This window comes from Lampetra planeri, chromosome 58 (assembly GCF_965212315.1).
Source record: "Lampetra planeri chromosome 58, kcLamPlan1.2.h2, whole genome shotgun sequence".
NCBI lineage: Eukaryota > Metazoa > Chordata > Hyperoartia > Petromyzontiformes > Petromyzontidae > Lampetra > Lampetra planeri.
The window spans coordinates 102278-157732 of NC_136164.1; the positions used below are offsets into that span (position 1 = coordinate 102278).

Here is a 55455-nt window from a genome sequence, read left to right on the forward strand (position 1 = left end):
GCAACAACAGGACAATCAGGAATCACAAGACAAACGGAGATAAGAATAGCAACAATTAACAAAAGGGAAGGGACTTAGAACGAGTGCGGGTCGCCGGCCCGTCCTGCACGGGGGGCGGCCCCCGCACGGACCGTGATCTTGACAGGGTTTTAGGAGCGGCGGGACCGTAACCGCCCGCCGCTGTTGGAGGCCTGTCAATCCCAGCATCCCGTTCCCCAGAGAGGCCCGTCGTCGGGGCCACCTGCAACTGCACCCGCGGCGGGGTTTGAAGGGGCAGCGGGGTCAAGTGTCCCCGTCGCCGTGGTAGGCCCACCTGGAGCAGGAATCACCGCAGGATCACAGCCGGTCCGTCTACAAGAGGCACGACAGGCGCGCTTGCAGGTTGAACAGGCAAAGTCAGTGGCGCGTCGGTCGCGACAGACACCGGCAAGGCAACATTAGGTGATGACGCATCCATCCGCGGGGCCACGTAGGGTTTCAATCGAGACGTATGAACGTACCAGCGCCGCGATCCGAACCGAACACGCGCGGACTGCGGACTAGGAACCTCAATAAGCACAACCGGCCCCTGCCACGGTTTGTGCAACTTAGGGGAGGTCCCCACCGGTATCTGCGGGCAGTGCAGCCAGGCCATGTCCCCCACCCGCCAGGGGGACTCACAATGCGAGCGCCGTGCACAATGTTCGTTCCGGGCCTGGGTCTTGGCCGTAGCCAATAGGGCCCCCTCCCGCGCCTCTGCCACGCGGTGTCCCGAATATAATCAGGGAGAGGCTTGACAGGACCCTTCGCCCCCGTGCTCAGTTGCACGTCCACCGGCGGCACATTCTCGCGGCCGTACATCAAAAAGAAAGGTGAGTACCCCGTCGACGCATGTGGCGTCATCCGGTATGCGGAGAGCACCCCAGGGATATGCAAATCCCAATCAGCCTGATTTTCGCTAACCATATGACAGAGCATGGTCGACAGGGTCCGATTGAGCCGTTCAACCATCCCATCCGTTTGCAGATGGTAGGGAGACGTCCGAACCTTCTTGGTCCCCAGTGCAGCGCATACCTCGGCCAACAGTTTAGAAGAAAAATTTCACCCTTGGTCCGTGAGCAACCTTTCCGGTGCCCCTTTGTCCATTACGTATCCGAACAAGAACGCCTCCGTGATAGACGCCGCTGACTGATCGGTTAAGGGACAGGCCATCGGCTAGCGGGAAAGATATTCCACCCCAACTAACAAAAATGTATTCCCCCGAGCGGACGGCGGAAAGGGTCCCAAAATATCCAACGCCACCAACTCGTTAATCCGTGACACCTGTATGGACTGCACTGGTGGAACATATGGGTGTTTAGGCGGTTTCCGCCGGGCAGTCGGAGCACGCCCGAATGTGCCCGACGACATCAGTCATCATGCCGTGCCAAAAATAATCCCGCTGTAACGTCAACAAGGTTTTCTGCACCCCGAGATGTAACAACTTCTCAGAGTGCAAAGTACGAATCAACTCATATCGCAACGACGACGGTACAACAAGACGCCAGCGATCGTGCAACCCTTCCCTCAACATCAACAAGCCATCCCGGAGAGCAGCTCCCGGCGTCCCATCAGACAGCGGTCCACCTTTCTCCTTCGCAGCCCGACCCCGCAAGGCCCCCAGCGACTCATCGAGCAATTTCTCGCGAACCCATACCGAACGCGGCAGATTCAAAACCCCATCAGCCGGTCCTGGACACGCGTGAGCCTCAGGCACCTCCATTACGGACATGACAGGCCGAGGTGGCAGCGGAACCCGCGTGCACCTATTCATGCCCGAAGCGCAGGCGCAAGGGGGCCCCTGCGGCAATCTGGAGAGTGCGTCCGCGTGACGCGATCCTTTACGATACTGAATCTCAAATGAAAATTCCTGCAGGGTTTCCAACCATCGTGCCAATTGGCCAGACGGTTGGTCAACCCTCAAGGAATATTGCAAGGCCGCATGATCCGTGCACACAATAAACTTACGGCCGTATAAATACGGGCGATATTGACGAAGAAAATGCACTATTGCCAAGAGTTCCCTATGAGTAACGTAGTAGCGGGTCTCCGCTGGAGATAGCACGCGGCTACCATAAGCCACGACGCGTTCAACGCCGCCCTTAGACTGGGACAGGACGGCCCCAATCCCGGCGTCACTAGGGTCAGTATCCAGAATAAAAGGCCGAGTAAAATCAGGATAGTCCAGCGTCGGCGCCGACGCCAAACGATCGCGTAGGCTCTGAAATGCCGCCTCCTCCGTCGGTCCCCAGCTGAACCTCCGGCCCTTCACCGTAAGGAGGTGCAACGGCCTAGCGATCGTGGCAAAATTTGGAACGAACCTGCGGTAATAGGAAGCGAACCCAACGAACCGACGCACGTCCCCCACTGTGGCCGGAGTCGGCCAGTTTCGGATGCACGCTGTCTTCTCCGGGTCCGTGGCCACCCCGTCCGAACTGACTATGTGGCTCAAAAAGCGCACGGATTGCTGCAACAGGTGACACTTTATGGGCTTAAATTTTAAATTGGCGGAACGCATCCTAGCAAACACCGCGTCCAATCTCCGCAGATGTTCCTCAAACGTGCGGCTGAAGACGATAACATCATCTAAATATATCAAACACGTGTCCCACTGCAGACCGGCCAACACGAGCTCCATGAGCTGCTGGAACGTCGCCGGGGCGGCGTTCAAGCCCATGGAAAGACAATTAAACTGAAACAAGCCCTGCGGCATACGGAAAGCCGTCTTTTCCCTCGAGGACTCGTCCAGGGGAAGTTGCCAAAATCCCGACGAGAGATCTAGCGTAGAAAAAAAATTTGCCCCAGACAAGGCATCGAGGGAATCATCCATACGCGGCAGGGGGTACGCGTCCGCAACCGACACCTTATTAAACTTGCGAAAATCGACACAAAATCGCAATTTCCCATCCTTTTTTTTCACAATGACCACCGGGGCGCCCCACGGACTGTTGGACGGGGAAATAATGTCAGCGGCAAGCATATCCTCCAGCACGCCGCGTACATGATCCCGCTCTGTCGGACTCAATCGATGAGGGTTCATCCGAATCGGAGCGGCATCCCCCGTATCAATATGGTGGGACAGCAAGGTGCGTCCCAAATCGAAATCGTCCGAGCTAAAGACGTCGGAATACTTACCCAACAGCGCGCGAAGCACGGACTGTTGGTCCCCAGTCAAGGACGCATTTTCCCGGCACAACTCGGCAACCCAGCGATCATCCTGTGCCGCGGAGGCCGAGACCCCCCCTATGAGGCCCCGGCGGCCCCGATCGTCATGGGCCGTGAAAGCAGTCGTAGCATGAGCCAAAACCGTTCCGGCCGGCACAATAACATTATCCGCGCTCCCATTCAACACTTGTAAAAACGGAGGCTAACCCGGCCGAACAATCATCTGTGCTCCGACCAGCGTCAAGCCACCCGTTATAGCATTGGACGGCGACAACAACACGCCCGCCGCACCCTCGATTCCCGGCACTGGTTTCCGATACCGCAGCGGAATAAGCATCTGCGAGCCAGGTGGAATATAAACCGATACCTCGGACAGCGCCTGCAACTGGCGGTCAGGAGCGGACTGGAATCAGGGTGATGGCAAGAAAGACATTTTTCGGCCCCCCGGTAATTCGATACAATTCTGATCCACCCTTATCTGAATGGGCATTTTTGCCAGGAAATTGGTCCCCAACAAGCAGGGCACCACGAGGGACCTGGAAATCAACACCGTCCCCGTAGCCGAAACACCCCCAACCGATATGCTGGCGTCCACCTGACCCACAATGCCCATACTTCCCCCGTTCGCCGCTATGCAAGAGTCGTAAACCGGTCGTACCCGCCCCGGCGGAATGGACAGGAGATGGAATATCACGTCAGAGATAATGGTCGCGGACGCACCCGAGTCCACCAAAATGTGCACGTCGACCCCTTAGATCGAACCCGGCACAGTCGACGACCCAGTAGCGGCCGCAACCACCCTCCATGCCAATTTCTGCAATTGCGTCAGCGAGCGACACGGATCTCTCAGCGCCCCCCCGTTAATAATGCCATCCGGACCGCATAGCGATGGTGATGCATGAGATGACAGGCCTTGCCGGGTATCTGATGCATACCGACTTTCCTGCCGTGGGTGATCTTGCCGTGTCGCGTCCTTGGCAGGGGCCTCCTACTGGAGCGGCGGCCGAGAACGAGCCCAACACTCTCTGGCGAAGTGCCCCCGCCGGCCGCAGCGGAAGCACAAGTCGGCTCGTCGACCGGCACCCCCTTTGTCTTGGCGATCCCGCAACAGTGGCCCCGAGCGCAACTCCGCTCCCCCTCGAGGAGGCCATTGGGTCGATGCTGCCGCCAGCGCCTCAGGTCCCTTCTCGTCCTGTACGTAGACAGCTTTGGACGGATGCCACCCTGTGGCACCTCCTTCGATGTTGGGGCTCCCCGTCCAGGCCGTCACCTGCTTCCACCGGCGCAGGTTGAATTGCGCGTCCAGGCACTTAGCCGCTATCTGGGAGGTCAGCTGTTCGTGGCCACACACCGGCATGGGGATGCCCAAATTCCTGGACAACTCCAACATCTTGCCAAAAATTAAAGGCTCCAGCAAGTCGGGCTCAGTGTCCGGATATGTGGCCATAGCCAGCTCCAACACAGCGCCGCGGAAAGCCACTGGCGATTCTTCTGGTGCCCGTTGCCGCTGCACGAATCTGCGATGTGCGTCGTCCGGGGGCTCATAAGCCTCGGCCATTTCCTCGAACACCCCTTTCAGCGTCGTCTTCCTAGTGGCCTTGATGGAGCGGAAGAACCTCACAGACTCGTCGTCCAGGAGCGTCGGTAGGACTTCCAAGGCTTCCGCATCCGTCCACTTGGCGGATCGGACCGCCGCCTCAAAACGGCAGGCAAATGCACTCCAATCCCCGCCGATGGAGAACTCCTTGACCGTCGTCAGATGATGGCTGCGGGTCCCCGAGTCGCCGTCCCCCGCTGCAGGTGTTCCACGCGGTGGCGACAAGATGGCGTCACCATGCGGCGGGGTCAAGATGGCGGCTTCCCGCAGTGGACGTAACAAGATGGCGGCTTCCCGCGGTTCGTCCCCGACCACACCCAAGATGGCGGCGTCCTGCCGCTTGTCGGAGAGGGCGGGAAGCGTCGCGCAGGCCCCAATGGCGGATGTCTCGGCCCCACTCGAAGGCTCCCCGCTTGGGCGGTCCGGCCTCGTCGCTGTTGTCACCAGGGTGCATAATTGCATCAAAACGGCCCGCAGCGAATCCAGTTGGGCCATCACGTGTCGCCAGCCCTCCTCGGCGCCCGTTGATGCAGACGGCCCGGCCGCCCCGACGACATCTTGCACCCGTGGCGCGTCGCCCGTCCCCACTTCGCCTCCGCCTTCCATCGTCGGGAGCGCCACCGCCGCTGGAAGATCGTCTTCGTCTTCAGAAGATGGTGCAGGTATTTTTCTTGAGATGTTTAGACATTTCGATTTAAAGCTTTCGTGACTGCAGGGATTCATCTTCTTGGTTCTTTCGGTAAAGTCACGTAGAAGAGAAGTAATAAAATAATAAAAATAAAACATAATAAAATAATTCTCACGACGTTTCGGCCACAACGCAAGCAGCCGTCCTTAGAGAACAGGTCCGTCCAGTAGACAGAGTCTGAATGGCACGCTCCAGGCTTGGAGCGACTATTTATGCTGGGATGGAGGAGTGAAGAGCGTCTTGACAAAATAATTTGCATATCAAGAGGAATTTAGCATATTTATGGGAAATGCAGATATGCGATTAGCACTACTTGTGAAATGCGTAGGAGGTTTGGCAAGGGGTGTAAAGTCATTATGCCCATGCATTATGCAGGATTATCAGAATCAAAGGGAGGGAGTAAGGTCAGAATTAATAAAGGAAAAGAATGTTAATAATTTCGATTTAAAGCTTTCGTGACTGCAGGGATTCATCTTCTTGGTTCTTTCGGTAAAGTCACGAAGAAGGGAAGTAATAAAATAATAAAACATAATAAAATGAAATAATTCTCACGACGTTTCGGCTACAACGCAAACAGCCGTCTTCAGGTGAAGAATGAGACACTACCAAGCTAGGAGCTTATATATAAACTGGGTTGGAGGTGGAAGAGCGCCTTAACAAAAAGAATGTGCATATGAAGAGGAATTTAGCATATTCATGGAAAATGCGTAGGAGGTGGGCGGGGGGGTTTCAAAGTCATATTATGCCCATGCATTATGCAGGATCAGCAGCACCAAGGGGGGGGTGCAGGGAGTAGCATTAACAAAGGAAAGGAATGTTAATGATATGTAGCTGCAGTTACTAAACAACCACGTAGAAAACTAAAGTATAAACTACATAAAAAACTAAAGTATAAACTGCATAGCACCATCAGCATACTTACTATACTCTACAATAAGCTGAGTTACTAACAGCAAGTAATACATTACAATTCTACGTCGTAAAAATTATATAATATGCTTCCATCTAAACGTTATTCTCTCACATCAGACGAGCATATACCGTACTATATACTGCCATAGATAAACCCAACATTAAATTATATACTGTATTGCTATAAACCACCTTATACATTTCAACATAACACTATGTATTATTCTACCCACCCTAATGTGTATCGAAATGGTTTATTACGTCCTTCCAATGATTGCTAAGCCAGAATCCATCTTCTCGGTTAAAATTGTCTCTTTGTTTGTATATGTGGATCGCCTCATGAACGAATCTCTCATGATAGCCAGATGGCTTGCAGAGAACCTCTGTCTTGGAGAAGTCAATGTCATGTGAGCCCACTAAGTTGTAACAGTGATCTGCCACGGCTGAGGTGTTTGTCCTACCGTGTTTCAGGTCAGCTTTATGTTCACGGATGCGGTCCGAGACATGTCGTTTGGTTTCCCCAATGTAACTGCTACCACAGAGGCAACTTAGTTTGTAGACACCAGGGTACTGTATGTCTGGAACCACATCTTTTACAAACGGTACCAGATCACGGATTTTATGTACTGTGTTGAATCGGACCTGGATCTTGTGTTTAATCAAGATTTTGGAGATCTTTTTTGTGACCCCAGCAATGTAGGGTAAGGTGATGGTCTTGAAAGTCTCCTCAACAGGATCCTTCTTGATGGTTGGAGTGATGGCTTTGTGGATTGTGTAGTCGGAGTAACCATTAGCCTTAAGAGCTTGGCGTACGTGTTTGAGTTCACTGGAAATGTGTTCATGGTCGGAGATGCATTGGGCTCTATGATATAGTCTTGATGAGGGAATTTTTCTGGGATGGATGGTGGTGGGAATCCGGTTTTAGGTAAGCATCCGTATGGGTGGCTTTCCTGTAGACAGAGTGGCTCATTGAACCATCAGGTCTCCTTTTGATTAGGACATCCAAAAAGGGTAGCTTGCCATCTTTTTCGACTTCCATGGTGAATCTGATGGCTGGGTGTATGGAATTGATGAATATGCTAAATTCCTCTTCATATGCACATTCTTTTTGTTAAGGCGCTCTTCCACCTCCAACCCAGTTTATATATAAGCTCCTAGCTTGGTAGTGTCTCATTCTTCACCTGAAGACGGCTGCTTGCGTTGTAGCCGAAACGTCGTGAGAATTATTTCATTTTATTATGTTTTATTTTTATTATTTTATTACTTCCCTTCTACGTGACTTTACCGAAAGAACCAAGAAGATGAATCCCTGCAGTCACGAAAGCTTTAAATCGAAATTTAACCGCCTCTACGGGGAGGGTTTCCACATAACTTTGACATCCTTCAACAAGCTCCGTGATAAGAAGGCTCAGCTAATCGAGTCTCTCACCTTTCTGAAGAGATGCCGCGACTCTAAGGTAATACCAAACGCATTTACACTAACATCTGCTGCTGTAACTTCTTCTAATGCGAAACGAATTCTGTCTAGAACTAGCTTAGCTCTTATCTCAGAGAAAAACAGACTTACGCGCACCGAACTAGATCAGTTAGACAAGACACTCTACAAATCACACTTATCTTTGAGTGCAACAATGTCCACATCGGATTGGGAACATGTAGAAAAAATGACTGCCTCTTCAGCTGCCGCTATGTCGACTAAATGTAAGGACAACTTGATTTCCAAATTCAACCGCCTCTCAAACAAGAAACCGGACCCACACATTGAAAAGCTAGATGTTAACAAAGTCGTAATTAATCGCAGTAACAGTTCTATTTCTGAAGGTTTGAAATCCGTTTTAGCTAAAGGACTAAACTTTGCAGTCACACCTAGACACATACCAGTTAATGATATAATTGCTCGAGTAGATGTAGCTCTCAAGGGCTTGAGTCACATCGCTGCAGACGTAGCAAGATCCGAAATCTCTGCAACCCTCAAAAACGCTAAGATGCCAGCTAGCAACATCAGCAAAGATGAGCGTTTTGAATTAGCTCAATTAAAAAAGAGGGATGACATTGTCATCCTCTCAGCCGACAAAGGCAATGCCACTGTCATCATGGACAAAATAAAATACAACAACAAAATTCAAGAACTACTCAACGATGGCAGCTATACAAAAATAAAAAGAGACCCCACCAACAGCCTCGTCACTAAAACCAACAAAATCATTTCTGATTCAACCGCATTATTTGATCAGACCAAACAGTTCTCGTTGAAACCTTCTGCAGCCAGGCCACCAAGATTATACGGCTTACCAAAGATACATAAAGAAGATACACCTCTTCGTCCCATTGTCTCTACTATCAACTCCCCCACCTATAAATTGGCTCGTTTTTTGTCTGAAATCCTACGGCCTTTCACTGGAAAAACCACCTCTGCGGTACTAAATGCATGATACACATGATGGCGGCGCACACAGTTGCAGCAGCTCAGTGTCTACCCGGTCGGGGCCTTGTATGGTTGTTTATGTTCGCGTTATGTCTTGTTTTGTGTTCATTTTGTCGGGCGAGTAACACCTTTAGCCGGCACGATCTCCTTAAGATCGGACTATGTTACGATCGGAGTGTTACAAGCGAGTTTCTCCGTCTTCACAAGATTCCAGTGGAGTTAGCGAGGAGGCCCGGCTCTCCGTGGATTATCATCCCGGCGGGGAGGAGGCGAAGGCGGCGTAGAGAGAGAAGACAGAGGCGAGGCTGCAGGGCCGGTGCGCTAGCCAGGCTACGGAGGCAGCCACTCAAACCACCGCTACCCAGCCTATTTCTCACGAACGCCAGATCCATCGCGAACAAAATGGATGAATTGAGGCGACAGACTACAGCGAACAACGTAGTGAAGGACAGCTGCATTCTGCTTTTCACAGAAACCTGGCTTCATTCATCCATCCCGGACTCTGCTATTGAGCTCGCAGGCTACACAGCACAGCGCCAGGACAGAACAGTAGACTCCGGTAAGAGCAGAGGAGGGGGGCTCTGTGTGTACGTGAATAAGAGCTGGTGTACTAACACTGTGACTGTAGACAGCCACTGCTCCCCAGATCTGGAGTATGTGACTGTTAAATGCAGGCCGATTTACCTCCCAAGAGAGTTTACTGTGGTCATGATAACTGCTGTTTACATCCCACCGGATGCTAATGCTAACTCAGCTATTGGACTTTTACATGGCAGCATTAGCATTCAGCAGAGCAAGTATCCTGACGCTGTGCTGATTATAGCAGGGGATTTCAACCATGCAGACTTAAAGGCAGCACTCCCTAAATTCCACCAGCATGTTAAGTGTGCTACTAGGGGAACTAAGATTCTGGACAAGGTCTACACCAACATCAAACTAGGCTACAGGGCTAGACCACTACCACACCTGGGCCAGTCTGACCATTTGTCCCTGCTTTTGATCCCTGCATACGCCCCCATCAAGAAAACGGCTCCTACCATCACAAAAACTGTCGCCATCTGGCCTGAGGGTGCCACCCAGCAGCTGCAGGACTGCTTTGATAGGACCAACTGGGGGGTCCTCGAACATCAGGACCTGGAGGTGTTCACATATAGTGTATTGTGCTACATTAAAAACTGCATAGACACTGTCACTGTGGACAAACGCGTTCGGGTCTACCCCAACCAGAAGCCCTGGATGACCCGGGAGGTCCAGCAACTGCTGAAGGAGAGGAACATCGCCTTCAACTCCGGAGACAAAGCTCTCTACAGCACAGCCCGAGCTAACCTGAAGAGAGGCATCCGCGAGGCCAAAGCAGACTACAGGAGGAGGATTGAGGAATGCCTGGACAGTAACGACAGCAGGCAGGTGTGGCAGGGAGTCCAGCACCTCACCAACTACAGGGCCAACCTCGGAGCTGCTGATGGTGACACCGCTCTGGCAGAGGAGTTGAACCTCTTCTTTGCCCGCTTTGAGGTGACACCACAAGGGACAGCATCACCAAACCTCACGGTCCACAGCAGCTTAAACCTCACAGTAGAGGAGCATGAGGTGAGGCGCACGCTGCGGGCCGTCAACCCGAGGAAGGCTGCGGGACCTGATGGCGTCCCGGGACGTGTGCTGAGGGACTGTGCTGACGAGCTGGCTGGAGTCTTCACAAGGATTTTCAACCTGTCTCTGGAACAGTCCACTGTACCACCCTGCCTAAAGTCCTCCACCATAGTCCCCCTGCCCAAAAAAACCCACATTTCCAGCTACAACGACTACCGGCCAGTAGCACTCACGCCAGTGGTGATGAAGTGCTTTGAAAAACTGGTCCGGAGTCACATCATAGGAAGCTTGCCCCGAAACCTTGACCCCCACCAGTTTGCCTACAGAGCGAACCGATCCACGGAGGACGCCGTGGCCACAGCACTACATGCTGCACTGTCACACCTGGAGCAGCAGGGGAGCTATGTGCGGATGCTCTTCGTGGATTACAGTTCTGCGTTCAACGCCATCCTCCCACACAAACTGGTGGAAAAACTGGGCGACCTGGGGATTCCACATTCCACCTGCATGTGGATACATAGTTTCCTCTCGGGCCGCAGACAGAGGGTCAGAGTGGGCCGTCATACATCCACAGCCCTGAGCCTCAGTACCGGCTCCCCCCAGGGCTGTGTACTGAGCCCCCTGCTCTACTCCCTCTACACACATGACTGTGCCGCCGTCCACCATAGCAACACCATTGTGAAGTTTGCTGATGACACCACAGTGGTGGGGCTCATCTCTGGGGGGGATGAGTCTGCCTACAGGGACGAGGTGGAGCGGCTGACAGCATACTGCAGGGGCAACAACCTGCTCCTTAACACCGCAAAGACCAAGGAGCTCATAATAGACTAATAGGAGAAAGAAAACGGACACTCCACCACTAATCATCAGCGGGGACTGTGTGGAGAGGGTGGCAGACTTCTGCTTCCTGGGAGTCCACATTGGGGAGGGCCTGACCTGGAGCGCCAACAGCACTGAGCTTCTGAAAAAGGCCCAGCAGAGACTTTACTTCCTGAGAATCCTCAGGAATAATAACATCACACAGAAACTGCTGGTGTCCTTCTACCGAGCCTCCATCGAGAGCATTCTTACATACTGCATCTGTGTATGGTACACCAGCTGCACAGTGGCTCAGAGGAAAGCGCTCCAGAGGGTCATCAACACAGCCCAAAAGATCGCCGGCTGCCATCTCCCCACACTGGAAGAACTACACAGTTCACGTTGCATCAAAAAAGCACAGATCATTCTAAAGGACTCTTCACACCCTGGACACTCACTGTTTGAGCTGTTGCCATCAGGCAGACGATTCAGATCAGTCAAAACAAGGACAAACAGATTCAAACAGAGCTTTTATCACTATGGGAACCTCATTTGCCAGTAAAAATATGATAATTGGTTCTTTACCCTTCTATCTGGCAACAAAACTGACACCTTTTTACAAGGAGTCATGTTTGCATAGACCGCAATACATGCAGTCATAATACAAACAAAAGAACATAACTCTGATAATGTGCACTGTCCTGAAAGTTGATTGATCCACACCCGAGACAGCTTTCCTTAGAGCCTAGTCTCATATGGGTTGGACCAGATGACGCCAAAAGGCGCACAACTCAAAGACAATGCACCATCAGAGTATGAGAGCTCGGGGCAAGCATCTACACTATGGGAACCTCATTTGCCAGTAAAAATATGATAATTGGTTCTTTACCCTTCTATCTGGCAACAAAACTGACACCTTTTTACAAGGAGTCATGTTTGCATAGACCGCAATACCTGCAGTCATAATACAAACAAAAGAACATAACTCTGATAATGTGCACTGTCCTGAAAGTTGATTGATCCACACCCGAGACAGCTTTCCTTAGAGCCTAGTCTCATATGGGTTGGACCAGATGACGCCAAAAGGCGCACAACTCAAAGACAATGCACCATCAGAGTATGAGAGCTCGGGGCAAGCATCTACACTATGGGAACCTCATTTGCCAGTAAAAATATGATAATTGGTTCTTTACCCTTCTATCTGGCAACAAAACTGACACCTTTTTACAAGGAGTCATGTTTGCATAGACCGCAATACCTGCAGTCATAATACAAACAAAAGAACATAACTCTGATAATGTGCACTGTCCTGAAAGTTGATTGATCCACACCTGAGACAGCTTTCCTTAGAGCCTAGTCTCATATGGGTTGGACCAGATGACGTCAAAAGGCGCACAACTCAAAGACAATGCACCATCAGAGTACGAGAGCTCGGGGCAAGCATCTACACTATGGGAACCTCATTTGCCAGTAAAAATATGATAATTGGCCTTTTGGCGTCATCTGGTCCAACCCATATGAGACTAGGCTCTAAGGAAAGCTGTCTCGGGTGTGGATCAATCAACTTTCAGGACAGTGCACATTATCAGAGTTATGTTCTTTTGTTTGTATTATGACTGCAGGTATTGCGGTCTATGCAAACATGACTCCTTGTAAAAAGGTGTCAGTTTTGTTGCCAGATAGAAGGGTAAAGAACCAATTATCATATTTTTACTGGCAAATGAGGTTCCCATAGTGTAGATGCTTGCCCCGAGCTCTCATACTCTGATGGTGCATTGTCTTTGAGTTGTGCGCCTTTTGGCGTCATCTGGTCCAACCCATATGAGACTAGGCTCTAAGGAAAGCTGTCTCGGGTGTGGATCAATCAACTTTCAGGACAGTGCACATTATCAGAGTTATGTTCTTTTGTTTGTATTATGACTGCAGGTATTGCGGTCTATGCAAACATGACTCCTTGTAAAAAGGTGTCAGTTTTGTTGCCAGATAGAAGGGTAAAGAACCAATTATCAGAGCTTTTATCCTACAGCGATCACCACACTCAATAATGCTAATTAATTATTAAGTAATAGTGTTTACAATTGAATGTGAAATAGAGATGTGCAATGACAAAATGTAACCTTATGTGGGTATGTGGGTATACTTGGGCTGTTTTTTATATATAGTATAAATTGATTATCTTTCATTTAATTTTATTTTTCTTTTCTTGTTTTATTTAATTTAAATTTATGAATGATGCCCTGACTGGTGAGCATTTTAAATTTCGTTGTACTGGTGACAATGACAATAAACGATCTATCTAAACTCTACTGACCTGGTATCGACAATCAAGGGGATTGCCCTGTCCCCAGACGACCTGCTTGTCAGTTTTGATGTGGTTTCCTTATTCACCAAGGTTCCTGTACCTGACACCATCGCAATCATTGAAGACTTGCTTCATCAAGGACTGAATGCTGGGGTACCCCCCTGGTGAGACACTGCTTAACCAATACATACTTCACCTGGAATGAAACTTTCTACAAGCAAATTGAGGGCACCCCAATGGGCTCCCCCCTATCTCCAGTTGTAGCCAACATCTTCATGGAGAAATTTGAGACGGACGCCATCCAGACTGCCACTCTACGCCCGACCTTATGGAAGAGGTACGTAGACGACACTTTTGTCATCTGGCCACATGGCCGGCCTGTTCTAGACCAATTTCTCGACCACATCAATTCCATACACCCAGCCATCAGATTCACCATGGAAGTCGAAAAAGATGGCAAGCTACCCTTTTTGGATGTCCTAATCAAAAGGAGACCTAATGGTTCAATGAGCCACTCTGTCTACAGGAAAGCCACCCATACGGATGCTTACCTAAAACCGGATTCCCACCACCATCCATCCCAGAAGAATTCCCTCATCAAGACTCTATATCATAGAGCCCAATGCATCTCCGACCATAAACACATTTCCAGTGAACTCAAACACGTACGCCAAGCTCTTAAGGCTAATGGTTACTCCGACTACACAATCCGCAAAGCCATCACTCCAACCATCAAGAAGAATCCTGTTGAGGAGCCTTTCAAGACCATCACCTTACCCTACATTGCTGGGGTCACAAAAAAGTTCTCCAAAATCCTGATTAAACACAAGATCCAGGTCCGATTCAACACAGTACATAAAATCCGTGATCTGGTACCGTCTGTAAAAGATGTGGTTCCAGACATACAGTACCCTGGTGTCTACAAACTAAGTTGCCTCTGTGGTAGCAGTTACATTGGGGAAACCAAACGACATGTCTCGGACCGCATCCGTGAACATAAAGCTGACCTGAAACACGGTAGGACAAACACCTCAGCCGTGGCAGATCACTGTTACAACTCAGTGGGCTCACATGACATTGACTTCTCCAAGACAGAGGTTCTCTGCAAGCCATCTGGCTATCATGAGAGATTCGTTCATGAGGCGATTCACATATACAAACACAGAGACAATTTTAACCGAGAAGATGGATTCTGGCTTAGCAATCATTGGAAGGACGTAATAAACCATTTCGATACACATTAGGGTGGGTAGAATAATACATAGTGTTATGTTGAAATGTATAAGGTATAGGGTGGTTTATAGCAATACAGTATATAATTTAATGTTGGGTTTATCTATGGCAGTATATAGTACGGTATATGCTCGTCTGATGTAAGAGAATAAAGTTTAGATGGAAGCATATTATATAATTTTTACGACGTAGAATTGTAATGTATTACTTGCTGTTAGTAACTCAGCTTATTGTAGAGTATAGTAAGTATACTGATGGTGCTATGCAGTTTATACTTTAGTTTTTTAAGTATTTATACTTTAGTTTTCTACGTGGTTGTTTAGTAACTGCAGCTACATATCATTAACATTCCTTTCCTTTGTTAATGCTACTCCCTGCACCCCCCCTTGGTGCTGCTGATCCTGCATAATGCATGGGCATAATATGACTTTGAAACCCCCCCGCCCACCTCCTACGCATTTTCCATGAATATGCTAAATTCATCTTCATATGCACATTCTTTTTGTTAAGGCGCTCTTCCACCTCCAACCCAGTTTATATATAAGCTCCTAGCTTGGTAGTGTCTCATTCTTCACCTGAAGACGGCTGCTTGTGTTGTAGCCGAAACGTCGTGAGAATTATTTCATTTTATTATGTTTGATTTTTCTTATTTTATTACTTCCCTTCTACGTGACTTTACCGAAAGAACCAAGAAAATGTTAATAATATGGCGCCGCAGCAACTAATATGTTTTTAGACTATACATTGTAATATTACACTATGTATTATTCTACCCACCCAACTGTATACCACACTGCTGTATATTCACCATACAATTTCGATACTATATATTACCTTATACATTGTATTAAACATTACACTTTAATACTATTTATTATTATACAAAATGCTATACACTATACCACTGACCGTCGCGTGAAAGGCACCAAGAGTGCTAATCGCATATCTGCATTTCCCATAAATATGCTAAATTCCTCTTGATATGCAAATTATTTTGTCAAGACGCTCTTCGCTCCTCCATCCCAACATAAAGTCGCTCCAAGCCTGGAGCGTGCCATTCAGACTCTGTCTACTGTACGGACCTGTTCTCCACCTGAGGACGGCTGCTTGCGTTGTGGCCGAAACGTCGTGAGAATTATTTTATTATGTTTCATTTTTATTATTTTATTACTTCCCTTCTACGTGACTTTACCGAAAGAACCAAGAAGATGAATCCCTGCAGTCACGAAAGCTTTAAATCGAAATCACTCCATATGTATAGGGGAGGGAGCCATAATTAAGTGCTTAGAGAAATAACCCCAGACACGTGGATGCAATAAGCAATGTGTGCATTGTGTATGTTGTGTGAAACAGGAAGTATAATTTACGTAAAATATATTTTCTACCATTTTTAATATAACTTGCACGGTAAATGTGTAATGAGAGAGTGACATTTACTGGTTGGAAAAGGGAAGCATGGGTACAGGCACCATTATAAACATTATCCAATCCCTAAAGGGATAGGTATCTAGGCCAAAGGTGAAGGGCAGGGCCAGCCAAGAAACCGGCTAGAAAGTTCCACGAGAGGGCGTGGCCGGAGGCGGAGTCTAGCCATGCCTGCAGCAATATAAGCGGAGGAGGACTCGGGGTGGGTGTGTGGAGTCTTGGGTTCGAACTGCGTCGCTGCTCGCCGTCATATCTCTCTGTTGTTCGGCCACGTGGCGGATCTCCTGCGGAGTTCCACCGCTCTCCCCGGCACGTCGTCAGCAAGCGGCGAGACTGGGAGCGGACGGGTGGAGCCTGCCGTGTGATCAACCATGTGTGTAGTCTGTAACAACGTAAATATCAAAGTGTGTACTCGGAAGAGAAGATAACGTGAGCTGTGCGGTGCCCGATTGTGAAATAAAGAGTACCCTCTACACAATGCGTCACGGAAGTCGCTCATTACAAATGTATAGAATGGGGAAAAAATACGTAGTGAGGTTAGAAAAATGGCGGGCGACTGAAGCTCTCTGCCTCCTCACTGCAGGCTGATCAGCAGTGGGGCAGGGCACCAAGTTCCAAAAGATGTGTACTGTACATTAAATTCGCAGTGAACTGCAAATGGTGGAGTCACAGGGGGGGGGCGCCATAGGTGAACTGTAGCTCAAATTTGGCACGGTCAAATCCACGATGGGAAAACCCGCGATGGGCGAGGGTTTTGGTGTATTTGATACTTCACGTAAAACCTCAAATCGTAGGCTTTCGCAACAAATATCCATAATACATGTTTTTTGGGTTAGATCGCGTTAATATATATATAGATGTGTAGTTAAACCCACCACCACCCAATATAGACAATTAGTAAGGTTTGTCACAAAAACAGAACATGGCAATTTGTTACTAGTGTAGTGACAGGGTGCCATCTGTTGACCATGGGGGCTAACTACGGGTATGGGTGCATTATAAAACAGCACACATAGGCATCCATAAGGGGGGTGTAACTGGGCCAAGGGTCAAGGCAGGGATCAATCTGGCTGTCATGGAGGTTCGGGTCCTAGTTGCCGTTGCTGTCATCGCTGCCATCTCTTCGTCGTCGTTGTCGCTGCATCGCCGGCCAGCTATACAGTCCTCATTATTGTCGTCGCTATATAGTCAGTCAGCTATATAGTTGTACGTCGCCGATGTCGCTGTATGGGTGGCTAAGCTATACATAACCCAGCGCTTGTTACTCGGTGACCCTGTCCTTAAAGTATTAAGAAATAAACAAGAAACCCTTTTGATTTGAATTTTTCGTGACTGCAAGAATCCATACTCAACCGAGAAGATGGGTACAAACTGAGCAATCATTGGAAGGACATTATTAACCAGGTAAAGTCTTAACTGACTGTAATGTTTCCATCCTACCTGTCTATATCAGCTGTTATTTACGACTGTCTCTCTCTCTAATCCCTCATGCTCACATGTCTTTTGCATTGCACTCTCATGCTCACATGTCCTTTGGATTGCACTCTCATGCCTTTGGATTGCACCACTCTTCGATCTTACATTAACATAATCTCTCACATTAACTATAGCCACTTCCGTGCCCTCGTCAAGGGGGCCGCTCTCCGTTCTTACATTTACATGCTAATTTCTCATTTACATGCTAATTTCTCACATTAACATCACTAGCCCCGCCCACTTCTTTATGACCCTTGGGCTACACCCATTTCAAACCATTTAAAACAGTCTGCCTCAGCAGCAGATCATGCTTTCCCACCTGATGACAGATGCTTGTGTTGCACCGTCGTTATTTATTTCATTTTATACCTACGTGACTTTACCGAAAGAACCAAAGAGTAAAGAAACCCCTCTACAAGTCATGTCTTGGAAGTCGTCTCATTACACTAGGACAGCACACCAGTGTTGGAAAGTAAAGCCAAAAAAAGTTTTACTTAATTACTGGCGAAACATCGTACTCAAATTGTAAATGTTGTGGTTTTGCTCTCCAACACACCGGTGTGCTGTACTAGTAATGGATTGGCATGTTCTGTTGACATCACAAACCTTATTTATTGGCTGTGTCGGGTTTAATGACACATTTATATATTTACGCGACCTAACCCAAAGAAACCTGTATTATGGCCTCATAAATGTAAAAAAGCTGAAAATGTTAAAAAAAGGAAAATTAAATTAAAGTAAATTCAGTTAAAAAGCAATTTTAATAGCGGAGCAAACCGAAATGTACAGAAAGTCTTCGCTTAACGTGTGGTGTACACTCAATATGTTTTGGCTATCACGTGGTTCTTCTAATCAGGAAAACTTTTTTGCACAACGTGGAACGCGCCTTGTTACAATGCAGAACGCGCCTTGTTACAATGCAGAACGCGCACTGTTACAATGCAGAACGCGCATTGTTACAATGCGGAACGCGCATTGTTACAATGCAGAACACGAGCTACGCGGGTGAGTGGTACAGTGATACAGTAATGCGGCATGATACAGTAACGCAGTGGCAGCATATCCCGAGTTATTTGTCCCGCTATTTGTGCGGTGTGCATAGTAAATCGTATCTTGCCAAACTTTACCATTGCTACATTTCGTATGGGGATTTTTTCTTGCTTAACGTGATTTTCACTTACGCAGCACTCTCCGGGTACGCATCTACCACGTTAAACAAGGACTTACCGCAGTCCAACCATTAACATAGATACTCAATCCCTTTATACATAACCAACAATTTGTAATGCTTAATTATCAAGGCACCCGTACTACTTTGCAAATCGACAATACTTCACGACTGCACGGCAATAATAGGAATATAACTTGCAAAGTAAATATATGGAATGGGGAAAAAAATACATAGTGAGGTAAGAAAAATGACGGGCAGCTAAAGCTCTGCCTCACTGGAGGCTGATGTCCAGTGGGGAGGGCAGCAAGTTACAACGAATGTGTACTGTACATGAAACTCACAAGCAACCGCGAAAGGTGGAGCCACAAGGGGGCGCCAAAGGTGAACTGTCGCTTAATAAATTTGGCACGGTCAAATCCGCGATGGGAAAACCCGCGCTGAGTAAGGGTTTTGGTGTATTTGGAACATGACATAAAACCTCATGTTAGAAAAATCAGAAAACGTAAAAAAGAAACATTAAATTTAGTAAAAAGCTATTGCATTAAAGCAAAACAAAATGTACAAAAAGTCCTCATTTCGATTTAAAGCTTTCGTGACTGCAGGGATTCATCTTATTGGTTATTTCGGTAAAGTCACGTAGAAGGGAAGTAATAAAATATAAAAAATAAAACATGATAATAAAACATAATAAAAGTCACGTAGAAGGGAAGTCATAAAATAATTAAAATAAAACATAATAAAACATAATAAAATATATTTTATTATGCTTTATTTTTATTATTTTTATTACTTCCCTTCTACGTGACTTCAGCGAAAGAACCAAGATGAAAAAGTCCTCACTTAACGTGTGCTGTCTCCACATCGCGTTTCTGCGATCACGTGTTTTTTTCATTTGGTAAAACTTTGTGCACAACGTAATGCACACCGTTACAATGCGGAACGTGCACTGTTATAACGCAGTATTTGATTGATCGACAACGTACCACTTTCAGCTGAGTGGCCGAGTGACGCAGAATGACAGTAGCGTAGTGGCAGTGTACCCACAGTTATTTCTAATTTTCCCTTACACGGCACTCTGCGGGTACGAATCCACCGCATTAAATAAGGCCTTACTGCACTGTCATTAATATACTCAAAATCCCTTTATACATAACCAACAATTTTTTTATGCTCAATTATCAAGGACCCGGTACTTATTTGCAAATCGACAATATTTCACGACTGCACAGCAATATTATTAATAATATAACTTACACGGTAAATATATTGAATGGGGGAAAAAAACAGTGAGCTAAAAAAATGGCAGGTGGCCAAAGCTTTGTCTCCTCACTGGAGGCGGATGTCCAGTAGGGCAGTTACAACAGATGCGTACTGTACATGAAGCTCACAGTTAACCGTGAATGGTGGAGCCACGGGGGCATGATTGGTGAACTGTAGCTCAATAAATTTGGCAACGGTCAAATCCGCGATGGGCGAGGGTTTTCGTGTATTTGAACATGACATAAAACCTCATAAATGTTAAAAAAGCTCCAATGTAAAAAGGTAAAATAAAATTTTAGTAAATGCAATTAAAAAGCTATTTGAATAAGAGACAATCAAAATGTACAGTAAGTTCTCGTTTAACGTGTGGTATTCACACTGCGTTTTCACTATCACACGGTTCTTCCATTTGGGAAAAACTTTTTTGCACAATGCAGAACACGCACCGTTACATCGCGGAATGCGCACCGTTACGACAGTTTCTAAGCGGTCGACAATTAACTACTTTCTTGACCTACGTGGCCGAGTGGTACAGTGATACAATAATGTGGAATAATACCATTACGCAGTGGTGGCGTACCCTCCGCTATTTATCCCGCCATCTCAATGTGTGGTGTGCGTAGTACATCGTATCTTGCCAAACCTTAACATTACTACACCATTTATGGGAAAATCTTTTCACTTCACGTAGTTTTCGCTTACATCGGTACTCTCCAGGAACTCATCTACTACGTTAGGAGCACTCAAAATCGCTTTATACATAACCAACAATTTAGAATGCTTAATTATAAAGCAAGGCACCCGCACTACTGTGCAAATCGACAACATTTTACGACTGCACAGCAATAATATAATTAATAATATAACTTGCACGATGAAAATATATGGGGGGAAAAACTTAGTGAGGTAAGAACAGTGACAGGTGGCTGAAGCTCTGCCTCCTCACTGCAGGCTGATGTAATGGCAGGGCAGCAAGTTAGAACATGTATACTGTATAATAAATTTGCAGTCAAACATGAATGGTGGAGCTACAGGTAGGGCGCTATCGATGAACTGTAGCTAAATAAGCTCCGGCCACTTCCCCCTCATGTCTTCACACGCAGCTTTCTACTTCCAGCCCCGCCCACTGCCCCCTTCTGTCTTCGCAGCTCGGACCTTTATAACCTCTCGTCACGGCAGCTCTCTCGCCGACTTCAGCAGTTTTCTTGCTGCAGTTCTTGTGTTGCGATCGAAACGTCATTATCTATTATTTTTTCTACCTACGTGACTTTACCGAAAGAACCAAAGAGCATGTAGCTAAATAAATTTGGCACAGTCAAATCCACGATGGGAAAACCCGCGATGGGCGAGGGTTTTTGTTCATTTCGAACCACGTCGTGTAGACAGCTTCTTATTTATTCTCACACTGGGCATAACACTAGCCGTTATATAAAACGTATCTACATGGCTACACATAGCCGACCCTTCTACACAACCCCACGGTCGGCATCCAACTACACAGCTGTCCAACTAGCGTAGTGATGACTATGAAAATCGTGCAGAGGATCGGCCACGAGGCCGGACGACGAAGAGAGATGGCGGCGATTAGCGACGCAGCCAGGACCCAGGACCCGCAACAGCCCCGAACCTCTGGTTCCGTCCCCCTTATATACATCCCGGCCACGCCCCCTCCAGAACCTTGGAGCAGGTTCCCAGAACTTCCCGACCGACTCCGCCTTTCACCTTTACCCCAGATACCGCCCCCCTTCTAGTGAGTCATTATATAACTTGCCCATACCCGTGATTACCCTCCAGGCTGACAGGTGGCACCCTGTCATTACACGTGTTAGAAAACGCTGAAAACTTAAAGGAATAAAAAATAAGTAAATGCAGTTAAAAAACTATTTTAACAGAGCAAACCGAAATTTACAGTAAGTCCTCATTTAATGTATGGTGTCCACACACTGCATTCTCGCTATAACGTGGTTCTTCGATTAGGGTAAACTTTTTGCGTACAACGCGGAATGATAACGTAATGTAGTGGTGGCGTACCCTCCGTTACTTGTCCCGCCATCTCACTGTGGTGTGCGTAGTACATCGTATCTTTCCACATTTTATTATTACATCATTTATGGGGAAAGTGTTTTTGCTAACACGACACTCCAGGAATACGATGACCATGTTAAACAAAGCTTTACTGCACTGTCGAAACGTCAACATAAAGACTCAAAATCTTTTATACATAACCAACAATTTGTAATGCTGAATTACCAATAAAAGCACCCCTACTATGTTGCAAATCGGCAATATTTCACGACTGAATGGCAATAATATAATTGCTGAAAGCTCGAAAGCTCATCTCTGGCTGGATGCCTACAGCTGCATGCCTTGTTGGAGTGAGAGAAGTCTGTAGGGATAAGGTAAACGCCGTGGGGATAAGGTAAATGCCGTGGGGATAAGGTAAACGCCGTGGAGATTCTCTCTCACATTCCGAGTTTCACATTTAACCGGACTCCATTTCACACTGCTGGATCCTATTTAGATCGTCCATAAACTCCACCCACAACCCCACATCCACAAACTCTTCAAATTGCCTCTCTCCCTCAGAGTCCGAATTCTCCTGCTTCACGCTGCCTCTATTCAACATGGAGGTCGAGTCCTGGAGTCAATGAAAACAGAGATGGGAGAATGGAGATGCCAAGAGGTGAAACTTCTTAAGTGGTTCCAAAACTTTGGCGCTGCTACATTAAATGAAAGCTGGATGATGCCTATAGCTGCATTCATTATTGTAATTAGAGAAGCTTGTGAATAAAGTTAACGCTTTAGAATTATTGTGTCACGGTCTTGGTTACAGATCTTCCCAGACTCCACTTCACATGTGCAGGGCCCTCCTACTCTGCTGTCCAAATATTCGACTCACAATTCCTCCTCAAACTCCTCGAGGATGCCTCGCTCTCCCTCAGAGTCCAAATGCCCCTCCTGCTTCACGTTGCCTCCATCAACCTGGAGATCGGTTCCTGGAGTCGAATCTTCATCTTCGCATTTCACCTTCATTTCTTCACATTCCACCTTCACTCCTGGCCATGTTTCAAAAGTGGGGTTAGCTTCTGGTTCTTGTTCCATGAGAGATGGGCTCAATGAAGCAATTTGACTTTCACTTCTCAATTCCACCTCCATCCCCTTGTGGATCGTCTCACGCCTATTTCGGCCTTCTGACCGTACAGATTCCTTTCCATACACAGTGTGCTTGACGGGCGTCTTGCCTGAGTGTATTCTGTCATGAACACGAAGAGATCCTGAATCTTTAAAAGCCTTTTCAGACACGGTGCATTTGAAGTTTTTTTTACCAATATGTGTTTTCTGATGTCTGTCAAGATTCGATAACCATGAAAATGTCTTTCCACACACAGTGCACTTGAAGGGTTTCTCACCTGTATGTATTCTATGGTGAATACGAAGAGATCCGGAATCTTTAAATGCCTTCTCACACACAGTGCACACAAAGGGCTTCTCGCCTGTGTGTGTTCTCTGATGATCCTGAAGAGTTCCTGACCGTGTAAATGACTTCTCACAAACAGTACATTTGAAGGGCTTCTCACCAGTATGTGTTGTCTGATGGCTGTTAAGATTCGATAACCATGAAAATGCCTTTCCACACACAGTGCACTTGAAGGGTTTCTCACCTGTATGTATTCTATGATGAATACGAAGAGATCCGGAATCTTTAAATTCCTTCTCACACACAGTGCATTTGAAGGGTTTTTCTCCAGTGTGGGTTTTTTGATGGCTGTCAAGATGTGATGACCGTGTAAATGCCTTCCCACATACAGTACACTTGAAGGGCTTCTCACCAGTGTGTGTTTTCTGATGGCTGTCAAGATGTGATGACTGTGTAAATGTCTTCCCACACACAGTGCATTTGAAGGGCTTCTCACCAGTGTGTGTTTTCTGATGGCTGTCAAGATGAGATGACCGTGTAAATGTCTTCCCACACATCGCACACTTGAACGGCTTTTCACCAGTGTGAGTTTTCTGATGGCTGTCAAGATTCGATAACCATGTAAATGTCTTCCCACACACAATGCACTTGAAGGGCTTCTCACCTGTGTGTGTTCTCTGGTGTATTTTAAGGTATGGTGATTGTGCAAATGCCTTCCCACACTCGGTGCACTTGAACGGCTTCTCTCCAGTGTGAGTTCTGTGGTGGTTCTTCAAGTTGCTCATCTGATCCGTGCTGTATGGACACTGGATGCATTTATGCCTTTTAATTCCAGCTTGTTCCAAGTCTCTCTGCTCCATGTGATTCATCTGCAGATATATACACATATTACACACAATATATAGGCAGACCTCACTTAGCACAAACCAAATGAGACAATTCCTCATCATGCTTTCTCCTGCAGAATCTTTTTACGAAAAAAAATTAAAACCTACAAAGCGCTTGCAGTAGCGCTTGCCGAGGAAACGTTTCCACCCCAATCATTCACTTAGATAATGAGAGCGACACGCTGAGCCAACCAGATCCCTATTCGTGATCACAATTACATCTCATATTATTATAGTGCTTTTAGCCAGATGTAAACTCATGAGACTAGGACAGTCTCAGGCTCTACCCAAAAGAAACCTCACCACATAAATCTAGACTGAGGGCATCACTAAGATCACGGAGGTCCTGGAGCTGTTCTCTAAGAAAATCTTGACGATCTGTATTATTACGAGCATTATTAGCGCTATTAACCAATACCCCAATGAAGCCCTCATATGCTGCTCATATGAAAGAAATAACATCATGGGGAATACATCCCCATCTTACCTATAAGTATTTTTTTGTCTGTCTGTCCACGCAACTTGCGACGGATTTAACTCACAAACCGTGGGGTTGATGTTTAAAAAAGTACCCAGATACCACGCGATAAGCCCACGGGTGAGCCAGCGCTATTCGTATTTCACATCTGTCAACTTTAAAGTCGCTAAATTGACAATTTAGTACTATTAATTATTATATTACTAAGCTGAGCATGCGCCAAAGCACGCATCTACGCATGCACGAGAAAGCTGACCCGTGGTTGCCCTAGCAACGCACACACGCGATCGGTGGGGGGAGGGGGGAATTCTCATTCGCATTAAAAATAAAAAAAAACGCTGAGGTAAATTATTCAAAGTGTGATGTCCTCTTTTCCCCCAACCATCCCAATGTGTGCACATACTACTGTAATAAACAACTTCCACGACGACTCTGGACTGGTGTCTTTTATTAACAGTCTGCACAGCTCCGCTTTTCTCTCTCCGGATGGCTTCCCTCTCTCTCTCCGTTGCCGTAACGCGCGCTTCTCCCTCTTCCACCGTCGCGGCCGTCTCTTTCTCTCTCCACGCTCGCCGCTGGAGGGAGAGAAGGCTTCGCTGGCAGAGGCCGCCACGTGGCCAGTGGCAAGTAGAGGTAGGCGATGATGCAGTCCGGACTCTAGGCTCCCCACACCGACCCCGAGTCCTCTCACTGCCTCTCCTTACATTGCTCTCGGCGGAGCTAAGCTCCGCCTCTAGCCACGCCCCCTCATGGAACCTTCCCAATGGTTCCCGTACATACCCACAAGCTCCGCCCGTTACCTTTGGCCCAGATGGAACCCTTCCTTCTGATAATATTAGTTACCCAGCAGTGACTATGCAATTACCCCTCGTCGTTCCTTAGATAGCGCTCTCATTACACTACTATTGGGTCAGTAGATACTACTATTATAGCCCTTAGATACTATTACTGTAGAGCGGGCGGGGGGATGGTGGGGCAGGTGTAGCAGCCCAGCCTGCAAAGGTGCCACCACGGCCGGCTGGGCAATCGAGGCGAGGCCGGGGGCTTCTCCAAGGGACTAGGCCTGACAACGGTACTTTGTATACTTACTAGATACTATTATACAGTCGATATATACGATTATAGGGTCGGTAGATACGAATATAGAGTCGGTAGATACTACTATAGAGTCGATAGATACTACTGTAAAGTCGGGAGATACTACTACAGTCGGTAGATGCTATTGTAGAGTCAACAGATACTGCAATAGAGTAAGCAGATACTGCTACAGAGTCAGCAGATAATAATAGAGTCAGCAGATACTGATAGAGAGTTAGTAGTTACGACTAGTCAGTAGATACTACTATAGAATCGGTTAAATCTTGACTTAAAGCTTTTCGCGACTGCAAGAATTCACATTCTTTGGGTCTTTCATGTAAAGCCACATAGATAGAAAAAATTATCAAAATAATAACAATATTATGACGTTTCGATCGCAACACAAGCAATCGTCTTTAGGTGAAAAAAGAGATTGCTTTTGTTGTGATCGAAACGTCGTGATATTGTTATTTTGAAAAAAATATATATCTACGTGGCTTTACCGAAAGATCCAAATAATACTATAGAGTCAATAGATACTACTATAGATTCAGTAGATACTTCTGTAGAGTCAGTTACTACTATAGTTGGTAGATACTACTATACTCAGTGGATACTACTATAGATTCAGTAGATACTACTATAGTCATTAGAAACTACTGTAGAGTCAGTATATACTATAGAGTTGGCTGATACTATTGAGTCAGTAGATACTACTGCAGTCAGTAGGTACCACTACGGTCAGTCAATACTGCTACAGTTAGTAGATACTGATGTAATAACAGCCATAGAGGGTTCACGTGGGGATTGGCTTGCAGGTCCTGCTTGTAGCCAATAAGGGTTGAGATAGGGACCATGGCCCATGCGTCATCACGACAGGTCATCAGGAGTGATTGGCCTAACCATTCGGGGCCCCAGCTAATGGGGAGCCGGATGAGGGGCGTGGTCCCGGGATTGACAGGGAACCATCGAGAATGGTCGAAGCTGTCCATGAACGATTGGCTGGGGGAACCACGTGACGAAGGTATTAAGAGCGAGTGAGAGAGAACGATCGGGAGCAGACTGAAACTAAGAAGAGCAGGGTCACGCGCGGACGGGGGCTCGGGTTGCCACGTGCGCGGTGGGGACTTAGTGCGTAGTCTGTCCTCTCTCCGTTGTCTGCCAGCAACGGAGAGTGAGTGAGCAAAGTGTATTGTGGAGTGGAAATAAAAGGACTGATTCCGAAGCCGTCTCCTGAAGGATTATTATACTGGTGTCAGAAGTAATTCTGCGACTGTTTGGACGATCGTCAAGATGTCTAAGCACCTCAGAAAAAAGAACCTGCCCGTGCCTCTGTCGGAGGAAGAGGTCGAGACGGATGAAGATGAGCTGTTGGGAGCTACAGCCCTGGTGCCGCCGTCAGAGTGTAATAATCCTTCAGGAGACGGCTTCGGAATCAGTCCTTTTATTTCCACTCCACAATACACTTTGCTCACTCACTCTCCGTTGCTGGCAGACAACGGAGAGAGGACAGACTACGCACTAAGTCCCCACCGCGCACGTGGCAACCCGAGCCCCCGTCCGCGCGTGACCCTGCTCTTCTCAGTTTCAGTCTGCTCCCGATCGTTCTCTCTCACTCGCTCTTAATACCTTCGTCACGTGGTTCCCCCAGCCAATCGTTCATGGACAGCTTCGACCATTCTCGATGGTTCCCTGTCAATCCCGGGACCACGCCCCTCATCCGGCTCCCCATTAGCTGGGGCCCCGAATGGCTAGGCCAATCACTCCTGATGACCTGTCGTGATGACGCATGGGCCATGGTCCCTATCTCAACCCTTATTGGCTACAAGCAGGACCGGCAAGCCAATCCCCACGTGAACCCTCTATGGCTGTTATTACACTACTATAGTTTGTAGATACTTCTAGAGTCAGTAGATAATGCTGTAGAGTTAATAGATACTACTATAGAGCCAGTAAATACTACTATAGAGTCAGTAGATAATACTAGTCAGTAGCTACCACTATACTGCTGCAGAGTCAGTAGATACTGCTATAGTCAGCAGAAACTACTATAGAGTTAGTAGTTACTACTATAGTCAGTGGATACTACTATAGAGTTAATAGATACGACTATAAATTCCATAGATACTACTATAGTCATTAGATACTACTGTAGAGTCAGTATATCTATTATAGAGTTGGTTGATACTACTATAGAGTCGGCAGATACTATCATTGAGTCAGAAGATACAACTACAGTCAGTAGATACCACTATGGTCAATAAATACTGCTACAGTCAGTAGATACAAGTCAGTAGATACTACTGTGTAGTTAGTAGTTACTACTATAGTCAGTGTATACTATCGTCAGTAGTTACTGCTATAGAGTCGATAGATACTCCGAAAGAGTCAGTAGATAATACTAGTCAGTAGATACCACTTTAGTCAGTATACTGCTACAGAGTCGGTAGATACGACTATAGAGTCAGCAGATACTGCTTTCAAGTCTGCAGATACTATAGTCAGCAGATATAATAGTTAGTAGTTACTACTAGAGTCAGTGGCTACTACTATAGAGTCTACAGATACTATACATTCTGTCGATACTACTATAGTCATTGGATACTACTCTAGAGTCAATATTTACTACTATAGAGTTGGTTCAAACTACTATAGTCAGCAGATACTACTTTCGAGTCAGTGGATACTACTACAGTCAGTAGATACCACTATGGTCAGTAAATACTGCTACAGCCAGGAGATACTACTATACAGTCAGTAGATACTACGGCCAGTAGATACTACTATAGTCATTAGATACAACTGTATAGTTAGTAGATACTACTACTGTCAGTAGATACTACTACGGTCAGTAAATACTACTAGTCAGTAGATACTACATTAGAGTCAGTAGATTATGCTGTAGAGTTTGCAGTTACTACTATAGTCAGTGGATACTACTATCGTCAGTAGTTACTACTATAGAGTCGGTAGATGCTACTATAGGGTTTGTAGATACTACTAAAGTCAGTAGATAATACTACAGTGAGTAGATAATACTACAGTCAGTAGATACCACTATCGTCGGTATATACTGCTGCAGAGTCGGTAGATACGACTATAGTCAGTACATACAGCTATAGTCAGCAAAAACTGCTATAGTCTGCAGAAACTGCTATAGAGTCTGCAGATAATACTATGGAGTTAGTAGTTACTACTATAGTCAATATATACTACTATATTCAGTAGGTACTACTGCAGTGTTGACAAAGTGGGCAGAGACTTCTCTTCGCAGGCAACACCGTTTATTTCCTCTGATACAGAGCGTCCCTAACACAGAGAGATAACGGCCTCTCCCACCCGATAGCCTAGAGGATATGTCCTTACACTAGTGTGCCCTCACACTATATTCTCCTATCGGGATTCCTCCGCGAAGGGACCTAGGGAAGGCCATGCTCACCCGACCTTGCCAGGGTAACGGGTGCCGTCACTGGGCCGTTCGGACCTGGCCCTGACAAGGGCCGGGGGTTGGAAGTCCCAGGACACTATCTAGATGTCTTTGGGTCTTGAGGTGAGTGCGGACTGACTCACACTGGCAGAGCTGGCCTTTTTATACTCCCCCCTCTCAACCACTCCAAGTTGGATATCTTCGGATCTCTCTGGAGAGGGTCTGGGTCCAACCGTTGGTCCCCCCAGCCCCCTCCCTCAGTGTGCTCTGGCACCCTGACCCCTGGTCAACGGTTATTGTAGTCGTGGGTCGTACACCTGTCACTCAACAGCCCCCTTGGCTGTTCTGCGCCCCCTACAGACTGAGGGCGCCACTAAAGGTGAGTGTACGTGACCCATACAATACTGCTACGTAGGTAAGTACACATGTTGCGCGTAACAATGCCGCTACACTACTAGTCATTAGATACTACTGCAGTCAGTATTTACTGCTATAGAGTCGGTAGATACTAAATTCTATTACAGTCAGTATATACTTCTGTAGTCAGTAGTAATAGATTACTCATAAATGTGTTACTTACCGTGCTATAGTCATCAGAAACTGCTATAGAATCTGCAGATACTGCTATAGAGTCTGCAGATACTGCAGATACTACTATAGTCAGTAGGTACTACTACGGTCAGCAGTTACTACTAGTCAGTAGATACAACTACAGAGTCAGCAGATACTACTGTAGAGCCATATACTACTATAGAGTCACTAGATACTACTCACTCTATTGTATGTAGGGTGTTTAGGTATATATGCCAACGCGGGGGTTAAAATGTTTTGAGGGGGGGGGGGGGGGTCGACAATTTTTGGAAACCTTTTAGATCAACTATTTACCCCCCACTTTCTATAACTTTTTGGACTTCTGCAAGCCTCGTATAATTTTGTTGAAAGACAAATGGACAAACGGCAAGCTGGCCATTCACAATAGCTTAGTATCTGTGTGTGTATGTTATGTTTTTGAGAAGTTTTGAAATATATTTTTCGCCCGGGCAATGGCGGGTACTTCCTGCTAGTCTTATATATAAAAGTCCCCGTGCGAATGCGCTTGCGAGGGATTTGGCTCTTAGGATATTCCGTTTTCCCATCCGTAAACTTTAAATTAGTTACATTAGCGATTTAGTGCCATTTTTATTATTTACTTATTGCGCGAGCTCGACCTCGACCGTACCAACTGACAATTGCGTGGGGGGGGGGGGCGGACCCTGCCAAGTGATGTCCGTGTAGGTCCATGCGTGTCTGTCTTATTCGATTGAACAACGCCCGATGTGTGTGTGTGTACGTCAAAGTGTTTGTGTGTGTCAGTCCAAGTGTGCATGTCAGTCCATTTGTGTGCGTATTAGTCGCTGTGTGTTAGTCCATGTGTGTGTTAGTCCATGTGTGTGCATGGCTCCATCTGAGTGTGAGTCAATGCGCGTTTGTGTGTCTATGCGTGTCAGTCGATGTGTGTGTGTATGTTGAGGTGTATGTGTGTCAGTCCATATGTGTAAGCCAATACATGTGTGTCACTCAATGTGTGTGTGTGTAAGTCAATGCGTGTGTGAGTCGATATGTGTGTGTTAATCCATGTGTGTGTATCTAAAGTAGATGTCTGTGTGTCACAGTTCATGTGTATGTGTGTAGGCCAATGTGTGTCAGTCTATGTATGTGAATGTGTTAGTCGAAGTATGTCTGTGTGAGTCGATGTGTGCGAGTCGCTGTATGTGTGTACGTCGATATGTGTGTGTAACTCCATGTGTGTGTATCTAAAGTGGATGTCTATGCGTGTGTGAGTCCATATGTGTGTGTAAGTCCATGTGTTTGTGTGTGCGAGTCGACATGTCTGTGTGTGTCAGTTCATAGGCGTGTGTGTTAGTCGCTTTGTGTGCGTGGCTCCATGTGAGTCAGTAAGTCCGTTTCTTTGCGTGTCTGTAGGCCCATGTGTGCGTGTGAGTGAATGTATGTGCTTAATTGACCTGGTCAAGGCTTTATGATACCATCAGTAGGCCTGGCCTCTGGGTTGTTCTTCATGCTTTCGGAGTCCCTCACCCTTTGCTCACGATCCTTAAGGACCTTCATGATGGTGAGCGGCCCCACGTCAAACTATGTGCCCGTCAGTCAGAGCCATTCCCTCTACACCTTGGGGTGCGACAGGGATGTCCTCTGGCTCCCACATTATTTAACATATCTTTTGACCACATAGTTCGTGAAGCCTTCAATGGCTGTACAGATACAATGGGAGGCTGATCGATGCCCGGGTGCGGTCAAGGGATGGCTCCCTATTGCTCAACCATGTTATGTATGTCGATGCTCAGGTGATTGCTGCTCACTCTGAGGAGTTGGAGGCACTGCTGCTGAACCTGGAGCTTGCCACTATGATGTGGAGCCTTACCATCAGCCCCATAAAAACTAAGCACCTGCCTGAGTATTTTGTACCATCGGACAATCCACCCCCACAACTCACAATTGGTGATGCGGCAGTTGTGGAGAGATTGCAGAGATTCCCATACCTGGCCAGTGTGCTCATGACCGGCTCCGGTTTAACAGCAGAGGTATCACTCCAAATCAGTCGAGCGCCATTATCTTTTCATCGGCTGGGTTACGTTGTGTGGAAGCTACCTGGTCTCTCGCTCCGCATGAAGCTCCAGGTCTTCTCGGCCACAGTAATTCCGTCCCTTCTCTACGCTTGCGAAACGTGCACCCCCCTAATGGAACATCTTCTCCGGTTAGAAACATTTAGGCTGGCCTGCTAACGATCCATCCTGGGTTTAACCATGTGTGTGTGTGTGTGTCTAAGCCGATGTGTTTCTATGTTTGTGGGTCGATGTATGTGTGCAAGTCCATGTGTGCGTCTGCTTTTTACGCTCGGGCAACGTCGGGTACTTACCGCTAGTAGGAAATAAAACAATTACAATAAGAAAGTAATAGGACTTTTCAAATCGCAAACTTTGCAATTTGCGAATCGCATTGTTTGAAATTTCGATTTGAAATCGATTAATCGTTCAGCCCTAGTTGGAAGCAGTCGCCCTCCAGTAACAACGGAGGGCAGAGGAGTGACTCTTACAACAAGTGGAGAGCCGGGTGGCGAAAGCAGAGCAAGTTGGCACTGTATGGGGCAAAGGTGGTGCAGCATCTGCCAGTCATCTCAGTCAACCCATGGCACATGGGTCTGTCCCATAATCTCCTGCCTGCGGGCGTTCAACGCATCATGTGGCCTTAAAGTGCACACAGCCTGGCACAAGTGCTGTGGTGACATCAAACACCACTACTTAGTGGTGAATGGCGGTTGTTGTTATCGAGTCGTTTAATGAGTAATACTATACAATGCTATCTCCATCTTACCTATAAACGTCACTTTTTGTCTGTCTGTCCATCCGTCTGTGTACGCTTGCTTGCGAGGGATTTGGCGCTCGGCCCGTGGGGTTTAGGACGAAAAAAATTTGCCGGGAGGCACGTCCCGTGCCCCGCGGTGGGAATAGGCATTTCCGTTTTTTCGTCCCTCGCCTTTAAAGTGGTCCGATTATCGATTTAGTGCGATTTCTCTTTATTTATTTATGATTGCCGGCCGGCACGTGACAAAGCACGCCGTTGCGCATGCGCGAGATGCTGACCAGGGCGGTTGCCCCTGGCAACGGGCAGCAACGCCGTTGCTGCGGGGTGGACGCCATTTTTAATTCCCGTAAAAAATATGCACACGCATTGACACGCGACGCTGAGGTAAATTCATCAAAGTTTCACGTCCTCTTCACTCCCCCCCCACCGTAATACTATTATAGTGTCGGTAGATAATAAAATTATAGCGATTAGACAGTATTATTCTAGCGCGGGGGGGGGGGGTAGCGGCCCAGCACCCAGCCTCAGCCAGCTAGGCAATCTAGGCGAGGCCGGAGGCTCTGCACGGTACTAGGCCTCGACACGCCACTCTTGTCAGGCGAAGACTTTGTGCTATAAACTCGATATACCCAGCGTTGCCCGGGGGAAAAATACATTTAAAATCTTCTGAAAACTTTCAAACATAACATACTAATGAAAATACAACTGTGTAATTAAAATTTTAAACCCGGCCGCACCAAGAATCGATTCTCTGATTCGCGCAAAGGAATCGAAGGTTGTAGATTAATTTAGACTCGCCCTATTCCCGTTTAATATAAGTTGGTTATAGAGTTGATATAAACTGCTACGAATGGGAAATATCCGGCGTTGACCGGGGCAAAAATATAGTTAAAAACTCCTGAAACTTTAAAACATAACATACCAATGAAAATAAAAATCTGTAATTAAAAATGTAAACCCCCAGCGTGCCAGGAATCGATTCTTTGAATCGCGCAAAGGAATCGTCGAAGGTTGTAGATTACTTTAGAATTGCCCTATTCCCGTTTTAAAAACTGCATGTCGCCAAATTTACTTAACATTTCCAACAGACACACACATTCACACATTTAGATTTTACATTTAACATACAAAACATCAGCATGTACTGCTGTCATCATAGGCAAAAATATATACACCCTCACCACTCACTATCACTCACTATCACTCACCCTCACCACTCACTCACCCTCACCACTCACCCTCACCACTCACCCTCACCACCACTACTCACCCTCACCACTCTCCCTCACCACTCTCTCACTCGCGCTCACCACTCACCCTCACCAATCATCCTCACCCTCACCACCACCACTCACACTCAACACTCACTCTCAACACCACCACTCACCCTCACCACTCACTCACACCACTCACCCTCGCCTCTCACCACTCACAACTCACCCTCACCACTCACTCTTACCACTCACCCTCACCACTAACTCTCACCACTCACTCTCACCACTCACGCTCACCACACACCCTTACCTCTCACCACTCACCCTCACCACACACCCTTACCTCTCACCACTCACCCTCACCACTCATGCTCACCACTCACACTTACCAATCATCCTCACTACTCACCCTCACCACCCACTCTCACCACTACACCACTCATCCTCACGACTCACACTTACCACTCACCCTCACGCTCACCACTCACCCCTATCCCTCACCACTCACCCTCACCCCTCTCCCTCACCACTCACCCTCACCACTCTCCCTCACCACTCACGCTCACTACTCACCCTCACCAATCATCCTCACTACTCACCCTCACCACTCACTCTCACCACTCACGCTCTCCCCTCTTCCTCACCCTTCTCCCTCACCACTCAGCCTCACCACTCACCCCTCACCACTCACCCCTCTCCCTCACCACTCAGCCTCACCACTCACCCCTCGCCCTCACCACTCAGCCTCACCACTCACCCCTCTCCCTCACCACTCAGCCTCACCACTCACCCCTCTCCCTCACCACTCAGCCTCACCACTCACCCCTCAGCCTCACCACTCACCCCTCTCCCTCACCACTCAGCCTCACCCCTCTCCCTCACCACTCACCCTCACCACTCAGCCCCACCACTCACCCCTCTCCCTCACCACTCAGCCTCACCACTCACCCCTCTCCCTCACTAACCCCTCTCCCTCACCACTCAGCCCTCTCCCTCACCACTCAGCCCTCTCCCTCACCACTCACCCCTCACCACTGACCCCTCACCACTCACCATCACCACTCACCCCTCTCCCTCACCACTCAGCCTCACCACTCAGCCTCACCACTCAGCCTCACCACTCAGCCTCACCACTCAGCCTCACCACTCAGCCTCACCACTCAGCCTCACCACTCAGCCTCACCACTCAGCCTCACCACTCAGCCTCACCACTCACCCTCACCACTCTTCTTCACTAACCCTCACCGCTCACTCTCACCACTCAAGCTCACCACTCACCCCTCTCCCTCACCACTCAGCCTCACCACTCTCCCCCTCCACTCACCCTCACCACTAACCCTCACCACTCTTCTTCACTAACCCTCACTGCTCACCATCACCGCTCACCAATCACCCTCACCACCCACCCTTACTACTTACCCTCACCACTCACCACACACCCTCACCACTTACCACTCTTCTTCACTACTCACCCTCACCACTCACCCTCACCACTCACCCTCACCACTCACCACTCTTCTTCACTACTCACCCTCACCGCTCACCCTCCCCACTCATCCTCACTACTCATCCTCACCGCTCTCCCTCACCACTCACCATCACTGTGGTGGTGGTACCTGCTATGATGACAGTAGTACAATCTGACGTTTTGTATGTTAAATGTCAAAAGCTAAATTAGTGAATGTGTGTCTGTTCGAAATGTTCAGCATACTTGGCGACACGTAAACAAGTTTTTAAAACGGGAAGAGGGTGAGTGGTGGTGGTGACAGTGATTGTTGAGGGTGAGTGGTTAGGGTGAGTAGTGAGGGTGAGTGGTGAGCGTGACTGGTGAGGGTGAGTGGTGAGGGAGAGTGGTGAGGGAGAGTGGGGAGTGTGATTGTGGTGAGTGGTGAGGGTGAGTAGTGAGCGTGAGTGGTGATTGGTGATGGTGTGATTGGTGAGGATGAGTGGTGAGGGTGAGTGGTGAGTGGCGGTTATGAGTGGTGATTAGTGAGGGTTGAGTGGTGAGGGTGAGTTGTGATGGTGAGTGGTGAGCAGTGAGGGGTGATTGGTGAGGGTGTGATTGGTGAGGATGAGTGGTGAGTAGTGAGGGTGAGCGGTGAGGGTGAGTGGTTGGTGGTTGTTGTGAGGGTGAGTGGTGAGGGTGAGAGTGAGTGGTGAGTGGCGGTTGTGAGTGGTGAGGGTGAGTGGTGAGGGTGAGGGTGAGTGCTGAGTGTGAGTGGTGAGGGTGAGTGGTGAGAGAGTGGTTAGTGCTGAGGGTGAGTGGTGAGGTTGAGTGGTGAGGCTGAATGGTGAGGGTGAGTGGAGAGTGGTGAGGGTGAGTGGTGATTGGTCACTGGTGATTGGTGAGGATGAGTGGTGAGTAGTGAGGGTGAGGTTGAGTGGTGAGTGGTGAGGGTGAGTGGTGGTTGTGACGGTGAGTGGTGAGGCTGAATGGTGAGGGTGAATGGTGAGAGTGAGTGGTGAGGGAGAGTGGGGAGTGGTGAGGGTGAGTGGTGAGGGTGAGTGGTGAGGGAGAGTGGTGTAAGAGTGGTGAGAGAGTGGTGAGAGTGGTTAGTGGTGAGGGGTGAGTTTGAGTGGTGAGGCTGAATGGTGAGGGTGAGTGGAGAGTGGTGAGGGTGAGTTTTGATTGGTCACTGGTGATTGGTGAGGATGAGTGGTGAGTAGTGAGGTTGAGTGGTGAGGGTGAGGTTGAGTGGTGAGTGGTGAGGGTGAGTGGTGGTTGTGATGGTGAGTGGTGAGGGTGAGGCTGAATGGTGAGGGTGAATGGTGAGAGTGAGTGGTGAGGGAGAGTGGGGAGTGGTGAGGGTGAGTGGTTAGGGTGAGGGTGAGTGGTGAGGGTGAGTGGTGAGGCTCAATGGTGAGGGTGAGTGGTGAGGGAGATTGGTGAGTTGTGAGGGTGAGTGGTGAGTGTGAGTGGTGAGTGTGAGTGGTGAGGATGAGTGGTGAGGATGAGTGGTGAGTAGTCAACATGCACTGCTGTAATCATAGTAGGTACCACCACCACAGTATGTACAGTAATCCCTCGCCACTTCGCGGTTCAAGTTTCGCGGCCTCAGTGCATCGCGGATTTTTTGAACTGATTTAAAGGCCTCATTATACCTGTGCAGTAACACCATCATCATCATCATCCATCATCACATTCATCGAACTGCACAGGTCTGTCATCTTCGTCATTGTCATCGTCATTGTCATCGTCGTCGTCGTCATTACTGGAGTCAAGTCTCAAGATACTACTGTCATTGGTGAGTATAGAACACCATAATACGTATTGTATGAGAGAGAGAGTGAATGTATAATATTAAGGTTTTATAATTAAATAGATTTAAGTAAAATATATATATAAAATATAAATATACATATTTTAAACATTCTGGTACCCACACACACATATACGGAAATTCCTAGGGGGCCAATCCTACTTCGCGGATTTTCACCTATCGCGAGGGGTTCCGGTCCCCATTAACCGCGATAAACGAGGGATCACTGTACTGCTGTCATCATAGCAAGTACCACCACAGTATGTACTGCTGTCATCATAGCAGGTGCCACCACACTCGATCTGTACTGCTGTCATCATAGCAGGTACCACCACCACAATATGTACTCCTCTCATCATAGCAGATACCACCACAATATGCACTGCTGTAATCATAGCAGGTATCACCACAGCAGTATGCACTGCTGTAATCATAGCAAGTACCACCACAATATGCACTGCTGTAATCATAGCAGGTACCAACACAGCAGTATGCACTGCTGTAATCATAGCAGGTACCAACACAGCAGTATGCACTGCTGTAATCATAGCAGGTACCAACACAGCAGTATGCACTGCTGTAATTATAGCAGGTACCACAATATGCATTGCTGTAATCATAGCAGGTACCACCAGTCAGTATGCACTGCTGTAATCATAGGTACTACCACAGCAGTATACACTGCTGTAATCATAGTATGTACCACCACAGCAGTATGCACTGCTGCAATCATAGAAGCTACCACCACAGTCAGTATGCACTGCTGTAACCATAGCAGGTATCACCACAGCAGTATGCACTGCTGTTATCATAGCGGGTACCACCAGTCAGTATGCACTGCTGTAATCATAGCAGGTTCCACCACAATATGCACTGCTGTAATCATAGCAGGTACCACCAGTCAGTATGCACTGCTGTAGTGATAGCAGGTACCACCTCAGTCGGTATACACTGCTGTAGTGATAGTAGATACTGCTATTGAGTTGGTAGATACTGCTATATAGAGTTAGTAGATACTAAAACAGTCAGTATATACCACTACAGTCAGTCAATACTGCTATAGTCAGTATATACTACTATACAGTCAGTACATACTACCACGGTGAGTAGCTAGAGTCAGTAGATACTATTATAGAGTGAGTAGATACTGCTATAGAGTTAGTAGTTACTACTATAGTCAGTGGATACTACTATAGAGTCAGCAGATACTATACAGTTAGTCATTACGACTATGTAGTCAGTAGATACTACTGTAGGCCCAGTAAATACTACTATGGTCAATAGTTACTACAGTCACTAAATACTACTACACAGTCAGTAGCTACTACTGGCTCAGTAGATACTACAGTACAGTCAGTAGATACTACTACAGAGTCAATAGATACTACTTCCTCTGTTGTATGTAATGTGTGTATGTATATATACCTACGAGGGTTAAAGATATTTTTTGAGGGGGGGGGGGGGTCCACAATTTTCGGAAACCTTTTACATCAACTATTTACCCCACACTTGCTACAACTTTTTAGACTTGTGCAAGCCTCTTATATATTTGTTGGTATAGAAATGTACAAACTGCCCACCGGGCTTTGACAATACCTTAGTATCTGTGTATATATATGTAAGTTTTTAAGAAATATATTTTTCACCCGGGCAACGCCGGGTACTTCCGCTAGTCTTATATATAAAAGTCTCCGCGCGCTCGCGCTTGCGGGGGATTTGGCTCTCGGACGGTGGGCTATATGTAGAAAAGAATTTGCCGGGCGGCACGCCCTAAGCCCCGCGGTGGGAATAGGCTATTTCGTTTTCCCATCCCTAAACTTTAAAGTAGTTTAATTAACACATTTGTGCCGTTTCTATAAATTATTTACTTATTGCGCGACATCGACCGTACCAACTGACGCCAATTGCGTGGGGGGGGGGCCTTGGCTCCATCTCACGGGGACATTTCCTTTTACGCGTTTAAAGCCAACACATGCACACATAACGCTGCGGATATTTCTTCACAGTGTCACGCCCTCTTCATCCCCCTCCCCCCAAACACGATGTGTCCAGTTTATACTACAGACTCCTTAGATAATAATATTTTACTGCTTACATAACATTATTCTTGCACGGGCGGGGGATGCTGGGGGGGGGGATAGCGGCCCAGCCCCTAGCCTGGCAACGTGCCAACTCCGCCGCCTCGCCAATGTATGCCAGGAGGGGGGCTACGCATGGCACAAGGCCTCAACACGCCTTTGGTAAGTACAAATTTCCAAGCTTCTTACACTAACAAATCAAGTCCAATGTTTTCTATTATTAAACACATTTAGTTGACAAACATTACTATAATAATGTTTGTGTGCAAAAAAGAACTCCCGTTGATTCGCTTACTATTATCAAACAAATACTTTGTGAGATATTACAATAATAATGTTTGTGTGCACAAAACTCTTTATTTTTAGCTTGTAAAATTTTCCCTTTTTTGCTGCGCTTTTATGATGCTGCGACGGTCTGCCAGTCTGTGATGTGGCCATGTATGTCCATGTGTATGTGTGTCAGTCCATATGTGTGTGTGTTAGTCCACATGTGTATGTAAGTCTATACATGTGTGTGTCACTCGATGTGTGTGTGTAAGTCAATGCATTTGTGCGAGTCCATATGTGTGTGTTCATCCATGTCTGTGTATCTCAAGTAGATGACTGTATGTCACAAGTGTATGTGTGTAGGGCTGTGTGTCAGTCTATCTATGTGTCTAAGTCCATGTGTGTGTGCAAGTACATATGGTGTGTTTACGTCAATGTGTGTGCGAGTCCACGTATGTCTGTGTGCGACTCGCTGTATGTGTGTACGTCGATATATGTGTGTAACTCCATGTGTGTATCTCAAATGGATGTCTGTGTGTCAGTCCATATGTGTGTGTAAGTCGATGTGTTTGTGAGTCCATATGTGTGTGTAAGTCAATTTGTTTGTGAGTCCATATGTGTGTGTGTTAATTGCTGTGTGTGCATGCCTCCATGTTAGTCAGTGTAAGTCCATTTCTTCGTGTGTCTGTAGGCCCATGTGTGCGTCTTAGTCCATGTGTGTGCTTTATTGACCTGCTCAAGGCCTATGATACCATCACTAGGCCTGGCCTCTGGGTTGTTCTTCGTGCTTTCCGAGTCCCTCACCCACTGCTCACCATCCTTAAGGACCTTCATGATGGTGAGCGGCCCCGCATCAAACTACGTGGCCGTGAGTCAGAGCCATTCCCTGTACACTTTGGGGTGCAACAGGGATGTCCTCTGGCTCCCACATTATTTTACATATATTTGGACCACGTAGTTCGTGAAGCCATCAATGGCTGTACTGCTAGAATTTCCATCTGGTACAGATACAATGGGAGGCTGATCGATGCCCGAGTGCGGTCAAGGGATGGCTCCCTATTGCTCAACCACATTACGTATGCCGATGATCTGCTAATTGCTGCTCACTCAGAGGAGGAGTTCGAGGTGCTGCTGCTGAACCTGGAGCTTGCCACCAAGAGGTGGGGCCCTACCATCAGCCCCACCAAAACTAAGTACCTGCCTGGGTATTTTCTACCATCGGACATTCCACCCCCACAACTTCCAATTGGTGATGGGGCAGTTGTGGAGACAGTGGAGAGTTTCCCATACCTTGCCAGTGTGCTAATGACCGGCTCCGGTTTAGAAGCAGAGGTCTCACTCCGAAACAGTCGAGCCACATCATCTTTTCATTGGTTGCGTAACACTGTGTGGAAGCTACCTGGTCTATCACTCCGCATGAAGCTTCAGGTCTTCTCGGCCATGGTCATTCCCTCCCTTCTCTATGCTTGCGCCCCCCTAATGGAACATCTTCGCCGGTTAGAAACATTTAGGATGGCCTGCCTACGAACCATCCTGGATTTAACCAGGCTGCATTGTGTGAGGAGCTCACAAATCCTTGAAAGATCTTGACAAAGTCCCATCGGTGAGCTCCTCCGCCAGGTAAGGCTGCGTTGCCTGAACCATGTAGCCCGCATGGCCAGACACTGCATGCCTAAACATCTTTTGTTCGGCCGGATCGAGGGGGCTAAACGGCCCGGCACGGGCTAGAGAAGACATGGAGTGATGTGGTACAGGAGGACATGGAGCTGAGTCAACTTGCTGATGACTGGAACCAGCCGTGTCAAGATCGGCCTCTGTGGAGGAGCCTCCTGAAGGACGCTACTAGGCAGTTGGAGGCAGTCGCCCTCCAACAACAACGGAGGGCGGAGGAGCAACGCTCACAACAACGAGCGGAGTGCCGGGTGGCTAAAGCACAGAAAGTTGCCACAGTAGGGGGCACAGGTGGTGCATCAGCCAGTCGTCTCAGTCAGTCGACCTGTGCCATCTGGGTCTGCCCCGTTACTTCCTGCCAGCGGGCGTTCGACACTTTACGTGGCCTCAAGGTGCACATAGCCTGGTACAAGCGTTGTGGTGACGTCACCGCCACTTACTGGCGAATGGCAGTTGTTGTTGTTCAGTCTATGTATGTATGTATTCATAATCAACGTTGTTGGGTTTAGATCGCGTTATTTATAAATGTGTCGTAACCCTCCACCACCCGACACGGCCAATCAGCAAAAAAGTGTCACGTTGACAAAAGACAAATAGTTCACTGCTTTAGCCCACCGGTGTGTCGAAGCGTGAAACCACAACATTTACAATTTGAGTACGACGTTTCGCTGGTAATTGCATCCAGCATCATCGATATGTGTGTGTAACTCTACGTGTGTGTGTCAGTCGATTTGTGTGTGTAACTACATTTGTGTCTGCCTTTTTTGCCCGGGCAACGCCGGGTACTCACCGCTAGTATATATATAAAAGGCAAAGTTGTGAATGTGTGTCTGTTCAAAATGTTTAGTGTACTTTCCGACATGCAACAAACTGCAAATTTGCCATGTGGGTACTTTCCAGACTGTACACCATGCAAAAATTATAAAAATACACTTTTGTGTTTTGGGGGGGGGGGGGTAGCTCAATAATGTATATAATTTTTGCACGGCAAGTGAGCTGTGACGTCAAATCTGTCACGTGATCCGCGCATGTGGAAGCATAACGCATTGTAGTGTAGTGGTTAGCGCGCTAAGCTACGAACCCGGCGACCCGAGATCGCATTCCCGCTCACGGCCACCACCGGTGACTATTTTAACCGGTTCTGGGCCTCCCCTAGGTCGACTCAGCCTCAAACGACTAACTGCTGTGGTGTGTGAACATCGCCACTGGGGAGACAAAGGCGGCCGGGCGTGGTGGATCCAAGTCCCGGGCGAAGCCGGGTAGTACAGCTAGTACGGTATAATGGGTCGTTGATGGGTAGAGTATAGCGTGTCTTACAGTCGAGTGTATAGTAGTGTTAGATAAATATTGCAGTCTGCGGTGCAATTTGGTGTTTGTAGTGCAGTGTGTAGCGGTAGTGTAACGGTTAGCATGTTGCACTACGAACCTGGTGTCCAGTAAAGATTATTTGAACTGATCCTGGGCTTCCCCTAAGTCGACTCAGGCTAAAATGAGTACTTGGTGCACTGTGAACATCACCACTCAGAAGACAAAGGTGGTCGGGTGTGGTGCTGGCCACCCACCCCCTCGTGTGCCGTTCCGGCCTTCATAGGTGCTCACTAACAGCACTTGCCCTAGATTTGAAGCTTTCATGACTGCAAGGATTCATACTCTTAGGTTTTTTCGGTAAAGTCACGTAGGTAAAAATAAATAATATAAATAATAATAGAAATAAAATAATAAATCATGACGTTTCGGAGGCAACACAAGTCTCCGTCATCAGGTGGGACCTTCACAGCTAAAATTTACTGTATCAAGTGAGGCAAAATTCCAAGAGACAAGCTCTTAAATACAAGTTAAGGGGGGAGGGGGGGGGCTTATCTGAATGTGGTAGCCAGTGAATGGAACGTGTTGGGGGGTGGGCGGGGCTAAAAGAAAACAATCAGTGTACCTCGACTTTGGGTTGTAACCGATGTTGGCTGACAATCCAAATACAAAAAAGGCAGTACTGTTAAACGCTGGGGATGTCAACACTCTGCAAAGTAGAATCGTACCTGTCAAATAAGATGGTACAAATATGTGTAGTTAAATCTTTTTTACATGGTTAATAACATCTTTCCAATGATTACTCAGTTTGTACCCATCATCATGGTTGAAGTTATGTCTGTGTTTGTATATCTGGATGGCTTCGTGTACAAACCTTTGATGGTAGCCAGAAGGTTTGCAGAGCACCTTGGTCTCGGAAAAGACAATATCATGAGAGCCCACAGCGTTGTAGCAATGTTCGGCAACGGCGGAAGACTCAATTTTGCCGTGTTTCAGATCTGACTTGTGCTCGCGGATACGATCGGAGATATGACATTTCGTTTCCCCAATGTAACAATCACAACAACTGCAACTCAGTTGATAGACTCCAGGGTATTGCAAGTCAGGAATTACATCTTTTACAGATGGGATTAGATCACAGATTTTATGTACTGTACTGAATCGGACTTGGATCGTATGTTTGTTTAGAATTTTGGAGATCTTTTTGGTCACGCCTGCTATGTATGGCAACGTAATAGTTCAAGTGGTTGTTTCTGTATGGTGGGAGAAACAGCTTGGCGGATCGTGCGGTCAGAGTATCCATTCATCTTGAGGACCCAATGTACATGTTTTAATTCACTGGCCAGGTGGTGTTGGTCAGAAATGCCATGAGCTCTGTGGTATAGTGTTTTGATGAGAAAATTCTTTTGAGCGGGTAGTGGTGGGAATCAGGTTTCAAGTAAGAATCTGTGTGGGTGGCTTTCCTGTAGACAGAATGTCCCAAGGATCCATCAGGTCTCCTCTCAAACAGAACATCTAAGAATGGTAGTTTGCCATCATTTCTCCACTTCCATGGTGAATCTGATGGATGGGTGTCTGGAATTGATGTGGTCCAGGAAATGGTTCAATGCTGGGAGGCCATGTGGCCAAATGATGAAAGTGTCATCCACATACTTCTTCCACAGGGAAGGACGCAGGGTGGACGTCTGGATGGCATCTGATTCAAACTTTTCCATGAACACATTGGCCAACACTGGTGACAAGGGGGAGCCCATAGGGGTACCCTCATTCTGTTTGTAGAAGGTGCCATTCCAGGTAAAATAAGTGTTGGTGAGGCAATGCCTAACCAGCGCAGGTACATCCGAATTCAATTCATGTTGGACCAAGTCTTCAATTATTGTTAGGGTGTCAGGCACTGGGACTTTGGTAAACAGAGATACCACATCAAAACTGACGAGGATATCGTCAGGAGATAGTACCATGTCTTTGACCATAGAGACTAAATGGGTTGACTTAAGTATTGCTGAAGAGGTCTTGCCAGTGAAGGGAAGCAGAGTATCTGATAGAAAACGGGCTAGTTTGTAGGTAGGAGAGTTGATCGTGGACACGATGGGCCGTAGTGGGGTGCCTTCTTTATGGATCTTGGGAAGACCATAGAATCTGGGAGGTCTAGCAGCCGAGGGTTTTAGGGAGGGACGTTTGGTTGGTTCGATTAGGGAAGTCGAACTCGTGATGATCTTGTTGGTTTTTGTCGTTAGGCTGTTAGTAGGATCGCTTTTAATTTTGGAGTAACTCCCATCATTGAGTAGGTCCAGGATTTTGTTGTTGTATGAGCCTTTATCCATGATGACCGTAGTATTGCCCTTATCGGCCGAGAGGATGACTATATCATCTCTCGTTTTTAAGTTCGCGAGTTCAGAGCGCTCGTTTTTGCTATTGTTACTAGGGGGTTTCTTAGCGTTCTTAAGAATAGTGGCCATTTCAGCTCTTGCTACATCCGCATGGATGTGTCCTATGCCTCTGAGGGATACATCAACCTGACAAATCACATCCTCTACTGGTATATGTTTAGGAGTGACAGCGAAATTTAGTCCTTTGGCCAGTACTGTTTTTAGATTGTCAGAAATTGGGATATTACTCTGATTAATAACCATCTTGTTGACATCCAGCTTTGTGATGTGTGGCTCTGGTTTCTTCTTTGATAGGAGGTTGAATTTAGAGATCAGGTTAGCTTTGCATTTGGCTGACAGTGAGTCAGCAGAAGCAGCAGTCATGTTGTCAACGTGGTTCCAATCAGAAGGGGACATTTTTTGTGTTAACATTAAATGTGTTTGTAAGAGTCTTGTCTAAATTATCGAGTTCAAATCGGAGTAACCTATCTCCTGACGATATCCTCGTCAGTATTGATGTGGCATCTCTGTTTACCAAAGTCCCAGTGCCTGACACCCTAACAATAATTGAAGACTTGGTCCAACATGGATTGAATTCGGATGTACCTGCGCTGGTTAGGCATTGCCTCACCAACACTTATTTTACCTGGAATGGCACCTTCTACAAACAAAATGAGGGTACCCCTATGGGCTCCCCCTTGTCACCAGTGATAGCCAATGTGTTCATGGAAAAGTTAGAATAAGACGCCATCCAGACGTCCACCCTGTGTCCTTCCCTGTGAAAGAGGTATGTGGATGACACTTTCGTCATTTGGCCACATAGCCTCCCAGCATTGAACCATTTCCTGGACCACATCAATTCCAGACACCCATCCATCAGATTCACCATGGAAGTGGAGAATGATGGCAAACTACCATTCTTAGATGTTCTGTTTGGAGACCTGATGGATCCTTGGGACATTCTGTCTACAGGAAAGCCACCCACACAGATTCCTACTTGAAACCTGATTCTTCCCACCACCACCCGGCTCAAAAGAATTCTCTCATCAAAACACTATACCACAGAGCTCATGGCATTTCTGACCAATAACACCTGGCCAGTGAATTAAAACATCTACATCGGGCCCTCAAGATGAACAGATACTCGGATCTGTAAAATATGCAATTCCTGAATTGCAATACCCTGGAGTCTATAAACTGAGTTGCAGCTGTGGTGATTGTTAGATTGGGGAAACGAAACGGCATATCTCCGATCGTGTCTGCGAGCACAAGTCAGATCTGAAACATGGCAAAATTGAGTCTTCCGCCGTTGCCGAACATTGCTACAACGCTGTGGGCTCTCTTGATATTGTCTTTTCCAAGACCAAGGTGCTCTGCAAACCTTCTGGCTACCATCAAAGTTTTGTACACGAAGCCATCCAGATATACAAACACAGACATAACTTCAACCGTGATGGGTACAAACTGAGTAATCATTGGAAAGATGTTATTAACCATGTAAAATAGATTTAACTACACATATTTGTACCATCTTATTTGACAGGTACTATTCTATTCTTAGGTTTTTTCGGTAAAGTCACGTAGGTATTAACCATGAAAAAAAGATTTAACTACACTTATTTGGACCATCTTATTTGACAGACAACTTTACAGGTTATTGATAGACAGCCAGGCTTGTTTTACCAGGTTTAGTTGTTTCTTTTTTCACACTTTGTTATGTAGGCCAGGCTTAGTCACAAACCGTACCTCTCCATAACAAAGGCTCAGCCTTTTGTTATGCAGTCTATTCTTAGTCTTAAGCCTCACCTTACCATATTAATAAAAAGTGTGCCGTACTTGGCCCTTCCCCTTTCCAACCATTATATATACGGAGTGGTAGCTCTTGTAATCTCTATTTACTTGATACAGCTGTCGTGGCTGTGACGATTCCACCTAAAGACGGAAGCTTGTGTTGCCTCCGAAACGTCGTGATTTTTATTTTATTTTACTTTTATTAATTTTAATTTTTTACCTACGTGACTTTACCGAAAAAACCTAAGAATATGAATCCTTGCAGTCACGAAAGCTTCAAATATAGAATTAAGGTACTATTCTACTTTACCGAGTGTTGACATCCCCAGCGTTTAACAGTACTGCCTTTTTTGTATTTGGATTGTCAGCCAACACCGGTTACAACCCGAAGTCGAGGTACACTGATTGTTCTCTTTTAGACCCCCCCCCCCACCACGTTCCATTCACTGGCTACCACATTCAGATAAGCCCCCCTCCCCCTTAACTTGTATTTAAGAGCTTGTCTCTTGGAATTTTGCCTCACTTGATACAGTCAATTTTAGCTGTGACGGTCCCACCTGATGACGGAGACTTGTGTTGCCTCCGAAACGTCGTGAATTATTATTTTATTTCTATTATTATTTGTATAAATTTTATTATTTATTTGTATTCTTTATTTTTACCTACGTGACTTTATCGAAAAAACCTAAGAGTATAGCACTTGCCCTAACAGTCCGTTAAGGCTATACGGGGGATCTTTGTAATGTATTGTGTGGTTTATAATGCAAAGCTCATCGGATTATTCCAGTCTCAATGAAGATTCTGATTCTGCAAGCTGTCGGTCAATCGGCCTCCTCTCCCAGTGCAAGGACAGATTTTGCCAACATACTATTCACCAGGTTAAATCCATGGCTGTGCAAATATCACCAATCACAGCATTGTGGGTTCACCACTCTGGTGAAATGTAGCAGCCACCCTGATTAGTAAGACAATCCAAATCGTGAAAACGCACTTATTTAAATTAGCCTTAACTCAGTCTTGATTTTAAGCTTTCGTGACTGCAGGAATCCATACTCTCTGGTTCTTTCGGTAAAGTCACATAGATATAAAAAAAATAATTAAAGAAAACACGTCGTTTCGGTCGCAACACAAGCGTCCGTCTTCAGGTGAGAAAATAATCTGCTGTTGTCGCTTTATATAGGCACGCAGGGGGGGGGGGAGTTTTGTCGAGTCGTAGCTGTAGGAGTTCACGGGAGAGAGGGGGGGGGAGGGTTCGTGGCGTGCAGGGAAGGGTGGGGGCTGGCACAGGGGGAGAGAGTTTGTGGCGTGCAGAGGCGGGTGGGGCTAGAGAAATTAGCAAGTAAAGGAGCTCGAATTAGTAAGTTAAAAACTTGGCGCGGTTTATCGCATCATTCAAACAAAAATACAAAATTTGAATAAAAAAGATGGATTCAGATTGAGCAATCATTAATTTTCACCATTTACTTTGATTCTGAGAATGTGGGTCAGTGAGCGGGTGGGGTGGCCGAGTGAGTGGGCGAGTATGTGAGCAAGTGGGTGATTGAGTGCGCGAGTGGGTGAGCGATTTGGTGGGTGAGTAAATGAGTTGGTGAGTGTGTGGGAGCTAGTGGGTGATTGAGTGGGTTAGTGGGTGAGTAAATGAGTGGGGGATTGAATTTGTTGAATGAGTGAGCGAGTCGGTAAATTTGCCTTTACCTCACCCCCAGTTCTGGTAGTTTAACCTGCAGGTTCTGCATATTTCCTGCTTTCCATACACAGGCGCATTGGTGGGATCAACAGATGAAATGCGCCACTTGACCAATGTATCTATGGGATATTTTTGGCAGTATCAAAAATGATGAAAAAGTAGGAATAGGCTTTATCCTTTCTGACAATAAAACATAAGGTGTTATGTTCAAACACCAAATAGCGTTTGCAAGGAATTAAGTCTGCATTAACTACACGTACTTGTGGAAAAACCTGGAAACAAACATGCTCTGAAAATATTACCATTGTTCTAGAACTGACTGGCTTACACCAGATACATCCTTCTTTATGGCCTTGTCTCACCAGTGTTAGACCAGAGAACGCCAAAAGGCGAACACTTATAGCTCAGGTAGGGCAGAGTATGAAAAATGAGAATAGGTGTTTAGATTTTGATTTAAAGCTTGCGTGACTGCAGGGATTCATATTCTTGGTTCTTTCGGTAAAGTCACGTAGAAGGGAAATAATAAAATAATATAAATATAAAACAATAAAAATTCTCACGATGTTTCGACTGCAACACAAGCAATCATCATCAGGTGCGACTTTACCGAAAGAACCAAGAATAGGTGTTTAGATGTAAAACACTAGATACCTTTTGCAAGGCATCATGTCTGCATTAACCACAAAACATTTTGGCAAAATAGACTTAAGGTAAGCAATTCACAAATAATAAATACAAATTAAGTGTATGAGTCCAAACTGCAAACACGCCACATTTTGCAAGGCATCAACAAGTCAGCATTAACCAATCGTGCTCATGGTATATTTTACCACAAGTATCAAGTCTGTATTAACCGCATGCATTTTTTTTTTTTACAAGACTATGTGTTCATAGATCTACTCTTTCGTTGTCTGACTTGTTATTAAACTACTGGACAATCCAAAAACGCGAAGCACGTCTGATTGTCTGCGAGTCTTTGTCTCTGCGTGAGTATGTGTGTCTGTGTGAGTGAATTAATTTTATGAGTTAGTCTGAGTGGATCTGTGTGTGAGCCTATGGATTTCTGTGCGTCTCTGTGTAAGTCTGTGTGTCTGTGCGAGTCTGTGCATATCTGCGAGTCTGTGCGAGTGTGTCTGTGCAAGTATCTGTGCGAGTCTGTGCAAGTCTTCCTCTCCGTGAGTGTGCATATCTGTGAGTCTGTGCGAGTGCATCTCTGTGCAAGTGTGTCTTTGTGAGGGTGTGGGTCTCTGTGTGAGTCCGAGTGACTTAGGGTAAGTTTCCCAGGTTTCACGCAATTTGGATCAAAATAATATAATGTAGCTGCCCAAACTTGTTTGAAACCACGTAGTTTAGTCTCTTGGCATCCCCATTCTGCCATCTGTCCTCATTTAAACCGCCTCTATTATTAAAATTACTAACGTTTAAGTGCGTATAACTTTACATCATTGCTATTATCATTACGTTGCTTTGCTGTTGTCTGCCCTTGAAAACGAGTTTCTTAGCTCAATGGACTTCACGCGGGAAACGAACACTTCCGTCTAATCTCTGAAATTGTATCGTTGACTCAATCGGGAATACGTGCAGAAGCATCGGACCCCCGAGTGCAGAAAGAGTCGTCAGAAGGCTTCTGAACTCGAGTATCGAGACTTTGTGAGGTAGGTTAAGACAATTAAACAATTCAAGCAAATCAGTCAGGCAAGGGCAGGAGGCAAGCCCTGCATGGCTAGGCCCCACATCGTATTGTTGCAATGTCACAACCTGGACATCGATCCATAGCTGCTACTCAATTGGTGTCCCTACGAGAGAAAGAACAAACCAAGCTTTACCTGGGTAAACAACAACCATAACAACCACGATGTCAACAACTCACCTCGGATCAAACTGAGTAACAAGCAAAGCGCTGCAGCTCCTGGAGTTTCGTGACGTCACGCAGAAACACGTGTCGGTGATTACATGACGTCACTGGTGAAGGACACCCTCTTACCGCATAAATTATACTCTTAGTTCTTTCGGTAAAGTCACGTAGGTAAAAAATGAAATTAAAATTAATAAAAATAAAATAAAAATCACGACGTTTCGGAGGCCTGAAGACGGAAGCTTGTGTTGCCTCCGAAACGTCGTGATTTTTATTGTTTTATTTTTATTAATTTTAATTTCATTTCTTACCTACGTGACTTTACCGAAAGAACTAAGAGTATGAATCCTTGCAGTCACGAAAGCTTCAAATCTAGAACGCATAAATTATGTTCATGATTTATTCCATATATAGGCGTGGCTTTGCCCACATGATTTACCAGGAACGGGAATCGGCAGTGAGCAAGCTGACATGACGTCACACACCGATGGCGCCAGGCTGAGTGGTTACGTCAGAGAGCGAGGAAAGTAATGCTGTGAGTGTTGTGTTTTAGAGTCTAAGTTTATTTAGATTTCTTTCGCATTTCTCCTATTTTACAGATATCATTTGGGTGCGTGAGCTCAACAACCTGAATATTGCTGTAGGAAACGAGTACAGTGCAGGGTCCTTAAGGAATATTGCACAGCTGTGAGTGTTGTGTCGTGTGTGTACACTGTACACTCCATGGACGTACAGTGCGTGCTGTGTGTATATTGTGTGCACTTACGCTGTGTACACTGTATGCATACATTGTGTGTTGTGTGTGGTCTGTGTGTTTACTATGTGTACACCAGAGGTGGGACAAAGTCATTGTTATGCAAGTCCAAGTCGAGTCGCAAGTCATCAAATTCATGACTCGAGTCTGACTCGAGTCCAAGTCACATGACTCGAGTCCACACCTCTGGTGTACACCGTGTGTACACTGTGAGTGATGTGTGTACGCTGTGTGTTTACTGTGTATGCTGTGTGTACATTTGTGTGCGAGATACGTTTGTACACGGTTGGCTACGTCCGGTGCGAAAGAAGTTTAATATACATACGCCTAAGATGTGTATGGTCTGTGTGTGTGTAATGTGTACATTGTACGTTGTGTGTGTACATTGTATGAATGTACATTGTACGTGTGATCTGCGTGTGTGATGTATTTATATATTGTGATGTTTGTGTAATAACACGCTGGAGACGGCTTGTAGAATCGGTCCTTTTATTTTACTTCCTTTGCAGTTCACAAACACTCACCGTTGCTGGCAGCAACGGGAAGCGGGCAGACAGTCACCAGAGACCCACCACCACGTGGCACCCGGAGCTCCACTCGCGCGTGGCCTCTCCCTCTCTTAGTTCCGTGTCTGACCCCGTGTCTCTCTCTCTCCCCTTATTTAATGCCTGGGTCACGTGGTACACTCCAGCCAATCCTCAATAGCCTGTGCCGAATGTTCCAGATCCCCCCATCAACTCCCGGGACCACGCCCCTGACTTGTCTTCCCATTGGCTGAGGCCAAGACCAACGAAACCAATCACCTAGCTGACATCCCGTGATCACGCCGAGGCCATGCTCCCAGGCTCTCCCCCCATTGGCTGTAAAGCGGGACCGGCAAAGCCGATCACCCCGTGAATCCGACATAGGTTCCTATTACATCACCCCCCCCCCCCCCCCCCCGGTGAAAAAGTCAGCCGTCTCGGCTGGGAAAAGGGTGACAAGCCGATTCCATAAAATTGCTTATTAGGGCGTCAAAGACGCATTAACCATGAAGGGGCGAAATGGGCGTTTATGCGCCGAACAAAGCTAAAATTCACCCATGAATAACCAGACATACATTAGGGCGCCCCTGCAGCGCGGTAACAACAGGGAAGAGACTGCAAGGCAATCAATGCTATCGAAACGGAAGAGATTTCGACCGCGTACGCGACGCGGGACCCTCTCCGCTTCCTGCGCACGGTCGCCTTGCCGCCGGATCAACAGGAGGTGGTTGGCATGAAGAAGAAGGAGGATTTCCGATTACGGTCGTGTCCAGGTCAGGTCCCGTTGGAGGAGGGACGGCGGGGGTTTCAGCAGCCCTCAAAACCTGTTCATCTGCGGGTGGCACAACACAGTCCCGCTGGGGATCAACGGGCGAGGAAAGCGGCATATTCGGCACAGCAGACCCCGGCAGGTCAACAAGTGGAGATGAGGTGTCGGTACGCGGGTCAACGTAGGGTTTGAGTCGCGGTGAATGGACGTACCACCGACGTTTTCCGTATTGGACGCGAACACTCTGGGTTCCGAATGTCCACCAACGTCACAGGCCCCCACCAAGGCCTGTGCAATTTAGGGGATGTGCCCACCGGCACCTGAGGGCAGTGGAGCCATGCCTGATCGCCCACCGACCAGGGCATGTGGGTACGCAATCGACGCGCACACCTCTCGTTCCTTGCCTGCGTACGGGCCGTCGCACACCTGGCGGCTTCTCGCGCCTCTGTAACCCGTTCAAGCGAGTCCCGTACGTGATCACGCAAGGAAAGGGACGGCTGTTTCCTCGGCGTACCCAGTTGTACATCAATGGGGGGTACGTTCTCACAACCATACATCAAGAAAAATGGCGAATATCCCGTGGACGAGTGCGGAACCATGCGGTATGCCGCTAAGACGCCTGGTATGTGCAAGTCCCAATCGGTCTGCTTTTCACTGACCGTGTGACAAAGCATAGCCGAGAGGGTGCGGTTAAATCGTTCCACCATGCCGTCCGTTTGCGGATGGTAAGGGGTAGTGCAGATTTTCTTTGTGCCCAGCGCAGCGCAAACATCCTTGAGCAATTTAGAGGAGAAGTTACGTCCCTGATCCGTGAGCAGCCTCTCGGGTGCTCCTTTATCCATGACATAACCATTCACGAAAGCATCGGTGATGGACGCGGCCGTCTGGTCAGGCAGAGGCCAGGCCATAGGCCATCGAGAAAAATATTCTACCCCGACCAGAAGGTATTTGTTGCCCCTAGCGGATGGAGGGAACGGCCCGAGGATGTCCAGAGCAACTAATTCATTTATACGGGATACCTCAATGGAATGTAATGGCGGCACATAATGTTTCCGAGGCGGTTTCCTCTTCGCACAATCATGGCATGACCGGACAAAGTCGTTGACGTCTGCCGTCATGCCGGGCCAAAAGAAATCTTTCTGCATTGCGGCCAAAGTCTTTTGCACGCCGAGGTGCATTAATTTGTCAGCGTGCAGAGCGCGAAGCAGATCATGGCGAAGGGATGTAGGCACGACAAGGCGTGGTCGGTCAGACAATCCATCGGTACACATTAATAGTCCCGCCTGGCCCCGGAACATCCGCCACTTCCATCCCGCCAAATGAGCTCTCGGTTTCCCGATCAATTTCCGCAGCGGAGCCAGAGAGGCATCTGCCTCCTGCTCGCGTAGCCAAACCAAGTGCGGCAGCCGCAGGGTATCATCAGTATCCACTGGCACATCCTGGCCGTCATCGTTCGACATCGCCCCCATAACCGAACAGGGCGAGGTAAGCGGCGCCCCGCAGCGGTGCATACCCGTCAGACAAGTGCACGGGGGAATGGGTGGTAACCTGGAGAGCGCGTCCGCGTTGGCGTGGCGAGCACCCTTGCGGTACATGATATCGAAGGAAAATTCCTGTAACGATTCCAACCACCGTGCCAATTGGCCTGATGGTTGGTCCAATTTCAATGAGTATTGCAAAGCCGCGTGATCAGTGCGAACGAGGAATTTCCTTCCATACAGGTACGGCCGGTACAGGCGAACAAAATGCACGATCGCCAAAAGTTCCCGCCTTGTCACGCAATATCGTGTTTCTGCCGGGGACAGAACCCTACTGCCATATGCAACCACTCGTTCAACCCCGTCTTTACGTTGCGATAAAACGGCCCCGATGCCGATATCGCTAGCATCCGTGTCAAGGATGAACGGCTGGGAAAAGTCTGGGTAGTCGAGCGTAGGCGCCGTGGCGAGGTGATCCCGGAGCGAGTGAAAAGAGCGTTCCTACTCCGGACCCCATTTAAACCTTTGATTTTTGCCCGTCAGAATATGCAGTGGTTTAGCCAGCGTGGCGAAGTTCTTAACAAACCGGCGATAGTAGGTGCAAAGCCTATAAAGCGCTGAACGTCGCCCACCGAAGTGGGTGTAGGTCACTCTCGGACACATCGCGTTTTCTGAGGGTCAGTGGACACGCCGTCCGAACTGACAATATGACCCAAGTAACGGACGGAGTGTTGCAAAAGGTGGCATTTCTTTGGTTTAAACTTTAGGTCAGCCGAGCGCATCCTCTGAAAGACAGTCTCCAGGCGTTGGAGGTGTTCCTCGAACGTGCGGCTAAAAACGATAATATCGTCTAAATATATGAGGCATGTCTCCCACTGTAGTCCCGCCAGTACCAGTTCCATCAGGCGTTGGAACGTCGCCGGAGCCGCATTTAAGCCCATGGGTAAACGGTTAAACTCAAAGAGGCCTTGTGGCGTGCGGAATGCCGTCTTGGGTTTCGACGCGTCATCGAGGGGGAGCTGCCAAAAGCCCGAGGACAGATCGAGGGTGGAGAAGAATTTTGCCCCTGACAAAGCGTCCAATGAGTCATCCATCCGTGGTAAAGGGTATGCGGCCGCCACGGATATCTTATTAAACCGGCGGAAATCGACGCAAAATCTCGTCCCACCATCCTTTTTCTTAACCAGTACCACCGGAGCGCCCCACGGACTGTTGGACGGCGAAATAATATCCGCCGCCAACATCTCGTCTACCGCGCCGCGTACGTGTTCCTTTTCTGCAGGGCTCATGCGGTGCGGATGCATACAAATCGGAGGTGTCGCACCGGTGTCAATATGATGTGACAAAAGCGACGTGCAGCCGAGATCCAAATCATTTTTACTGAAAACGTCAGCATACTGTAGTCACAACGAATGCAAAGGAGAACTCTGCGCGTTTAATAAAGATGAATTTTCTCCGCACAAGTCCGCGATCCACCGTTCCTGTGAACGATCGCATGGCGGTCCATCGGTGTGGGTTTTAATATGTGGCTTTCCGTCAAAAGTGGCGAAATCAGTAGTGGCGTGAGCCAATACCGATCCAGCCGGGACAACGACCCGGTCTGGCCCCCCATTCAACACCTGTATGAACGGGGCCTGACCCGGCCGTATGATCGTTTGGGCCGCCACCAAGGAAAAAGATTTAGACACCGAATTCGATGGGGATAATAACACACCCATCGTACCAT

The 55455-nt window shown here is 47.3% G+C and overlaps 1 protein-coding gene across 2 annotated transcripts; it reads right to left on the minus strand.

Annotated features, from left to right (window-relative positions):
- Nucleotides 1–18371: 18371 nt before the first annotated feature.
- On the minus strand, nt 18372–51832 carry LOC144735930 (uncharacterized). 2 transcript variants are annotated; one of them, XM_078618511.1, is made up of 2 exons: nt 51483–51832; nt 18372–24347 (listed from the first exon to the last, which is right to left on the minus strand). In XM_078618511.1, exon 2 carries the CDS (start codon nt 24345–24347, stop codon nt 22956–22958), a length of 1392 nt encoding a protein of 463 aa, XP_078474637.1. In that variant the 5' UTR covers nt 51483–51832; the 3' UTR covers nt 18372–22955. The 2 variants fall into 2 exon arrangements, with proteins under 2 accessions (XP_078474637.1, XP_078474636.1); XM_078618510.1 differs by lacking the exon at nt 51483–51832 and adding an exon at nt 50220–50327.
- Between the last annotated feature and the right edge of the window lie 3623 nt (nt 51833–55455).

Excerpts from the sequence above, each read along its gene's own strand:
- LOC144735930 (XM_078618511.1), bottom strand. The coding sequence starts at position 24,347 with ATGAATCACATGGAGCAGAGAGACTTGGAACAAGCTGGAATTAAAAGG.